General features: G+C 39.2%; 2 long non-coding RNA genes across 2 annotated transcripts; one reads left to right on the top strand and one right to left on the bottom strand.

The window, feature by feature from the left end:
• Nucleotides 1–25,155: 25,155 nt before the first annotated feature.
• On the top strand, nt 25,156–48,921 carry LOC110017532 (uncharacterized). Its single transcript, XR_002292959.2, has 5 exons — nt 25,156–25,747; nt 41,338–41,449; nt 44,009–44,717; nt 46,273–46,447; nt 48,201–48,921. It is a non-coding gene; the product is annotated as an uncharacterized LOC110017532 (long non-coding RNA).
• Nucleotides 39,180–40,216, bottom strand: LOC144989008 (uncharacterized). Its single transcript, XR_013653136.1, has 2 exons — nt 40,127–40,216; nt 39,180–39,427 (listed from the first exon to the last, which is right to left on the bottom strand). It is a non-coding gene; the product is annotated as an uncharacterized LOC144989008 (long non-coding RNA).
• Nucleotides 48,922–72,089: the final 23,168 nt, after the last annotated feature.

The following is a 72,089-nucleotide window of genomic DNA, read 5'->3' as shown; positions in this document are numbered from 1 at the left end:
TTTTTTAAAGTTAGCCAAACATTCTGTATTAGCAGAAATTTAATCAGGAATGTCAGGCAAAATCAATTTAAGAATTAGTGTAAGCAAGTAATAATCAATCCATTACTTGATATCTGAAATGGGTTTTATCTGTGTTTTGTAATTTCTTTACTGTGGTATTCAAAAACTTTGATTGCTTGAAAAACCCATAAATCAAATCTCTGTTCATCAAGGGCCACTAAACAGAAAAATAATAAACATTTAAAACAAATATCACATATCTCATCTCAAGCCACTTCTGAATCATGAACAACATCAAAAGTGTTGTGGGCAAAAGAATTAGACTGGATATAAGGAAATGTTTAATGCTTAAAAGAATCCATTATTCTATCTGAATCTATTCAAGCCTAATAAATCAATAATTGATCCATAAAAGTAGAAATCAATCCTTTATGCCTTTTTTTTTTCAGTGACTTAATGCGTAACATAAGTGAAGCCAAAGCCTGCTAGCTTGATGCTAACGTATAATAGAATGGAATGGAAACAAGTTTATTTCAAATATATATATATATATATATAAAAAACACACACATTTCAAAAAAACAAGAGGAAATAAAAAAAAACGTTCCCACACACACACAAAAAGTGTGTGTGTGAATACAAAAAATATGAACGCATATATTTTAACAATTATACAACTATACATATTCGAAAAGGAGTGGGAAAAAGTGTAAACTTATATGAATTCACCCCCTTTTCTTCATCAAAATTAATTACATTAGCAAGCAGCTTCTTTAACAGAATTTGCCATGGGATGGCTAATGCTAACGCTTGTTCGACCTGAACCTACATTGCTGCACAGGCATGAATTTTTCAAACTCGTAACCCTTGTGCTATCCTAGGCACTTTAACGTTAGGAGTTGGGTCATCTAGACCCACTAGACAGTGCGCTGAACCTTTTTTCTTCAATGATTTGTGATCTTCACTGGTGTCCATGGATTACATGAAATCTTTCCACCTTTATCCACCTTTGTCATGGTAGGAATAACACGCAAATGTAAGGGTGGGGTCATCTAAGATAGCACAAGGGTTTTAAGGAAACATTTTTTAAAGTAACCATTTGTGTTCTAAAGCACCATTTTCTGCTCAAATCTTCGGAAATAAAGCTGAAACGCCCTCCAGGAGAAGCAAAATATAATGATTTGCACATTTCTGTCTACTTTTGAGAAATCATGTAACACTGTATGGTGTTACAAGCAACAAGTTAAAAAAAAAAACTTTCAAAAAGTTTCAAATTGTGGACGACTTAAAACTGAAGCTGGGGATTAATTTTAACAATGACCTCTATGACTTCTTCTCTTTTATTAAACGTTAGTTGTAAATGCTTTTCTTTTAATCTTTTAATCTAGCCACGGGGGTTGCAATCTAGCCACGGGGGTTGCAAGCCAGTTGCCTCTGTGCCGGTCCCAAGCCCGGATAAATAGAGAGGGTTGCGTCAGGAAGGGCATCCGGCGTAAAAATTGCCAAAATAACCATGCGAATCATCCACAACACTTTAGACATACCGGATCGGTCGAGGCCCGGGTTAACAACGACCGCCACCGATGCTGTTAACCTACAGGGTGTCGGTGGAAATTTGACTACTGTTGGTCGAAGAAAGAGGGGAGGCAGAAGGGTCCGTTGCCAGAGAGAGAAGGGAAAAGGCAGGAACATAGGTTTGAGAATAGGGACTCTTAACGTTGGCACAATGACAGGGAAAGGCAGAGAGCTGGCAGACATGATGGAGAGAAGGAAGGTAGATGTACTGTGTGTGCAGGAGACAAGGTGGAAGGGCAGCAAGGCCCGTAGTATTGGAGGAGGATACAAACTGTTCTATCATGGTGTTGATAGGAAGAGAAACGGGGTAGGAGTGATTCTGAAGGGGGAGTTTGTAAACAGTGTTCTAGAGGTGAAAAGAGTCTCAGACAGGATGATGAGCCTAAAGTTAGAAATTGAAGGGGTGATGGTGAATGTAGTCAGTGGGTATGCGCCACAGGTTGGCTGTGAGTTAGAAGTGAAGGAGAGATTCTGGAGTGAGTTGGATGAGGTCATAGAGGGTATCCCCAGAGGAGAGAGAGTTGTTATTGGAGCAGACTTTAATGGCCATGTTGGTGAGGGCAACAGAGGTGATGAGGAGGTGATGGGCAGGTTTGGTGTGAAGGAAAGGAATCTGGAGGGACAGATGGTGGTGGACTTTGCGAAGAGGATGGAAATGGCTGTAGTCAACACTTACTTCCAGAAGAGAGAGGAACATAGAGTGACATACAGAAGTGGAGGTAGGAGTACTCAGGTGGACTACATCCTATGTAGACGAGGTCATTTGAGAGAGGTTAATGACTGCAAAGTGGTGGTAGGAGAGAGTGTAGCCAAACAGCACCGCATGGTGGTGTGTAAGATGACTCTGGAGGTCAGGAAGAAGAAGAGAGGGAAAACAGAAAAGAAGACCAAGTGGTGGAAGCTACAGAATGAAGAAACTTGTGAGGAATTTAGGCAGAAGTTGAGACAGGTCCTGGGTGGTCAGGATGAGCTTCCAGATGACTGGGAAACTACAGCAGAGATTATCAGGGAAACAGGTAGGAAGGTGCTAGGTGTGTCATCTGGAAAGAGGAAAGACGGTAAAGAGACTTGGTGGTGGAATGAGGAAGTACAGGAATGCGTCCAGAGGAAGAGGTTGGCTAAAAGGAAGTGGGATGTAGAAAGGACTGAGGAAGGTAGACAGGAGTACAAGGAAGCGCAGCGTAGAGTGAAGAGAGAGGTGGCAAAGGCCAAACAGAAAGCTTACGATGAGCTATATGACAGGTTAGACACAAAGGAAGGAGAGAAGGACTTGTACAGGCTAGCCAGACAGAGAGACAGAGATGGGAAGGACGTGCAACAGGTAAGGGTGATAAAGGACAGAGATGGAAAGGTGCTAACAACCCAGGAGAGTGTACAGAAAAGATGGAAGGAGTATTTTGAGGAGCTGATGAACGTGGAAAATGACAGGGAAAGAAGGGAGGAAGATGTGGTTGTTGTGGAGCAGGAAGTAGCAGAGATTGGAAAGGATGAGGTTAGGAAGGCTCTGAAAAGGATGAAGAGCGGAAAGGCCGTTGGTCCTGATGACGTACCTGTGGAGGTATGGAAGTGCCTAGGAGAGACAGCAGTGGAATTTCTAACGAGGTTGTTCAATAGGATTTTAGAGAGTGAGAAGATGCCTGAGGAATGGAGGAGAAGCGTTCTGGTCCCGATCTTTAAGAACAAGGGTGACACGCAGAACTGCAGCAACTATAGAGGAATAAAGTTGATGAGCCACACAATGAAGCTGTGGGAAAGAGTAGTGGAAGCCAGGCTTAGGAAGAAGGTGGAGATCTGTGAGCAGCAGTATGGTTTCATGCCCCGTAAGAGCACCACTGATGCCATTTTTGCTTTGAGAATGTTGATGGAAAAGTACAGAGAAGGTCAGAAGGAGCTGCATTGTGTGTTCGTAGATTTAGAGAAGGCGTATGACAGGGTGCCGAGGGAGGAGCTGTGGTACTGTATGAGGTCGTCTGGAGTGGCAGAGAAGTATGTCAGAGTAGTTCAGGACATGTATGAGAGAAGTATGACGGTGGTGAGATGTGCTGTAGGTCAGACAGAGGAGTTCAAGGTGGAGGTGGGACTACACCAAGGATCAGCTTTGAGTCCTTTTTTGTTTGCTATGCTGATGGACAGGCTGACAGACGAGGTAAGACAGGAATCTCCCTGGACAATGATGTTTGCGGATGACATTGTAATCTGCAGTGAGAGTAGAGAGCAGGTGGAGGAACAGCTAGAGAGGTGGAGGTTTGCTCTGGAAAGAAGAGGTATGAAGGTCAGTCATAGTAAGACAGAATACATGTGTCTGAACGAGAGGGATCAAGGTAGAAGCGTTAGGTTACAGGGGACTGAGGTGAAGAAGGTGCAGGAGTTTAAGTACTTGGGGTCAACAGTTCAGTGTGATGGGGGGGTGGAAAAGAGGTGAAGAGGCGAGTGCAGGCAGGTTGGAGCGGGTGGAGGAAAGTGTCAGGAGTGTTGTGTGACAGAAGAGTGCCAGCAAGACTCAAAGGAAAGGTGTACAAGACAGTGGTGAGACCAGCTCTGCTCTATGGGTTAGAGACGGTAGCAGTGAGACAGAGACAAGAGGCTGAGATGGAGGTAGCGGAGATGAAGATGTTGAGGTTCTCCTTAGGAGTGACCAGGTTAGACAGGATAAGGAACGAGTACATCAGAGGGACGGCTCATGTTGCCTGTGTTAGCGACAAAGTCAGAGAAGCCAGACTGAGATGGTTTGGACATGTTCAGAGGAGGGATAGTGGATATATTGGTAGAAGGATGTTGGAGATGGAGCTGCCTGGCAGGAGGGCAAGAGGACGGCCAAAGAGGAGATACATGGATGTCTTGACAGAGGACATGAAGTTGGCTAATGTTAGGGTAGAAGATGTTCATGATAGAGTGAGGTGGAAAAGGATGATTCGCTGTGGCGACCCCTGATGGGAAAAGCCGAAAGAGAAAGAAGAAGTTGTAAATGCTTTTCTGAGCTTGTAGTTGAGTTGAGATACTTCAAAATACCTATTTGGGAACAGAATTGACTTTTTGTACTTTTTTATGTTTTCCTATGGGATTTTGACATGATCAAGTTTTTTCTTTTGTTTTGAATTGTGTTTATGTGTTGGGATGGGACATGAGGGAGATATTTCCTTTGTCTTAGATTTAGTAGATGAAACAAGGACAAACTGACAGATGGGAAGCAAAAATAAATAAATAAAGGCATATAAAAACAGCAATTTTTTTGCTGCATAGTAATCTAAATTTATGACTCAATTTTAAGGTAATTAACAACATTTACATAACCTAAATATGCACTTTGGTTATTATGACAAGATGACAGTGACTCAGGATCTTACCAACTTGTTTTATAAAAACTGAAAGTTAATTAAGCTAATAACTAATACATAAAATTAATTTGGGACTATAGGAATCATTCTACATTTTATGGCTAGTTTGCAGACAATCAATTTAACTTTAAGCATGAATCCAAGGTTTCGTGTGTGTGTGAGTTGTGATGCTAACAGTCTACAAGTTCAGAATATGATTTTCTTTTTATTACTTTTTTTGACCATTTAAAAGTTCAAAAGAAGAGCTTTTATAGCAAAAAGAGAAATAAAAAAGGGCCAAACATAAAGTTTGTATTAGTAGATTTACACCCACATCTAAATTTAGCTATTTATATAACAAAACAAAAGCTGCATAAAAGCAATGCATGGGATGTGATTTAAAGGCTACATGTAGCCAGTAAATGCTAATCAGTAAGAGTGTGATAGGAGGGCTCTTTGGGTTAATTGAAAAGCAAATGCATTGACGTATTCAGAAAAATCTGTATGCAAAGAGACCAGCCAGGAGCACACTGCAGAGGATGAGGTGGGACGGAGCCTTGGCCTAAACCAGCAACTGAGTAGCTGCGTTTACATGGACAAAAGTAATCAGAAAGAATGCCTGATCGGAAGACAAATGCGTCACGTAAACACGCCGTTCGGAATATTCTGCCCCGCTCAGACTCGTTCGGATCAAAATTCCTTTCCGATCGAGATAGGTGGGTTATGCTGATTGTTGATCCAATCGTGTTGCATGTAAACGGTTCATTACGATCGTGTGTCACTACTGCTCTGGCATGCATAGACGGCCCTGCCCTTGCTCCGTGGGCTCCTTGCCTCTCCCTTCCTATCTTCCCCGACATCCCTTGCGAGGGGGGCGCCAGGGAGGAGCGCTTTGTGCCCCCTGACGTCTGGACCCTGCGCTGTCCGGGTGCTGGTGGGTGGAGCGAACCGTGTCTTTCAGCAGAGCAGCCGGACTTAAATATTTGTGTTTAGGGGGAGGGGAGGATGCTTTTAAGTGTGGGAGGCTTCGGACTGCCATCCGTCCCGCAGCTCTATGTGAACGAGCAACCGAATTCAGGAGAACCATGTCTCCCGTCTCCAGGCAGAGCTCGGACCGCTACCTCACACCTCACACAGCGGCTTTGGGGCGGTGTGTGGTTTTTTTAAAGCAGAAATGCCACTCAGTCCTTAGAAACCGTTCAAAAAATCACGTGGATTTGTGTTTCCAGTCGTGTCCCGACAAAATAAAGGCTGGTGTTATACCCACATATTTACCTGCAGCCAAGATGCAGATTGCAGCATTTCCCGCATCGATTTATGCTCATCCAAAGCTAAATGTTGTTGTTAGCGCATGTTAGCCTTCTCCTAACCTTCTTCCGCCTTCGTTCTGCCACAAAAAAGCACTGACCACACAGATTAAAAAATAAAACGATGAGCAAACAGGCGCTTCATAGTAAACATAACAATAATAAAAGCCCGTTTAGAAGATCATCTCGTATATTACGGAGATGCTAAATAGATGTATGTAGTCGCTCAGTTTGTTTACATCGGGACTCATTTCCGCTTTCGGTATTTTCAACACTACTGCGCATGCCCGAATGAAATGATTTATTCCGACCGAAAGTGTGACCATGTGAACGTTTGTTCTAATCTGGGCCCATGTACACGGTTGAATTCTAATCTGACCATTGATCCGATCAAGATATTTTGCCCATGTAACCCCGGCTAGTGACATACTCTGTTGGCTAAGGTCGACTTCTTCAAATGTTGAGAAATGGAAATATGTATGACATGAAGACGATGGATATAGAAGAACGACTCATTTCCCCAGAATGGGAGTTAGTCAAGAAAGTTGGATACGTTCAAAAGTCAAATCTTGAAAATACTGTTAGATGAAAGAACCAATGTCCTCAATTTTTGATCAGGTGTTGCAATGCAATGTTGAAATGCAAGCTATAGGAAAAAATGTAAACTCAATTGATTAGGGCAGGTTTACAAATTTAAATTTTGACTTGACAGTCTTAAATGTATATGAAAAAATTCAGAACTGTTAAATTACTAGAATGAAGTCATATACTTATTACTCTCTTGTAAATTTACGTGTTTTACTCTCATGAATTTATAACTTCAAAACATGTAAATTTACCTAAAAAAATACATTTATGAGAGAAAAGGTAAAATACTAAAGAGAAAAAAAACCACCAGATTTGTTTGTTAATTTATTTGAGCCCTGCTGTCATAGTTCGTTGGCGTGACAGACCCAGATGCTGAAACTCAGACAGAATAAGTGAGAGGTAAGTATAAATTCATTTTCTTCCACTGAGCACAGGAGAGATGATCCGGCTTGAGGAGGCCCGTGGCATGGCTGGAGGTAGTAGCGCGGTTAGCGATGGTTTGCGTTTCCACAGGAATGCAGGAGGAATCGAGGAATGCTCGAGATGACATCCACACAGGTGATGATCGTGACAGAGAATCCTGAGGCAGGAGAATAACGTTAGTTAGTTGCATAAACAAGACAAGCTGGACATGAGCGCTGTGAGACCAGGCGTCACCATAAGGGGCAACGAACTGGCGTTGAATACTGGAGCTGGGTCTCCTTTTGAAGAGCAGAGGCTGATGAGTGAAGTGGTCACAGCTGGTGGAGTCAAGAGCAGAGGGGGAAGGGGAGGAGACTGACAGAGGCACCATGACACCTGCTCAAAGATGAAAGATGTGGAGCGTTTTATGAAACTTTATTTCCAATAGGTTTCAAAAACAAAAGAATTCTGAACCTATTGCCGACTCAAAATCAAATTATTATTAGTTTAGCTGGCTTTACAGGGTTCGGTGAAGGTAATGCAGAGTTTTACATGTAAAATAAGGACCTCAGAGACACATGTCTGGATGTAGAGGACGGCCACTTTATTTTGCCCTTATCATACCCAGAAGTCTATTTGTCACCTTACCTCAAGTAACTGTCATGCGCACAAGAAACACCAAAGGGGAATGCAAATAGTTTTGAATGAAACAAAATAAAAATAGTCTGTTCTATTAGCATAAGAATGTTGAAAGTGTTGAAAATTGGGCATCTTCAGATGGAAGCATCACACAGACTTAGAGGAGATCTTGGCTTCCGTTTCTTCTGTTAATTTCTGATAACGCACACGGCAAATGGCATTTTTCTTTTTATGCCATGGTAACTTACAAAAGAAAAATGTATTGCAATCAATTTTTAGTGCTTTATTCTTGTAATTTTTTTAGGTTCAAAAATGTTCTTTTATTTTTATTTTTTACAAAAAGTTGACTATTTGCTATGTGGTGTGACACATTATGGTACCAGCTACAGACCTCAACTGCAGCATCAAATTAAAGCAATATATGCTGATCGTCATGAAAGCCTTAATAAAGAATCATTTTAGAGAGAAAGTTCACCTCTTATCGGTTGTTTTTGTCCAGATGAAAAGAAAAGCTTGTTTCAAAGAAACCAAATCTAAAGTCTAAATATTTAAATTCTTCCTCATATTTTATTTCCTCCTTCTTAGAATCTATTCTTTCTGTTCTCCTGCATCCCAGTCTTCAAAATTATTAAATTGACAAAACCGGTTAAAGTTTCTTCTGTTTTGTTGTTGCAATATACGGTGGAATAATGTAGACCTATTTTTTTTTGCTTTTTTTCACGAGTTTAAAAAAATGTTAACAATTGGAATACCAATTGCCGTGAAGACAAGCGCAGTGATATGGAACAACTATGCAAGGTGACCAGAACTTCTTTAGGTGTACATTCTGTAGTATATCACTTTTTAATCCACACCCTGCAGCCAAACAGAATCGAGTATTCACCCAGACCATGGTATAAACATTTTTTATCCATACAACTGAGATATTTTACTAGACAATCTAAGCAACCAGGCAAGTTGAACAACAAAGCATTCAACAAGACTGTCAAGACTGATCAAACCAATTCCAAAAGCCCTATTGTTGTTTGCCGTATGAGTCAAGGATGCATTGTTTCCTTCTTTTTTTCATACAGAACAATCATTTTCTGCATTCGCATCCAACTGTCGATTATTTTACTTCAGAATAGTTGTTTTAATCTTATCTAATTAAATCACAGTTTCATGTGAAGCACACTGACTGAAGGTACCAGACAAGAGACTTGCATGAGAAGCAGGAGTTGAATGCAAATTACCCTTGTCAGTAAATCAACAGGAATTAAGACGTTCAAAACTATGTTAAATAAAAAGTAATATTAAAATATATCAATATAATCATGTCATGATTTAACTGTTTCTAAGTAATTTCCGCTCCATGCCATCTCTTAATCATTCAAAGGAATACTTCAAACATTTGAACTTAGCTTGTTTATATATATATATATATATATATATATATATATATATATATATATATATATATATATATATATATATATATTATTTTTTAACTTTGTTGTGCCTGGTGCTATTTTTGTAAAAACATAAATTTGAACAAAATTTTATAAATTGCTGTTGAATTCTTTCCACATGAATATCAAATTAGATTTTTCTCCTTTTATTTAATCATTTTTGTTAATAAGTTTTTGATCTTTGTAGGAAAGTTTGTTGTAATCTATACATTGCTTCAAAGCAGTCTAAAGTTATAGGTATTTTACTTGCATTACTGTGTGCAAGACTAATAGCACAGCAGAAAGTGTTTTTCCTGACACGGCAGAGTTTGGGGCATGACCTCCGTGTCCACATTTGTGCCACCTCATCATTTATAGACAAATGAAAATGGTAAAGAATCCTTTAAAAGGCTTTTGTTGTACTTGTGCAGGACTTGTTATTGCCACCTTATGGCTTCTCATCACTGCTTTTTAAATATATATGTCAAATGCAATTTATTTAAGTGCATCTAAAGGTCAAAGGCATATGCTTTGTATTTGAATGCAGGCCAGTTATAACACTTCACTTTATATGAAGAAAATAACACATCAGTGCAAATAATTATGTTATTTTAATAATGTTTCAGAGGTTTTAATTTCTGCTTTATTAAAAAAAAAAACAATTGAAGAAATTTAAAATTGAATGAGCAAAGAAAAAACAGGCTAAATTGCACAGCCTCTATTCCTGTTTTTCAAGTCCTATTCCAATCATCTTTTGATCTACTTTACAAGCATTCCAGTGGTCTTTTATTTGTGAGTGTCCCGTTTCTAGCCAAATAAATCTGTCATTTTCTAGGTCATAGAAAGTCATCTCTGAGTTGTGGTTGGGAACTTTGGCGCAGAGTTAACCCCCCCTCTATCTCCCATCTTCCATCTATTTACATGCTCTCCTGCTATCTTAAAGCCCCTCACACCCCTAACTAAACTTAAACATTACATGGTGCATAAAAACTGGCGAGCAAAATTTGAACTATCTCGCTGTACAGTTTTGAGCCAGATGGCAGCTCGGAACAGGAAAAGGAAGATGTACGTGGATCTAGTCATCTACAAGTGAATACAATGAAAGAGCAACCAGGGAGCTTGAGGCTTGTTGTTGTTGCTGTATTCAATATCAACATCTTAAAGACACAAAAAAATCTACAATTTTCACCACTGTAGGTTCTTAAAGGACAGATTTGATGACAAAACTTTGTGCTAGACCTGTGAGTAATGTCAGTTTGGCTACCTCATGTGTAAAACAGAGCTACTCCTGATGGAGGAGTATTGGGGTGTATTTAATCTCAACAGTGCTGGCAAAGCTTTGTGTCTAGTTCAGTGTTTGTGGCCCAGCATGCCTCGGTATATGGTGCTGATGCCTTTCGCACGGATGTATGTTCTGGGATGGCGTTATTCAACAACACAGCTGAGACCATAAACAATGTGTGTGATGTAAACTATATCAGACACAGCGGGCACCAGTTCTTATCGTGCATCATTACACTTGAGCAAGCATTTTTCTGTTGCCCATGAGATGTCCAAAAACATTCCAGGGTGCTGCGGTGCATAAAGCTCATGAAGTCCAATGTGTTGCTAAAGTGAGAGTTGCGGATTTCTTTTAAATTATTATGAACAAATCTGTTAAATGGTTACTAGGGTCAACATTTTTTGTGTTTCATAAATAAATATAAGGAGAAAGATTACATACGATTAACTTGTAACACTAAGTTCATAATATGTTACATATATTGTTGTTCCAAGGTGCTTGAGATGGAAATAAACGAATACAACTATGTACATGTTTGGAGTAAAAGCACAAGAGTAAAACTTTGAACAAAAAGTGTGAATCAGGCTCAGCTTAAAGCAACAAATGAAAACTTAAATGGTTACCCCAAATGAATTTCATAGTCAAAAGATTTAGAGGTAAGAAACTCAGTGTCAAGTGTTTAAGCTGATTTACAGAGATGAAAAGCTGAAACAGACTTAAGGTTTCGTCACACGCTTTCAACCCTGCGGCTTATTCAAAGATGCGGCTAATTTATGCATTTTTTCTAATGGCCGCTGGGGGCGCTCGAGCAAAAAAGGAAAGAGTGAGACAGGGGGAATACGGTATATGTGTCGAGGAAGACGCAAGTTTAATGTAAATTCCTGCTTTGTGAATGAACAGCATGAACAGACCCTGATCATGGAAAATGCAAGAAGAAACGCATATGAAACAGCTTTCAAGTTAAAAGCAATCGTTAAAAGCAGTGTAAAAAAATCCACCATCACCAACGGGATTGGAAAAGCCGGTCTGCTGCGTGACGGAGAGGACAGCGCAAGCTCAGGAGAGAATTTACCTCCGGATGAGAGTGAAAAACTGACAGCGACAACTAGGAGACACTGAGAGAGTGTGTGGTGAAGACTATCTGAGGCTATACAAATCCCACACTGAGGAGGAAGACAACGCACTATTCTTTAGTAGGGCTGCAAGGTGGCACAGTGGTTAGCGCTCTTGCCTCACAGCAAGAAGCCCCTGGTTCAACTCCCGGCTAGGGGACCTTAAAACTGACCTTTCTGTGTAGAGTTTGCATGCTCTCCTCATGCATGCGTGGGTTTCTCCAGGGTCTCTGGCTTCCTCCCACTGTCCAAAAACATGCTTCATAGGTTAATTGGTCACTCCAAATTGTCCCTAGGTGTGAATGTGGGTGTGTGACATGTGTGGACTGGCAACCTGTCCAGGGTTTCCCCTGCCTTCGCCCATAAGTGGCCAGGATAGGCTTCGGCAGCCCCATGACCCCAAAAGGGACAAACGGAAGAAGATGGATGAAAGATGAATGAATATTCTCTATTAACAACTAAATACTAACTAATGAACTAACTGTATAGGTGTTGTAGAATGAGTGTATGTGTCAGCATGCTGCATGTGTAAGAGAAAGGAGCAGTGCAAGAGTGAGAGAGGCTCCCTCTTGCACTGATCTCCCCTCTTTCTTACACACACAGCCGTGGTTTCAGCACACACACATCCTCATTCTACAACACGTTTAAATGTGTATGTACAAAATGGTTTATCCTTTAAAAATGTGTAATCAGGTGTGCTCTATAGTCCAGAAATACGGTAAATTCCTTTGGGGTAACCAAATGTGAAATGCATCAAGGGCTGCACAGTGGAGCAGTGGTTAGCGCTCTTGTCTAACCCCGGCTGGGGGACCTGAAACAGAACAGCAGTGGGGGACCTTTCTGTGTGGAGTTTGCATGTTCTCCCCGTTTCTCTGGGTACTCCGGCTTCCTTCCACCATCCAAAAACATGCTTCATAGATTAACCCTTGTGCTATCCTAGGCACTTTAGCGTTGGGAGTTGGGTCATCTAGACCCACTAGACAGTGCGCTGAACATTTTTTCTTTAATGATTTCCACCTTTATCCACCTTTGTCATAGTAGGGAGAGCAAGTAAATGTAATGGTTGGGTCATCTAAGATAGCACAAGGATTAATTGGTTACTCTAAATTGTTCATAGGTGTGAGCGTGAGAGTGCATGGGTGTGTGATATGTGTGACCCTGCGACAGACTGGGGACCTGTCCAGGGTGTCCCCTGCCTTCGCCCGTAACCACGAAAGGGAACAAACAGATAAGAAGATGAATGAATGAAAATTAAATGCATTAAAGATATTTGCTATTTAGTTTTGTTTTGTTTCCTATTAAAAACAACAATCTCTTTTCCTGTTTCCATGGCTCCAAGTATCCGAAACAACCATAGAAATGCAAAAATATTAAGTCACAATAAAGAATTGAGATCTCCCACCAGAGATTTAATCGACAAACTTTTAAACGTAGAACCCACATAATGTTGTGTATTACGTTTTTGTAATGTATTTACTGAAGAATAATGTTTTTTTTTTAATTTATTTCATTCCAGCTTTATGATTATATCATTGCAAAACACTAATAATAAACCATCAATTTTCCCATAAAACAGGAATATAAAAAGTAAAATCCAACGCTTACTTTTTCCTTCCATTTTTGTTATTCTCTTTTCCCTCTAAGACTGGGTTTTGTTTTCCTGATCTTTTTCTGAGTCTCTCATCATCTTGGCTAATGCAGTTGGAATGCTGACTAAAGGGTCTGTACAAAATTAGGATAGAAGTAGCCTGCATATTAAACTTATATTGACTTGGTCCAATGCCAGATTTAATGCCTGACTTTTACTTTTAGAGTTAGATTCTTCTCTATGAGTTCTGGTAAATCGCCTGTCCGTCCTGGGGGAGGATCCCTCCTTCATTGGGACACCCCTGAGGTTTCTTCGTTTTTTCCGTAATCCGTTTTTTTTTTAGGAGTTTTTCCTTACCGCGAAGGAGGGTCTAAGGGAGGGGTGTCAAACTCATTTTCACCGAGGGCCACTTCAGCATAGGAGCTGTCCTCAAAGGGCCAGATGTAACTTATACATGTAACTAAATGTAATGAAAAACAAAATAACTACTCCCTAATGTTAAATAACTCATTTATTTATTTGTTATAACTTTTCAAAGTGACAATAACAGTTGCATAGAAAACATATGTTTGCTTGTTACTCTAGCATAAATCCTTTTACATTTGATTCTGTCAGGTTAGGTTATATGGACAGTGTTTAAGTTCTAATATATAGGTGCCCAATCCGATATTTCAAGTCCAATCTTCCCTAGATATGAGTAAATACTCACCAATTTTTATTTTTTATTTCAAGAAATGAAAAACTTTAATGCTCTCGCGGGCCACATACAATGATATGGCGGGCCACATTTGGCCCGCGGGCCTTGAGTTTGACACATGTGGTCTAAGGGCAAGGATGCCAGTTTAGTTTAGTCAGTTTGTTAGTTCAATTTAGTATTTTCCTATTGAATTCTCTGTATTCATGATCCTTCTGATTTTATGTTTTACTTTTTCAATTATCGATACGAAGCCCATCGAGACAACTGTTGTTGGGAATTTGGGCTATACAACTAAAATTGAATTGAATTGAATTGACTTTATTGGTGGTCCATTTCTTGGCAACAAAGGTAGACTGATGGCTATGTCTAACTACCTATAAATGAGATCCAATGTGGCCAAATATGTGTATGTTATTTGGAATTTTGTTCAAAATGTTCCAATAACATTGAAAGCCCAGTATCAAAACTCGTGATTTCTTAAAAATTGGAAGCTTATGCTTAGACCCTACTATGTTTCGTATTGTTTTCTGTAGCTCCTTTAGTATGGCAATGGTGCAGAAGTAGAAGTGTCAATCTGTGGTTGTTGGTTTCCACTTTGCCCACCCGTGTTTGACAAACTGTCTTTGGGCAAGACACTGAACACCACAGTGCTTCCAGTGGCCCGGTTTGCACCATTCATGGCAGCTTCTGCCCCAATTAGTCTATGAATGTGTAAAAATGGGTGAAGAGAGAGTGATTTTTAGAACGTTTTGGTCATCAGGATATACACTTTACCATTTTCTGTGCATTAGGTTTTGTTGATCAAAATGCATGCATGGGAAGAACACACAAAGTACTGTAGAAAGGACTTCGTTAAGGTGAGTCAGTTTACACCAGCCTGTCAGATGTGAAAAAAAAACTTGCCAAAACAGCTTCCACAAACTTGCATGATCATTCACATTGTGCGCGCTGAGATGATTTATGACATCTACTCCACACAGTCTTCTGTGTACTTTGCACAAAATGCCCTAATGAATTGTGTGTAATATTGTGTCTGGTTAACAGATGTAATCCAATTAGTTTACTGAGTGCAGCGTGTTTCTTGATGCTGATGAGTTTGCAAATATTCTTATGAACTGGAAGTGGTTAATTTCAAGAAGTCAAAACAAAAATCAAACCAAACTAAGCAAACAGCAGCAATATACATCTATACACAGATATGTCAAACTTAGAATAGTTAGCCGTGACATTGATTGGTAAATACATATAAATACCCTTACCTTACCCAACCTAATTACACTGATTCACCATAAAGAATAGGAAAGTTGTTTGCTGAAAGTGGAGCAAACGACCAGTTCTAGGATCTGGTCATGATCGGGACTGTCTTCCATAGCCACAGGGTAAGGTAAATATAAGAAGATGATTAAGAAGGTTTATTTTTATACAAAAATACATTTCCTAGTTTTTTTTCAGGATTTCCAACCATAGTTATCCAGATTTACCACCCTGCTAGTTGTTTTGCCATCTCTATATTACTAATTAATGATAATAATGTTCCTGGTCTGACCCATTTGAAGCTCTAGTATTTCCAAAAGATCTACATCGGTTAAGGTTACAGGCTTAACAACTCAGTAAGTGAGCCTGTCTTGAAAATCTGCCATTTCTGTTTTTTGAGACCATGCTGTTAAATGTCCCAAGATATATTAAATATGGATGATTTCTGTCAAAACAAATTTACTATTCTGTATGTTGAGCTGTTATTGTGAATATAAGGGAACACTTTGGATAGATTTAATTTAGAACTTCCTATATGTGTTTTACTGGTTTCCGATTCTCAGGCAGGTTACCAATGCTATGAAGGTCTGTTTGTCAATTTCCAAAGCCTCTAGTTTTTCATGGTAATTTATTGCACATTTCTAATATTTTGATGGCTGGCATACTTTACTCAGAGTTTTCTTAATCTTGGCCTCCAGCATTCTTCTCTATGGGGGGCATTGCCTCTCATGTCTTAGATTCATTTGTAGTCAAGCATCTCTGCAGTCAGGTAAATTCCCATATTCATCTGTGTGATGGTCCCAGTGGGCAACATTTGCAATGCTCCATTCAAGTCTCCAAGCAGACTTTGACGAGCAACTTTAAAGTCATGAGGTGATTAAAATATGCCTTCGAAATACTATGCTTGGGGGGAAAGGTCCAAACCATGACACATAAGAGATGGCTTAGATATCTGACAGGGCCGCAAGATAAGCCTCATTAAAAATGATGCCTTTACTATCTTAAACACACTCTATATTGGGTCTGTCAAGCCAAATGTTACATGTTATGCAATACAGTCGTGTGCCAAATGAATTATGCAGACTGAAGTACACATGTCTTCAGTGCCCCTCTCAAAGGTTGTACATGCTGGTAAACACACATGCACACACACATGCACACAAATACCCTGGCATGCTGCACCAACCGAATCTGTGGTTATGCATATCTAAAGCTTCCCTCCATGTCTCCTCTGTTGTCTTTAGTCCCGTGTGTAAAAATGTTTGAAGTAGAGGTGCTGGAAGCCATTTTTAATCTTCTCTTTCTGCCCAATATCAAAGGCACAATGCTGGGTTTATTCAACCATGAAAAGTCAGACTCTATGTCAGGTTGAATCTCAGACCATGTTTCACTTTCTATCCACTCTCACAATTGTTCATTATTCATTAGGAAGTTATGGGCTTAGGAATAAAGAACAGTGCAAATTTTATATGCACTTTAAAGCAAGTTATATTTTGATATAATAAAGCCCCGTCTTTCTTGTCTGTCTTGATAAATTTTTTTGAAAGGATGAAATGTCTTAAAAGAGTTGAAATTTTTTCCAGATAGAAAAATCAGCCAAATATGATTTTCTGGTTTCCTTAAAAGGCCAATATCATGCGAAATCAACCTTTTAAGCTTTTAAGTGTATTAAAATCTGAATTCCTCACAAAAAAACAACCCCAAGGCGGTATCTTGATCCATTCACGTATTTCTAGGACATTTTTAAAAAAAACTACGCTCTGATCACCAGCCCTTCCCAATCCATGAACACAAGTGGGTTCTCACATTTATACATATGAAAGTGAGGAACAGCCACTTCCAGGAAGAGTCTGCACTGTCAGCACTGCCCCGAGGCTAACATACATATTGAGCTACTGGTTAGCCTTGATTGGGAGTTTCGAAGCATCCATTCACTCCACATTCTCTGTATGTAACCTCTCTGAGTGGGATTGCTTGAAAAGTAGCATTCTAACAGAACCTTATTCTCACATCTAACCCATTTACGTCTCCAGTAACCCTCTTTCTATTAGGGTGCTCTGGTCCCCCAGCACCTGACGCAGACCTTGTTTGTCCGGGCGACGTCTGAGCCGGCATGACATGTGTTTTGTTGTCTCTCATGGGTTATGAGGTAGGCGGTAGCGTTAAGGGTCTTGCCCAAGGACCCTCATTGGAAAATGTTAAAAGCTCACCATTGTTATGGTAATTGGCCAATTAATGGCTCATTCCGCCCCTGAGAATATGTATAAATGTTATGAATGTTATATATATATGCTTTTTATTTATTCCTTCCAGATAAAATGTACTAAATAAAAGACAAAAACACAATCCAATTCACTTTTTAACCATGTACACATTTAGCTTTTTCCTTTAAAAAAAGTAAAACCAAACAACACAAAACACTGCAACCTCAACAAAAAATGCAAATTGAATACAAATGTGTAAAACAAAAATAAGAGAAAAAAAAAAAGATTTTATTCACAGTGAAGGTTGGCATTTAAAAATACCAAACGTCTCATCTTTGAGGAGCCCATCTGGGTTCTGTCATATCTGGCCTGTTTTCTGAAAGGTTCAAAAAGTTCTCAGGTTCTGTGCAGATTGGTGGTGGTTCAGTTCTATGTGGAATGACTCTACACTCTTCCTTTGTATTACCAATAAAAGGGAAATGTTTTCAGATTTTGCTTCTTTTTCCAGAGTCACTCATTTTCTTTACGTTTTCGTGTTAATGTCTATGTAACGAGGTTTTGCCCCCCTTTCAGCACAAACATGTATTGATGAAAAAAAAAAAAGAAATAGTGAAGGACGGTAGAAAATAAAACATGGCTTCCAGGAAGGAGCCAGCTTTTGCCATTCACTTCAAAAATTGGTTCGCGAATCATACATCACTACCACCTTCCTTGTGTAACGTGTGTGTGAGTTTGTGTTGGAGTGTGTATTGTGGTGGGGTAAGGGATATGTGCAATGAAAGGTGCAGTTAAAGTTGGTGGGAAAAGCACTTTGAGGACATGTATTCTTGAGCTAAACAAACGTTCTTGAACGCACTTTTAACATATGGTGTTCACACTCAAGTGTCGCTACCTGATGTACTCACAGTTTGAAGAGGCTTGGTGCAAAATGTGGAAATGGTGCATATCTTACAAATATTGCTCCAGTGTTTTCTTTTACCGCTCCATTCTGGTAGATAGGAAAGATTTTGAGTCCAGGCACAAACTACAATATTTAATTTCTCCTCCCTGATCAACTTTCAAACAGCTAGCACTTTTGTGTTTTGAAAAAGATGCTACCCACACGTTACTACCAAATCCGAGTCCCTGATTGGTCAAAGTTACTCTGTTCTAACTTCAGACGCACGTTCAATGGCCATAAATTTTGTACATAGAGCCCGAAAACAGACCTAAAAACTTGCGTATCAACGCATGAACACTAGAGTATTGAAGGCGGGAACATTAAACATTCATATACGTGCGTGTACGTAGACTTTTCATCGGAAGTAGTCGCGTTTCTGAACCTAGTGTGAATGTAGCATAACAGTCAGGCTGCAAGCACGTAACTCACAACAGGAGCACAAGGAGAGGGAAATCATCACCTGAGCAGCACTAACATGCCCCTTGCACAGTTCACAAGGTTTGGGCTAGTTGAAAAGAGGAAAAATCCTTACGACATGCCTGTGTCTTATACGTCACCCTAACATGTTGTTTGCTAAAAGGTTTTTCCCATTTATTTAGATTTAAATCCAGTTTTTTATATTAGGTATGATTTCTTTACTACACTGAAAAATTTGCGCTAAAAATATTTCCTGTAATGTTACTTTCTCAGTACTTACTTTTAAATACAATTTTTAGTTTTAATTATCTACTTAAGCATCGACATCTGAAAAATATGGTCACTATAGCTGTTCAGTTTTCTTGAAGACGTGCCTATAGTTCACGCGTTGTATATATTTAAAGTTGTGAAACGAATGCAAACAACAATATAGACTTTGTTGTTGGTGGTGTCAGTTTAAGAAACGTCTCTGTGATACAAAATCTGTTTCAAGTTCAGTTCACTTTGAAGGCAATACAAATAATCTGAACTCTTTGCTGTCAAGCCTCTTCTCACCATGCAGTCCCAAAAGAGCCCAAAGCGAGACATCTTGTCAGTCTAAGTCGCCCTCTCTTGCTCTTTCTGTCTTTCATGTGGCTCTGAGGGAGAGGGATTTAAGCAGACAGATTCCGATGGCTAAGTGAGGATAATACTGCTATTAAAGACAGAAAGAACAGTCAGAAAAGGTCTGGGGTAGAGGGAAGAGGGATAAAACAGACAGAAGTCAAAGGCATAAAAGACTAATTAAAAAAGAGCAAACAACAAAAATGTTTTTCCTCATTGAAGTCTCAACAAAAGTGCACTTTGTGGCATGATACCAAGGATCACTCATTCACCCTGTAAATATTTTCTTAGTTGTTCAGTTAACCTTTAATACACTGCATTTGTAAAATTTTAAATGGATGTAATGATTGATGGATGTACAGATGGTTGGATTGGCTGGCTGATGGATGAATGGGTGGTTAAGATGGGGGGCGGCCGTGGTGCAGGGGTAGGGCGGTCGACCCATGATCGTAAGATTGCAGGTTCGATTCCCGCTTTGCACGCCCATGAGTCGAAGTGTCCTCGGGCAAGACACTGAACCCCACCTTGCCTCTGGTGGTAGGCGGGCGCCTGTGTTTGGCAGCGGAGCCGCCGCCAGAGTGTGAATGTGTGTGTGACTGGGTGAATGGGTCTGTGACTGTAAAGTGCTTTGTCCTTATAGGAAGAAAGGCGCTATATAAGTATACGCCATTTAAGATAATGTCTTAAAAAGTATACATGTATATGGATGGATGGATGAAAGGAAGGCAGTTTGGTAGGTTGGTACTGAGTCTCACTTCAAGTCTCTTGTTAATTAAATAGTACTAGCAATCACATGGCAAAGCAATTAAAGCCAACAAAAGTACAGCCAAAATATTAGAGCATAACTATCATCAAAGCAGAATAATTAGAGACAATGCAGAAATGTAAAATCAAAGCCTTTTTTTGTAAAGAAATGAAGATCTTTTCTGGTTTTGCGTTACAGGCATGAATGTTGAATGTTCCGGCTCTATCCATTTTTCTTTCTGGTGTATATAGATTGTAATTCCCTGACGGAGTCTGGAAAGATATAAGCCATTAGGAGTCTTGCTTTGGAGAGAGTGTGTATGTTCTATGAGTGCATGCCTAGTAGTTGAAGGTCAGGGAAAGGAGAAGCAAACACCACAGCACTTGTCAATCAGTGCACGGCCGAGAGAGAACACGAGTGGGAGACGTCTGTTATAGAGACAGAAAGGGAAGAATAAGAGAAAGAACTGAAAGTAGGAAAAAATGGATGCCAACAATGAATAATCTATTTTTGAGCTGACTCTTTGACAACATAGTTGTGCACCCACAACTATCTTGACAAAGTGATGAGAAGAATCTGCCAGTTGTTTCATGGTTGGTCTGCCTGAGGAAACACAAACAACAGCACAGACATGCAAACAATTAGAGAACATGTATTTAAACTTTTCAATAATTAACTGTAAAAAATTAGATTACAATTACATTAGAGTGGTCAGACATAGAAAAATGTTTTACACAATTATCTTTAACCAAAAGGCATTATAAATTATTTCTCTACTTAAAGTTTAATTCCAAAATAAAAATCTATAATCTTCTGAGGTTTTTTTCTAGCAAATGGAATATTTTGTCACAAGAACAGGCAGGCGGCTGGATCCAAATGCAGCAGGTTTATTAGCCCACCTAAAAGTCCACAAAGCTAAATCAGCGTCAGGCAGGCAGGAGTCGATGAGAGGCATGAGATCATCAGTGAAAAGACAGGTTGGTAAAAATCCAGGCAGGGTCGGGGCAGGGGGCAGGCGTCAGGCAAAAAGAGTCAGAAACAGGGTCTCAAAAAGAAGCTCAGGTCCAAATATAACATTCGGTCAGGAAGGCAGTCTGGCTCAAACAATACATCGCACTGAGCTCAGCTCTGCAGTGCTTAAGTATGCTGTGGTTGATTGAGTAAATGAGAGTCAGGAGTGCAGCATCCAGGAAGTGTGGTTAGAACTCTGGAGATGGTTTCCCCTGGTGACCAGAGGGGAGACAGAGTTCTAACTTCTGACACATTATGCTGTTAGCGAATGCAACATAGCTGTTCAGGCTGTTATTTAAGGTGGGATCATAATAAAACTTTTTTGAAATTGTAGTTCAAATTGACTTACAGCACATTAATGTGTAATACGACTGTAATTGACATGTGTTGTTAAATCAACTCTATAGCATAGAAGTATAGAAGTACTCTATAGCATAGAAGTAGTCAAAATAAGCCTTATTTAGAAATGTGAAAAGTAGAAGTCACCCATTTTATCTGAAAACGTGTTTTCCACCAAAGCATTAAATCAAACCTTTTTCAGTGATGTGTTAAAGATACCACTCCAAAAAGGCTGTTCTCTGACTTTTTTGTATTTGTCATTTCCTAATGTTTCCCTGCAGTATCTCGTAAATGCAAATCACGTAAATCTTGCTCCAGGTGTTTTATTTCACAGCTCTGTTCTTCTATATGAAAGTCTTGGAGTCATATAATTCCAGCCAGGAACAAACTGCAATTATTAATTTCTCCTTTATTATCCATTTTTAAATAGTTCTCACATCCCTGCTGTCGTTACCAAATCCGAGTCCCTGATTGGTCAAAGTTCAACTGATTTAACTTTCAAGGCGTGTTCAATTGCCCCGAGTTACGTACATGGAGCCCGAAAACAGACAAAAAAATGTGCGTTTCAGAGCCCTGTGTGAACACAACATCACAGTTCGAATCCCACACTGATGGCTGCTCTGCTGGCTTACACTGGAGCCAACCTATATGAGGAAAGAATCCTGATATTATTTTCTTGTTCATGTTTTATAGTTGCCCTTGCAAAGACATTAATATATCTATTTTTTTTTAATAATTTCCAGTTTAGTAAATGTATCAGTGGAGAATTTTTATTGTGGGGTTACATAAAAGTGCAGGTTAATAAATTAGGAAAAGAACAACTGCCTTAAATTGTGTATGTTTGCCTTCAGCCTTTAATCGAAAATTGTTTTGAAAAACATTGCAACAATTTGCCCAACGTTTTATAAAAAACTTTTAGGAAGTTTTTTTGTGCTGCAACTATCATAAGAAAATGTCTGCAACATACTAGAGGGACTGTTTGCAGTTTTTATAAAAAGTGAAATCTATTTCTAGAAGTGCAAAATACTTTCTGTTGCTCTAGAGAAAATTGTAGAAATCTGTTTATGTAATCTCGTAAAATTAAAGATTAACTGCAACTCAAAACAAAAACGTCTTTGCTTTTTTTTTAATCCTCTATACTCAGCCCTTAATGTTTAAATGAATGCAGCAGTGATTCCCCATATATAGAATCATAAACCTTAGTCAGAAAAATCCTCTTTTAAGGTGTCTTATATCCTTACAGAGTGTAACAAAACGATAAACCAATATTCTGAAGTGTTATGATTAAAATAAGGTGACTTTATTCCAAAAATAATATATCATTCACTGATCGGATATGCTAGACCATCACCATGATGTAGTCTTATTGCAAATTCTCTACATTTAGGAATACATTTTTATGCTGTTTATTACATTAACACACACACAAAACATTTAGATGAAAAGTTGCTTTTATCCCAGGAAATATCATTTCCAGATGGTTTGATTTTTGTGTTGAAAGTAAATCTAAACAGTAGAAAGAGGAAATAGAGGGGATTTTAAGTTTACACTTAATTTAGAGCATGGCTTTGACAGTGGAGGCCCAAGGTTACCCTGGCTGAGATTTGTACACGTTCATTTCCAGTCTGTCACATGTCAGTGCTTTTGACTGAAAAACGTGCAAACTCCTGAGCTTTTGCTGCTCATGGTTTGACCCTCTTACACCTCAGAACAGTCTTTTAATAGAAACCTCTAATAAATCAATTAAAAACATGCTGACCGCTTCATGCTTGGAGAACGTTGGACTTATTGAGAAAGGGCAAATTTTACTGAGCAATGTGAAAGACATAAAAAGATCCCACAAAAAAAGTTGAGCAACGTGAAACAGGAAGAGAAGTTGTAGAATACCTTCATTAATCACTGATCATGTTAACAGTGGCCTTTATGATTTATGAAGCAACACAACTGCTGATGTTTTTTTTTCCAAAAAAGTGGAAAATTGTGTTGTGTCCACAGGAAACTGTCAAAGCAACACACAGTTCTTGAGTTATGTGGTTTGCTGCATTGCATTTCAAATATGTCATGTCCACAGCCCTTTTTCCTGAACTCAAACCCAGATTCTCCTTCACATCAAAGGGAACATCAGGGCCAGGGGTGATTTAGTACAGCCGTCTGATTGAATGCCTTTCAGCGCAAGTGACTAGGTGACTGATTTCTCTGTGTGTACCATGTAAAGCTGACAGTCCAGATTAATACCTAAGGTAAAAATGTCCTATGGTTTTTCTGTTTTGCTTTGTTTGAAAAAGTATTATTTTTAACCACAAAATTGTTTTAAATTGTATTTAAATAATAAACGTTTTTAAATCTCTATACTTACTCAAATTTTCAAATAAATTGTTTAATTTTATATTTAGTAGTCCAAGGCCTTGCAACGATAGAAAGAATAATGACGGTCCTTTGCAATCCTTGTCCAAGATAGTTCTGCTATTCAAACTTTGGTACAATGAATGCATGCTGCAAGTCAGTTACTGAGGTGACGGCTAAGAAGGTTCGCCTGTAGGTTTTTTAATGACAGTCAGTAAAACAGGATGAGAAGCAATGTGTATCACAATAAAAGTTGTTTTAATGAGCCTGCATTTGTCAATGAGTTGCTGTGTCTCGTCCTTATGGTTGCTACTTTGTTTATACCCCGTAATGCTGTAATACGGTGGCCATTTTGGTCCAGTTGTTTCACTCTGAGCATGGAGCCTGTTCAGACTGAGGAAACTCAAGGTAAAATTGAAGCTTAATCCAATTGAATATGAACCAAGGCCACCTTGAAGGATGGGGGCAGGAGCAGTTCCTGGTCCCGGACATGGTCTGCTTGGGTGTATTCAGACTAAAAATGTGTTCCACACAATTAGGGGAAACTACCTCTGGTTCATTTTAAGAAAACCAAAGTGTCCAGTCTGATTACATCCTTTAAATTAGTTTTTGTGGCTTGATATCCATATTTTTACACAACATTGACAATGAAATTCAAACTTTCCAAAAACATCAATTCTAAGTACTGTATTTGCCGCACAAGAGGGTAAACCCAATGAAAGGGCGCATCTTCACTAAATGGTCAATTTTCAAAATTAGAACTTCACTTTATCCCATGATGTGTCATATATATATATATATATATATATATATATATATATATATATATTATGAACTGTAAGGTGTCATGTTTTCAGGGTGAGGCGAACCCAGGTGCTGAAACCCAGACGGAAGACAGGTAAGTTGCAAGTAAGAATGGATTTATTATTTCCCCAGAGATGGTTATGGTTTTGGCGAGGCGTGGTCCGGAGCAGCAAAGGACTTGTGGCGTGGCTGGAGGTAAGAACGCGGTAGACGTAGGCCGAGAGGTCTTCAGGTTCTTCAAGACTGTTGGGTAGAAGGTCCACACTGACGTCACTCGTGGGTAGAATTCCTGAGGCAGGAAAATAGAGTTAGAGCCAGAACTTAATGCAAGACAATATAACTTAATACAAGACAAAACCAGGCTAGTCACCATAATGGGCAACGAACTGGCGTCGAATGATGGAGCTGGGTCTCCTTTTGAGCATCAGAGGGATGATGAGCTGAGTGACTACAGCTGTGGTGATTAGGAGAGTAGCAGAGCTGGAGGGGGAGGAGTCTGACAGAGGCACCATGACATAAGGCGCATTAACACTAGAAGACAAAAAAGTCAGAGATATCCTTGTCCGTCAGACTTTATCAAGTGCATTCGTTTGTAACATGTTACATATTTTACACAGCATCAATCCATAAATAAGGCAATCTGGATTATAAATCGCACCGTTGTTGTTTTTTTAAATAGCTTTTAAGTGTGTTTCTTGTTAGTGCAGAAACTACTGCATACTTTAATGTAAGTAATATTTCTTCTGTGCTGTCAGATTGCAGAAAAAGACACTTGAGTAATTTTTGTTAAATTCCATTTAAATATATACTTTCACTTGCTTAAGAGCCCAGCTCCTCTTAGCTGATGTATGCTCCTCCATCTCCCCCACTCCCAGGTTTGGTGGAGCCCGCCGTGCACATGCAGCTGTCTTCACCACACAGAATTACTGCTCAACAAAAGCATGCTAATGAAAAGTTCCTCTAGGTTGAAAGTTAGCACTGCTGTGACTGCGTTCTGCTGAACGATGGATAATGCTGTCTGAGTCAACGACCCCCATGTGTGAGTGCGAGTCACTTTAGTTGTAGTTTGTGCTTGTTTTTCCGAGTTCATGAGAGTACTGATTTCAGGATAAAGGATTAATTTCCATCTGAATTACTGGGGAGTGTTTGTGTTGTGGTGAGTTTGTTTTCTTGTTTTTGCCTGTAGTAAAAAATAGAGATGTCTATGACAAGTGCTGGGCGGATGATTCATGAGCTAGATTTCAGTGATGGATGCAGTAGGTAAGCAAAGTTTCAGCGACTTACTCAAGCAAAAAATAATAATGATAAGGTTTTGGTATATTTGAATTTCACCAAGCAGTTGGAGTAAATATGTAAGGCTTTATTAATGTGACGGCGTCTCTTACTGTGCCGCTGTTAACTGTCATGAAGCACAACAAACGCAAACGTCTGTTCTGACAGTTTGTAGATATTCTTGATAAAAGCAGGACAACAGTTTATTTAACAGTCAGAGATTCCAGTGTTTGGTCCAATTCACTTTTATAAAAGGAACAGCTGTTTTCTAATAAGGTCTGGATTGAAGGACAAATTCATTTTCAAACTTTATTCACACTTAAAAAAACCTGAAGTTAAGTTTAAAAAAAGTGCAACAACAAAGTAAAAGAAACAACATTAATGGCCAACATATACATTGCAACTTCAAATCTTTTGTTCCTCAATTATTAAAAAAAATGCATGTGAGATGGTGGAGGTTATACCACCGAATCATTACAGACTACAGACTCTTTTTTTTACATTTTTGGTTGTTGGTGTGCAGTGGGATTTTTGTCAAGGAAAGAGTGTACATACCCAGGTTGAAAGGTTGAAAACACTGCTTTAAAGCATTGACTTTTCATCAAAGCCCCAATGTTTATTTCTCGTCCTAGTCATTTATTTATACCTTGAACAATTTATTGAACTAAACTTTGTTCAAATCACTAATGTTCAACAGAAGAGTACAAGTTAAAACTTTAAATGAACAACAAAATCATTACTTTAAAGGCTTTTAAAAAAATATGCATAGAAAAAACATGATACATGTGCAAAGTTTTGTATTATTGTGTGTTCTTACAGATCAGAGTTACAATGACATGGAGTAACAAGTGAGTGTGTGTTTGTATTGAAGTCAGTTTGAGCAAATGCTAGAAATTACCAGTGGGCCAGAATGCAGCAATAGTGAGTTTTTAAATCAAGGGGTATAAGTGCTGAAATTTCATGCAGCTCCTGCACGCTCCTGGTGCTGCGGCGTATGTGTCTATTGAATCTGCGCACTAAAGCAGCATTAAATGTTTGATTAAAATCTGGGATGGATGTTTATGGTAGCAAATGCGAAAGGAGGCAGAGACTTAAAAGTCATGGTCGTGAGTTTGACCCCCCTGTCAGATATGATGAACAACCCTCCTATACCCCCCTCTGTAATATCCCTCTCTCTTCTTTCCTCCTTTCCTTTTCCGTCCGGTCCAACACAAAAGATTTTGATTAAAATGAATAAAATTTGGCCTCGAATACAAAAGGGGTTTATTCAGACATACCTCTGGTTTGTCAGAAGACTCATAACCACTGTTGTTAAAGTAAAATATGTCCAACACAAGAGGCCTTCAGCTCTCATCTGTTTGTCCAGCTGTTGGACAGGACAAGTTAAAAGAAAAAAAAGAAAAGAAAAAAAGATAAGATGAACAATGCCTCACCTGCCAAAGTGGCTAGTGACATTTTCTTTCTTTAAGCATAGAAAATAAATCAAACAAAATAAATATGAAACGTTACATAAATGTTTTACATTTAGAGTGTTTCTTTTTTGATTGGTGCTTTGTTGTTTTTTTGTTATCTGTAATGTTAAAATTTCCTTTTTAAAATGTTTTACATCTCTGTGAAAATTAGTAAGTCATTTCGAGGCAGAAACAAAAGGTCATGGTGCCTCTGTCAGTCTCCTCCCCCTCCCCTCTCTGCTTGGCTCCTGATGTGACACAGCTGCGACCATTTACCTTATCACCCGCCTGCCTTCTTAAGGAGCTCCAGGACCAGTATTCATCACCAGTTCGTTGCCCCTGATGGTGCATAGTTTGGTCGTCACGTTTTTGCTTATTGTCCCAAGCCCGCACCTAAAATCTTGTTCTTACCTGTCTCAAGGAATCCACAGCCACGACTGGTCGCCTGAGCCTGCATCTATTCTGGAACCCTGCTCTGTCTGCTTCACCCGGTCAAACCACAAGCCTCTGCAGATCCCCCTCTCCACCACGAGCCTCAGCCAAACCTGCTGTTCGTCGGAATCCACGAACGAAGCCACCAGTGGCGCCACAAGCCTACAGGAACCGTTCACCCTTGTCGTGGGACCCCTCGGAGTCTGCTGTCCCTCATACTCCCCTAATTCTGGATCTGAACATTAAATCCATTTTTCTAATCACGCCAGCTCTCACCTGTGTCTCCTTTCGGGTTTCAGCGTCTGGGTCTATATTGTTCTGTACCCATGACACAAAATAAGAACAAGTCGCCGCCTGATCCAACTATGCAAAAAACTGCGACTTAAGCTCCAAAAAATATGGTACTAAGAGACTTAAACTTTTGCCAGCTGTGCTATTGAATGATTTACAGTATAGTCTTAGTCCTTTTTGCATATTGTAAAGCATCATATCCACTGTTTTGCGCTTTGTTAGCTGGGTATGTCTTCCATAGCACTTGCATGGCTTGAATCCTTATTATCAAGCAAGATTGTTTTAATTTATCTCAAATTTATTTTGGTGTTCAACTGGGTTCTGTTCTTGGCTCCTTCTTCTTTATTAAGTAAGTCTCTGCTAGGGAAAACTAGTGCAAAATGTAGAATTTAAAGGAAGATTTAGCATGCTCTATAGACTCTACCTGGAAGAATAATGCAGTTGAGATAACATAATGAGTGAAGCTATGAATCGGTGCAGGAACAACTTAAATTATCTGCTTGAAGACAGTTTGACATCTATTAGGCGCAACGTACTGTATTGGCTGCTTCCTGTAACAGAAACTTTAAGACGGGCCGGTAAAGCTAAGCACCCACTTGGTAACAGGTCAGTCTGAATCTGCGCTGGACAGCAACGCCATCACAAGTGAGATCAAAGATGGGGTTAGGGCAGTGGTGGGAGCTCTCAGTGTCAACTGCTACAGAGTACAGCACATTAAGAATATGGAAAAGATGAAGAGAAAAAACAGAAATATCCATTATAAGGGTGGAGAAAAGGAGAAAATTAAAAGACATAACTAATGTCAGCTTTAATTGACATGGCTGGTGCCATTACAGCCCTTAACTCATCCAAAAGCACAACGCTGGATATACGATAATCTTCTGCTTAATAATCTTTGCTTCTGGCATTCCAAAGAATTTCAATTAGAGGAAATGTTGGATTTTTGTTCTTTCTTTGTAACGGTTATCTCAGTGTCTGTTGTCTCAGTTTGCACCTGTCTTTCAGACGTCCAAAATATCAATGCAAAACAACAACTACAAACCTGTTTGCTGGTATTCATATTTATTAAGGGGAAAAATAATATGCATTGTATTCTGCCTGTTAAACAGATGCAATCTTAGAGTAAATGACGTGCAACTTGTCTCTGCTCCGCTAGTATGAATGCTTTAATTGGCTGGACACACCTGAACCAGGTAATCAGTCATAGTAGTAGGGCTTGGATGTCTGGAAATCATGCAGACACAGCAGCCCTCGAGGCCTGGAGTTGCCCATCTCTGGTTTAATCTATTTTGTTTTATGACTTATTGTTTTAACTCATGTTTATATGTATTTCATGTCAAACAAAATGTGTCCTACAGCCTGATGGTGAAAAGTGCAAATAAAGTGATAAATTGATGGATAGAAAGCTGAAAGACCCAGCCTGAATCATACAACTGGCCATTCTCACAGACATAACCGGTCACTTAAATGTTTGAACCTAAAGCTCCAAGGGAGATGCAAGCTTCCAATGATATGATGTGAACTTTCAGAGCATTTCAAACCAAAATAAGTGATCTATGGATATTTATTTGAATTTGAGTGCAGCAGGCTCAGTGATTTTAATTAACACAAGGACTTTTTTAAATTCATTGAAAATTCCTACCATCTGAGTGTCTCCCTGCTTGCACCAACAATCACACTGCTCTGTTCTCTCAATTGTACCAGAATTGAAAGTGAAGTCACTGAGATCCAAAGTAATGACATTCTGCAACTTAAACAGGTGTTATTCACTTCTGGAATTTGGTTTCTGAAGCAGACTTACCCACTTTGAAGCCCCTAGTGCAGAAAGTGATGTCCTTTTTTGTCAGCACATACAGATGTGAATCTACCTTTTCTACAATGAACACAATCAAGAGAAAACAGAGGAACAGACTGACCAATCCTCACGCAAAATGTCTTACTCCCATTGCTACAACAAACTACAAATAAGACATGAAGAAAGTCAAGGAACTGCATACTAGCTTATGTGCTTCCCTGCACTAAGGTAAATGCAGACACACACTTTTTGGCTGTCTTTTTTAAAGCAGTGTTTACATTACACAAAATTCTTTTAAGCTGGGAATGTTTTCTGGCTTGCCCTTTCTTTTTGGTCTGTCAATATGGTTCTCCATTAAATAATAGTGAGGCCCACCGATTTAGAGATATGGTAGATTAAATGTATGACAGATTATCAATTTATTTGAGTCTTCTAGTCTTCTTTAACAGCAGCGGCTGGCGCTGTAAACAGCCCGACCTATACTTGTGTTGTCTGCATATAAAAAGTATTTGAGTGTATTTGATACCAACAGTATGGGACCTTTTGTGAAAATGTTCCTGTTTTAAAAGGATAAATTGCAAATGTAGGTTAGCGGGTCAACAATGGAATCAATTACCTTTTTTATAACCATCATATTAATTCTGCTACAGTCTGTAGATGTATAGTTTTCGAATTCGTTGACCCTTTTTAGAACTTCTTTTGCTTCCACGCGTCTCAAATAGATCGAGTTAGGATTTCTTTCTATGCAGTGATCGAGTGTTTCTTTTTCTGATATTTTTGAAAAGTTTATGTCGTCGGCTAACTTTGTCCCTATTTTTACAAAATATTCATTAACCTCCTTAGTCATATCCTGAATATTGTTGCACATCTCATTTTTACCAACTAGAGAGTCTGGGTAATTTGTTTTCTCTATGGGTTTCCTGATGACACTGTTCAGTACTTTCCAAATTTCTTAAGTGTTTGAATTGTTTTTTTTCTAATATTTCTGTGTAATAGTCTTTTTTGCATGTTCTCATGATACTGGTTAGTTTGTTTTTATATTTTGTTGTACCGTTGCTCCGCTTCAACAGTTCTGATTTTTAAGAATTGTATGTATAAGCTGTTCTTTTTTTTGCATGAGTTTCTCAGTCCGGTTGTCATCCATGGGATTTTATTATGTTGTTTTCTATTACAGGATTTTGTAATTGGGCAGTTTTTGTCGTATAAAAATGTAAATATTTCATAAGCTGCATTGACATCATTGCTTTCATACAGAGTTTTCCAGGTTTGTGCTTGTAGTTCTGATTTAAATGCATTTATTGATTCCTCTGTTAGTATTTTTCTGTAAACTATTTGCTTTTTCCCTTTTATTTCACTGCAAACGCATTCATAGTTAGCAAGTACTGGTAGGTGGTCACTGATGTCTGTCATTACCAGTCTGCTTTTTATTCTGTTTTCTAGGCAGTTTGTAAAAAAATATTATCTATCAAGGTTGCGCTGTTTGTTGTTATTCTGCTGGGTTTTGCTGATTAGTGGATATAAGCTTAAACTGTACATTGTATGCGTGAAATCTTCTGTCTTGGTGTGATGGTTTGGGTTCAATAAATCTACGTTAAAATCGCCACAAAGAAATGTGACCTTTTTGGAGATATTAGCAAACACGTTTTCAATAGCACTTCTGAAAGTTTCCATGTCTGATGCAAGGGCTTGATACACACAACTGACTATGATGTTACTCTGTTTCTCCATACTAACGACTACAGATATATATTCCATGACATCATCAATACAGCCCGACATCGTCTCCACAACTTTGTGTTTAAGACTGTTGTGTATATAAAGAACCATTCCCCCGCCTTGCTTATTTTTCCTGTTCACGTGGTGAAACTCATCGTTCTCAAGCTGGAAGTGTAAGCCCTTTTCTGCCTTTAGCCAGGTTTCTGATATGGCAATTATTTTGAAGGGTTTGTTAAATTGTTGCTAGTTTTCTTCTATGGTTTGGTGGTTCGTGTATAAGCTTCTGCTGTTGAATTGTATGATTGAGAGTTCGTGATTAGGATTTGTGTTTCTATTGTATTCTTCTGTGTACTAACTGCAGTGGTTATTCACAAAGTCAAAGAAATTGGTATCTGGGTTAATGTCTAAGTCCATAGTTGTGTATTATTTTTTTATTCTTGTTAGAGGACTGTACTTTTGCCGTTTTCCATCCAAATTGATCCAGTTCTTCCATTTCTCTGATTGCGTTGACTTTTGCCTGTTGAGGTGGGCCGTTTAGTTTAATGAAAACTTTGTGGTTTGTTGTCCATGTCCATTGTATTCTTTTTTTCTTTTCTGAGAAACCGTGTTTTCCGTGCGATGTCAGCGTTTTTCTTGGTTAAATGTTCATTCATGTAAACATTTGTTCCTTTTAGTTTTCTTCCTTGCTTTATGTGCTCTGGTTTATTTTTTCAATGCAAAAGTAGCATGAACCAACAGCCATGAATGGAGGAATCAGTCCCTTTTCTGTCCACAAATCAATCCCAATAGACATCTTTTGAGCAGCAGCCAACCTCCACCGGAATGTTTGTTTAAGATCTTCTGCCGTCCTGCTGCCACTGTCTAATTGTCAGAAACCGTACAAAAGCAGCCCAGCCACTCAACGAGAGCTGTTGATATGGGCCGGGGGCCAGGCAATAACCAGATAATAATGTGGAGATGCCGTGGACCTATGGGCTTATGTTCCCTCTGATGTTTCACGTGACTTTGCATACACACAAGCAACCTGAGCACACGGAGGACCACTGTGAGCAACACACCCACACTCATGGGTACTGTGGCTCCAGGGCTCTCCTTTTCTCCTTTTTTTACTGAGGTCTTCACATAAATTGGATGTGCACAGCTCATGTGATATTTGCATCTGAATAAGAAGAATGGACTTGTTTGAGCAATTTGAGATTGTAACCTTGTTTTTGAAAAAAAATTTAAAATCATGTATGAAAGTAGTGTCATTTTCTAGTGGACTGAGAATGTGCGAGCAGAGCGCGATTTCGCAATAGCGCAGGGAACATTGCCCCAGGCTACCGGGCGGCTGGTGGTCGGTGGCACATAAGATGGACGGCCGCCGTCCGAAGACAGTTACACATCATCTAGTCAGAGTTGTTGCCCTGTCCGGCTGCCACTGCCCTGTGGCCGACCAGCTGTAGCCTGATTTCGTAATGGCGTCCTCTACAGTCATAACCACACCAATTGTTCTTTTTTCAAATTGGGCGGTCGAAGCTAATCTTGAAGATTCTGCCGATGTCTCCCCATCATGCGATTGTATTTGTGACTGTAGCATTAATCAACTTAATTGATGAATCAATTTATACCAAAAATCAAATTAGATGAAATCAGGATGTAGACATGGAGACTTTGAAAAATATAACTAACGTGATGATGCTTTGCTGTAAATTAGGGGGTTATTCTCTTCACATCATATCAATTTTTTGGTCCATCTGCGTTAACACAGTAACTATACCGGTATAGATATAGATACACATGGCCTGACAGCCTTATTTCCAGATGTCTGTTAAAACAAGACCAAGACAAGAAAAATGCAGTCAAACCCCCACCAGGTTACTAATGCCAAAGATAAGTATCTAATCACTAATGTTCAACAGAAGAGTAAAAGTCAGTCAGATGATTGTTTATAATGTATGCAATTATTTGTGTCATTGAGACAAATGAAAACCATCAAAGTTTCATTGGAAATTTTAAAGATATTAGATGCATACAGTATGCATATTCCAAAAAGACTATCTAAATCTTGTGGATTGAAAAAGAAAAAAAAGTCTATTATGTATAAATGCTTAAAAATATATATTTTACTTTACATTAAAAAGACATCACGTTTTAACTTTCACCTAACTTTCACCTAATGGCAAACTGTGTTCATTTACTGATGAGTATGTGGATTGTTAATCATTTTTAGTCCCTTTTCTTGTGTCTGTGGCTTGTGAAAGACCAAGCACATGCTTTTCCTCCCTCATACTTTTTCTTTTCTCTCTGCCTGGCTGTGATACTGCTAATATTAAAATCTATGACCCGTTCAATGTTTAGCTTTACGAGCTTACCCCCTCAAATGGAGGATTTATCATTCGAAGTGACAGAAACAGCAATGCTATGGCCATGCCTAACAATGTTTAAGACTTGCACATGAAGAAAATGGAAATGTACACATTTAGTGGGGGAAAAAATACCAGGATGCGTTGATGAGAAATTTAAACTCGGTGAAAGAAACAAACAAGTTGACAAAAAGGGGACAGACACAAAGTAAGAGATGCTGTGATGGCTTAGACAACTGATGGGAGAAAAACTGAGAGAAGATAAAGCTGGGGGCAGAGTAAAAAGTGAGTGGGAGGATCATAGCTGAGCTGAAGACAAAGCTCAGCTCTTAAATATCAGGAGACAGTGTTCAGTGAATAAAAGGCTCTTTGTGGACAGGCAAAGTGATTTAGTGGATTATCCCTCTACAAAGGTCAGCGCAGGTTTTGGACTACAGCAACCACAACAGAATGCAACAGCAGATGAAAACAAGGTCCTGTAAGATAAGCAGATAAAATAACTTTATCATTGAAACAACCAAGAGGGCAAAAACACACATATGCCTTCATATAGCGCCTGGTTGGCTCAGTTGGTTGGGTGTTGGACTGGCACATGGAAACCAGGGGCCACAATGAGTTTCATCCGGTGAGGGTGCTTGGCAAGATCCTTTATGCCACTGCCTAGTTCTGGGCTCACACTGCATCCAGTCCAGCTGCGGTGCAGCCGCCAGAGTCTATACATAACCGGAAATGTGTGAGAGGCATTCACACGGCATCCAGTCCAGTCTGGACTTTCCGGCGCACTGAATCTGTTTGGTTGGCTTTAAATTTTGGCCGAACACCAGAGCAAACCAGAGCCTTTTTCGTGAAGTTGGGGCAAATGAAAAGACCAACTGGAAATCATGCAACCGAGTGTAAAGTGTACTTTTTTCAAAATAAAACCTATTTTCTGCTATACTCGCTACGTTTTCACCGTGGCGTAAATATAACGTCAATTCCACTGACACGGTGTCACAAATTCTGTGGTGGAGCGTTATTTAACACCATGGACGACGAGAGGCTGATTACAGATGTCCTGAACCACCTGATCCTTTTTGATACTGCACATCCTATATAAGGATAACTCCAAAAAGGACAGAGCCTGGGCTGTAGCAGGACTGCAGCCATCTGTAGCCAATGTGAGTTATCTCCTGTAGCTATGACCGCTCCGGAGCTGGACCCAGTGTGAGCCCAAGGTAACTCTGTAGTAACAAGCGGGCCCAAGTTTGCAGGTCCCTAGCCTGGAAAAAAAAGGAAGGGCATACAGTGTAAATAATCTCTGCCAGAAACCACCTTGGCTGATTAGCTGTGGTGAAGAACAACATGTACCTGTATAAAACACCGTATTTTTCTACAATTTTGTCTGAATGGAAAATTAATCACTGCCTTCTTTAAACCAAAAATTTATAATAAAAAAAACAAGAAGCTTTTCACACAATGCTCTTGGATAAATAAATATGCCTGGTATTAATGCAGACAAACTAGTCACCACCCGATACAACATTCCCGTGTGTCAAAGTGTCCTAGGGCAAGACACTGAACCCCACTTTGCCGCTGGTGAAAGGTTGGCGCCAGTGTGTGAATGGGTCTGTGACTGTAAAGAGCTTTGGGCCTTTGAAGAAGGTATAAAGGGCTTTATAAGTATACGCCATTTACAATTTAATTGAGACAATAATAAAAAAAATATTTTTCCTGTCTCAGGTTAATGCACAAACTGGGCCTTAGACAGACAGAAGTAACGTTTAAAATGGCCGTTACCCAGGCGCAGCTCTTGCTGCAGGAGTGAAGTTCGCTGGGAGAGACTCTGAAGGATCTGATGAACCCAGACACGAAAAAACGTTGGCGGCCGCTCCGTGGCCAGGCCGTCCAGGAGTAAATTTGTGCTAATTGTTCTCAGGTCAACCTGATTCATTTTGTCACGAGAGGAAAGCGAGAGACATTCTCTTTAAAAGAGAGGTGGCAGACGTGAATTTGCTGCGTGTGATTACACCTGCACACACATACAGGAATGAGACTTTCAGACTTACCCAGATGGTGTATCTTTTTTTTTCATTTTCTTTTCTCAGAAGGGCTGGGCGCACAAAACCATGTTTTTTCTTTTTTTTTTCTTTCATTGACACACCTTTGAAGAATCCATTCGCATGCCAGAGCCCCCTGCCTTGGTCCCATGCACCCATATGTGTCAACCCCCATAAAGATGCTACAGCTTTTTGGGTTGGCCTGTGGCGGGTCGTAGACGCAGCTGAATCTTAAAGGGAGCGCAGGTGTCTTGCAGTTATCTTGAGGCACGGACGACCACTTTAAGGGACATCATGAAAATGGAATGTACTATTGTGTAGTGTGTGTATTGTGAAATATTTGTGGAGACACACTTATTTATTTATTTATTTTTTACTTGTCCTGTCCAACAGCTGGGCAGACAGATGAGAGCTGAGGGCCTCTTGTGTTGGACATATTTTACTTTAACAAGAGGGGTTATTAATCTTCAGACAAACCAAAGGTATGTCTGAATAAACCCCTTTTGTAATTGAGGCCAAACTTTATTAATTTCAATCATGTTTGAAAATCTTTGGTGTTGGACTGGATGGAAAAGGAAAGGAGGGAAGAAGAGAGAGGGATGTTAGAGAGGGGGGGGGGCATACTTATGCCTTTAAACCAACTAGTGTGAAATCTTTCATTCATTCAGTCATGCAAACTATTAGTGCAAAGGTGAGCTAACACCTGTGCTCAGGTGAGTGTTTATGTTCTTCTAAAATGGACGGTGGAATGTGAAAAGAAAGAGGAGGAGCGCCCAGCCACCCCCACACCCAGACCCCCACCGCAGGAGCAACGGCAGCCGGAACCCCCCCAACGCCACACGGCAGCAGGCAGGGGACAACCGTCCCCCGGGCGACCAAATCCGCCACCCAGGCCAGGACCAGCAGGACCGCCGCGAGTCCCCCAGAGCCAGAGAGCAGGGAAGCACGGGGCAAAGAGAGCGGCGCCCCAGCCCAACCAGGAGAGCAGCCCCCCGCCGCGCCGGAAGAGCCCAACGCAGGGCCCCACCTGAGAAGGGCCCCTACAATCCCAGACGAGCACCCCATCACCACCCAGGAGTTCCGGGCATCCCCCCCGCCCCAATGCCAGGTACGAGCCAGGACCCCCCAAGGGAGACCCGCTCCGCGCTCCAGGCAGCCACCCACCCGGCCCACGGTTGGTCCAGGGAGGAGCAAGGCAGGGGCCAGCCACCCCCACCTCGGAGGGGAGCACCCCGGGGAAAAAGGGGGGCCCACAAGGGGTGTTGTAAACATGGCCCGACCAGGCTCGGCCACTGTTGGAAGTTTGGCGGGGCCCAGCGCCCAGGGGAAAGGACCAGAACCCACCCCCAGGGACACGGACCCCCCCCCCAGAGCGGAGAGAGCACCGCCGGGCCCAGGAGACCGGCACCCAGGGGACACGGTAGAGACACACTTATGACGTACGGGGATGCTGTTATACAGTATCTTCACCCAGCACTAGTAATAAGGTGTGAGTACTGGCTCCTCAATGACCACAAACAAATGCATGGGATGTGCAGGTGATCCTTAGGTGCCCGTAGGATGCCCACACAAACTACACTCTGTCTACTCTTTCTAAATTCTAACAGCCAGGGTTTTTAAAAGGCGCAGGGAAGGAGCAGGCACTTATCACTTGAACAGCACTAATGGACTCCTTGCCCAGTTTGCAGAATTTAAGAGAGTTAAAAAAAAAGGTATACAGTTCAAAAATACAGTAGTTGCAAAAAACTTTACTTTCATGTTGGTTTGCCATTAATTTATGAAATGTTTTAAATAGGGTTTTGCTAAACCTCAGGAATGTCATAAGACTTGATTAATGCTGCAACAAATTTTCTTCCCTCGCATAAGTGAAGCAGAAGGTATTTCTGATTTGTTTAAAAATGAAAAGACCTTAGAGACATTTTTGACATTTAACAGAAATTCCCATTTCCTTTTCATGTGGTTTCAAACAAGCATTCCACTCACCAGTTATTTGACTTGCGGCTGAGCTGTCTTAACTTCACAAACAATCTTTATAAAATGTGACAATGAGCTAACTGCTGTGGATTCTGACATTTACAATCAGTGACTCATACTGTCTGTTTTCTTTTTTTTCTTATACAAACATACATTAAACATTAAAAATGCAAATACAATTAAGCTTTGGGGTAAATTCTGCAGTTATACTAACTACCTCCTAATATTAGACATGTATGATAATCTTGATGTTGGGGAAATGCTCCAACACTGTTCTGTTAAGAGGAAATTACGTGTTCTGGTGCATTAAGCATCCCCGGAGATGTTTGAAAAGGAGAGTAAATAGAGAAAATCCCAGAGCAGACTGAGGTTACCCTCAGGTTCTGCCAGGCAGCATGCTATCAGCAACTAAAATCAAAGACAATTCAGCAGACTTTGATTTACCTGGAAAAGGTTGTTTTACTTTTTCCACAGAGCAAAGGCCCTGCTTTGATTCCACTGAATTCTGCTGTGGAGAAATGTGGAAGATCACTGATGTGACCTAATCTTCAAAAGATGCCTGATAATCTTTACCTCTACAGTTCCCTTTACAATGCTTAGGATGGTGGCCACACAATGTGCTGACATAAGAACCCATATTAGATTACTAGGGAGTCAAGTAATAGCTCTGTAGTTTATCTGAGACGTGGTCATAATGAGGATTAGCTCATTTGATTGAGGATAAGACAAAGACCTGAATTAAAACAGATGTAACACAAAAAAAAAAATTCCAACGGGAAATAGTGTTTTTTTTTTAGATTAGGAATAGTTTTTGAATAATTTCTCTTTAACTGGCTGCTCAGCCAAACAAGGCACATTTAGAAAGCACATACAAGCATTGATTTGAATTTTTTTAATTAATTTTGTCTTGGTTGGGTAGCTTAAGGGTTAGGAAGACAATGAGAACGAAAATACTAGAAAAGGATTACCAATAAAAACAGTGCATTTGGAAAAGAAAAAAAACACAAAACCTTGGTAGAGTTCAATCTTACTGATTGAATTATCAAGAACTACGTTATTACAGAATTATGTTATTTTATAACATAAAAATGACCAAGTGCCACCACAGCAGACAACACACATGCAGCAAAAAAACGATTATGCCATCATTACAGTCCAATGTATGGAAACAGTTTGCAATTTTACTAAGACATGTGACCATATTTAGCCGGTTATGTCATGATGTGCTCGGACATGAACAGACCCAAACGCTGGAACCCAGAAAGAGAAGCACGGGTCTTGGTCAAAAGAGATTTAATTGCAAAGAGTTCGTGGTGACTTCACTGGAGATAAGTCAAGACGTGGATGAGCAGGTAAGTCTTTGTTTTTGAGCGATGGATGTGGAAGTCGTAGCTTGGTTGTCTGTGTAGTGGTTTAGGCTGGAATCTTGGCTGGGCTGGAGTAGTGGCTTGGCAGGAGTTGAGGCTTGGCAGGAGTCGTGGTTTGGTAAAGCAAAGAACCCAGGTCAGCAGTAGTGTAAGGATCCTGTAGGCAGATCAAAAACTTGGATGAATAACTGGATACATTAGTGTGATACTTTTGTCATAGAAAATACAACGATAGACCAGGTACTGCACCGTTGAGGGCAACGAACTGGCGATGAAATCTGGAAGGCGGCCACCTTAAATACCGGAGCAGGTGATGAAGTAATAGCTGACAGCTGGGTTCAAAGGAGAGAATGGAGGGGGGGGAGGAGAGGACTCCCTGGGATACCATGACAAGTTAACTAGAATCTCACAAGACTCCAGTTTAGAGCTAATGTTAAGGGCCAAAGTTTTGTCTCAGAGGAAGTGCAAAATGATGACAGGCGACACCATCAAAGTTCATAGCATAAATCCACCAAATTAACAGTTGGAGGTGTAGGTGTATATGCCTCCTTCCGCCCAGTCCAATATTGCCAAGTTGTCAGCTTAAGTAGACCTGAAATCAAGGCCGAACAGCATCCATCCTCGGTAGAACCTGGCCAGTTCCCTGTTACATTTTCACGTAGCGCTTTTCACCGCCCTGCCGCACCTCATGAATGCAGCGACAGCTCATTCATGAGGTGCTCCGTTGACAAAACCCACTGCACACGTCCCTTTATAAAGCCCAAGTCCAGCAATAATCACAAAGAATCTCGGTTTAATGGCCAACAAACAAAAGGCGCTGCGGAGCAGGATGACAAAACCAAAAACAAAAACTCACTGTGGCGTGGCGTGGCATGAAACAAGGAACATGGCATGAAGCCGTGAACACCGAGACAAAGGCTAATGGATCAGCACAGGAGGAAGGCAGAGACAAGACTTATATACAGACAGGGCAGACAAGACACAGGTGAACACGATCAGGGCAGATGGGGACCAAAGGAAGTAAAACTCAAGAAACATGACAAGACAGGAAACCTTTCAAAATAAAACAGGAAACAGAACCAAACAAGACAGAACAAGAACTAAAACGAAAAACAAGACACAACAAACTCGAACCATGACAGAAAAAAGACTATGGACTGAACTTTATGAAGCTAAAATTATTTTTGTATTAACCTTTGTTTTCATTAATTTTGTTTGTTTGTTTGTTTGTACACATATTTACTTTATACTTCATGATCCTACAAGAGATCCAAGGAATCTGGAAAACTTAACCTGCACTGTTCTGTCCCAGGAATTTATCTCTGTGTCATATTGGTTGAATTTTTGGCTGAAGATGTATGGATGAATTTTAAGTCAGTGAATTGGATCAAATCAGATCATTCAAAATGAACCAATATCAACTATGCATCGTGTCAGCAACCACAGAGTATGATATGATATGAATCGTACACATTAGACAACTAATACAAACTGATAAAGCCTTGCTTTCAATTAGTATTTTTGACCTATAGCATACAATGTTTGCTTCTAACTTATTGTAAATGTAAAGGGCAATAATCAGAAATTTCACATTTTTAAGCAATGTCTTTTGCTTTTGGGTTACATGCTAACAGTTGGAGATCCCGGGCACAGATATAAAAGCTGAAGTGGTAGCACATCACCTCAGATCCTGTGTCACTGAGGTGATGTACAACCACATCAGCATCAGGAAAGAAGAAAAAAAACAAAGAGGCCGGTAGAAAGTGACATAATCCAGCCCTAAAAAAGCAGTATATGGCCTCAAAAATGATTAAAGTAATTCAATAGAATGATGTGAACCACTTTTGAATAAGTTTAAAGAGCATGAGTTCTATATAGTGGTCTTGACTCACAGCAAAAAAGGCCCCCGGTTCAAGTCCCGGCTGGGGGACCTGAAACAGAAAACCGTTGAGCTTCCTCCCATCAGCCAAAAACATGCTTCACAGGTTAACTGGTTATTCTAAATTGTCCCTACGTGACAATGTGAGTATACTGTATATGAGTGTGTGATTTGTGTCCCTGTGACAGAACGGCGACCTATCCAGGATGTCCTGCCTTCGCCCATGAGTGGCTGGGACAGGCTTCGGCAGCCCCCTGACCTTGCATGGGACAAACAGGAAGACATTTTTGGCTTGGATGGGTGAAGGGTTGATAAACAATTTGGTAAACAAATGCTTTTTTGAAATATGTTTACTATGAATTTTACCCGTTTGCCGTTAGATGTGAACTGTGTGTTTAAGTTATTTTTTTACATTAACATTTTACTAAAAATATACCACATTTTCCACACTATAGGGGAGACAAAACAGGAAAAATAGCATATTTACAACGCCGGGAACTCCCAAACTTGTTTGCAACATGTAAAAACACAGACTGATACCACTAGAGCAAACGTGATTATGCTAACTTGTTCATAACATGTAAAAAAAAAAAAAAAAAAAAAAAAATCTGACACCTACACGTTAGCTGTGTTTTCACAGTAACCCCCAACCAAATATTTTGACAAAGTGTCGTGTATGTCTTAAAATTGCTTTGACATCAGTAAGTATACAACCTGAATTAATTAATACTTAAGGCACCACAGATTGAAAGGGGCACAATTATTTTTGAAAGAATTAAAAGCTTTATTGTGCTGAGAATATGGTTGTTCTTATAAGAGCCATTAGAGTCTATCTGTGTCATTCTATGCACATATTTTGCTTTTTTAAACCAAGTTTGGTGTGCAAATAAATTATAAAAAAGTATTAAACTGAGAAAGAGAATGTCCCTTGATGCTTTTGGCCATAATTGTCTCATATGTGTGGATCCATTTCTGCAGCTCTGTTACCACCCACAGTTGTACAGTTCATTTGCAGAAAAATATGTGGTATCATATTCTGTCTGTGCAGCACAGTCACTTTAAGGACAAATAAGGTGTCTTTAACTGCAATATGTTCAGTGCAGATGTAGATCAACAAGTGTACAAGTGTAAGAGGGGAGCATTTGTTTCCTGACACGAATTTATCACTGATAAGGTGAAGCTATAGGCAAAAAAGGAAAACGCACACAGACAAAAACACACAGTGTAAAATGAGTCTATTATACTGGCAATGATAACTTTACTCTAAGCTCTTGGCTTCTGTCCGGGGCCAAGGAACTGTTATTATTGTGTGGGAGATAATAATAGCACACACAAACACACACACACAAATGAAGAGTGGGGAAATGTTGAGGTTTGCAAGATTCAAGCTGCAGTAATAGAATCGCAAAACAAGAAACATCCATGTCTGTTTATTGAGATGGATAAATAGTGCTACACCTGAGTGGTCACCATACTAGTCTGAGAGCTAAAGAGGGTAAATGATAAAACTGAAACTAGGTGGTTCACAAATATAAACTACATTCTGATGATTTCAACTACCGTATTTTTCAGAGTAAAAGTATGTGATTTTTTTGCATAGCTTGGCCAGGAGTGCGACTTATATTCAGGAGTTCCTTTTAAGTGATTTAAAAAAAACAAAAAAGCAATGGCTTTTAGATTCATTTTTCCCACTAACAACCAATTGCACTTGCCGTCTGTTTCCCATGAATAACCGCTAGAAAGAACTTTAGGTGTGTGTATCAGTATTTCATACTGTAGAGCTTCTGCAGAAGAAGAAGAGGTAGTGGAGAGAAATTTGAATCCATGAATCACATTTGGTGCTTGGCAGAGTTGTTCCAAAGCATTGCACTTTTCTCTCAAAAGTACGAGTTATGCTCCAGTGCAACTTTTATGTGATTTTTTCCTTCTTTATTATGAATTTTTTGGCTGCTGCAATCTATACTCTGAAGCGATTTATATAGTCTGAAAAATATAGTAGGTACATCTTATAAATTTTTGGAAATATGAAGTGACAAGAAACAGACAAGGTAATTGGAATTTTGCTTTAACCCTTGTGCTATCTTAGATGACCCCACCCTTACATTGACGTGTTCTTCCTACCATGACAAAGGTGGATAAAGGTGGAAAGATTTCATGTAATCCATGGACACCAGTGAAGATCACAAATCATTGAAGAAAAAAGGTTCAGCGCACTGTCTAGTGGGTCTAGATGACCCAATTCCCAATGTTAAAGTGCCTAGGATAGCACAAGGGTTACATCACTTGGAACCAACAAATTTTTCATGAATCCATGCAAAGATTTTGGCAGAAATGTTAGTAGGCTTTACATCCACAATATATGATGGTTTGATGATTTTTGTTTTCAGTTTGTCACAGGTAAGATTCCTTACATTCCTAACATCATTGACTGTTAGATACTCTTCAGAACAAATTGAGAGATGATATGTATTGCTAGGCTTCATACACAAGAGGGGCCCTTTGACCATCCGAAATAAAAATTGGTTCATTCCATAGCCACATATACACTGGACAGGTAATCTCTAACAATTAGAAATAGCATTTTGAACAGCTAAAAGTGCTGTTTGCTTCAAAAATGTTGTTTTGCTTTTCCTCAACTAACTTGAAGTTGTTGTGGCTTTCATATTTTCACTGTAGGATATGGTTGTGATAATACATTCTGCATGAGACTAATTGTGCAGTGAGAAGGCTTATTATCTGGAAGAGGTTCTGAAGAATTTTTTAAACTGTGCCAGACAGACGACCATTCTCTCTTCTGCATGAGTGTTTTGCTTTTCATTGACAAGATGATCTTCTTCCTCTTTCGGCTTCTCCCAACAGGGGTTGCCACAGCGAACAAGTTGCATAGTAAACTTGGCAATGTTTTACGCCGGATGCCCTTCCTGACGCAACCTTCTCAAACCGGGCTTTGGACCGGCACAGAGGTAGAGAAGGGAACAGGGAGCAGCCCGGAGTCGGACCCTGGTTTCACGGACGGAAGGCGCCGCAAACCAGCACGAGCTAAACCGGCTCCCTCATTGACAAGATGATCCCTTTCAAATTCAAAACAATTTTATTTTGAAAATGTTTTGTCTAGAAATTATCAATGCCTCGCAGAGTTCAAATAAAAATTCATTGTAATGGCAGTGTTGGAGGTAACGGACTACAAAGTAACACATTACTGTAATTTAATTACTTTTTTCAGTAACAGAGGGAAGTAATGAATTACATTTCAGATTTCAGAGATTAAATTGCAATTATTGGACTATAGAAACCCTTGTTATTTTATTTCTAAGGTACATGTTGTGTCCCGGAACAAAAACATTTTCTCTCAGTCTAATGAAAAAAAACGGAGATTAATTTAAAAAAAAGAGTAACTGGTATTGGTAACGCGCATGCAAGCAAAGCAGAATTGGGAACGGTCAAAGTCCAGACATGCCCTCATTGCTGCAACCACATTGCTTAAATTCAGTTCCAATGAGAGAAGGAGATGCAACAAGGATTATTTTTATCTCAAGAGTTTCAGACTCATATCCCCAAGGAGCAGCAGGTGAGCAGCATAGCATAGAGCTACCCCATCACAAATGAAATAGTCCTAACAGCCGCTCTTTGGTGTGAACGACACGAGCCAGCTCATATGTATTTTTTCAACCTGTTGTTATTGTCAAAAGTAAATATGAGTTTGCACCATTGACTGTAAAGGAGTGACTTATATGTGATTTAAAAAAAAATATGTAATGGCTTTTAGATTCAATTTTTCCCATTTACAACCGATTGTGCTTCAGCGATTGTTGAGTTTGCACTGCTGACTGTAAATGATTTACAGTCAATGGTTTGCACTGAGCAGAAGAGGGACAGTTTGCTAAACTCACAGCGGCAGATAAATCACGCATGAGGGATAAACTGGTGCAACGAGAAGTTGTTTCACTTTAAATTTGTTTAAAAGGGCAAAGCTGAAAATATATAAAGTAAAAAGTTGAATTATAAATATTTGATTTTTATATCTTTTTTTTACATTTTATCTGGAGAGAATAAATAAAAGCATATCCATGTTACAGATAAAATGGTAAAAGCTGCATTGGTAAAGCCATTATTAAAGAAAACCAATTAATAACTAGATAATGCAGTCTGGCTTTAGAACAAACCACAGTATTGAGACAGTGAATGTCTTCCTGTCTCCTTCATACTCAGTTCATGTGATGCTGCTCCGCATGTTGTTACACCCCCCCTTCCCCAGCGTCCTCAGCGCAAACACATGTGAATTAACCAATCACATGCTGCCTGAAGAGAAAAAGATAGGCTGAAAGACAGTTTACGGGGGGAAAAAAGAGCTCAGCTCCCAGAAAGGTGCCGGCATTTGTCGTTCACTCCAAATAGCCGCTTCATTCCCCACCATGGAGGAGAAATTAATATTTGTGGAATTATATAGTCTTTCATTTATGGAAATAGAGCATGTGAAAGAAAAAGCCTTGAGCAAGATTTACGAGATTTGTTCCGCTGCAACATTTTGCTTCACGACTTTTTGCAACTGTAGGTGGTGGACATGCGCTAATAAACACAAAGATGAGAAAAAGAATCACCCCACTGCATATGCTAATTGTGCATTCCAGAATGCACTTTTGGCATGTTCTCGTTGTTTCCACATCATCCAAGTCTAGCTTCCCTGATTTGGAGAAGTGGTCACACCTCTGTGCCTTTCTTTAAATCCTCTTCACTGAAGCCAGACGAGTTTCCATTTTGCTCAGTTGGGAACAATAATCAGAGACGGGGAAAGGGGAGCAATAGCGTGAGATGGAAAGGTATAGAAAATTAGATGACTTGTTTGAGATTCAGGTCAGACTGTGGAAAACATTTTCTTAGATATCAGTTACGTTTCCAGGCTTGCCCCGGGCTCAGATGTAGAAATAAAAACCTGTGCTCCTTACTGCAGAGTCTGTACTTGGCTGGGGTTGGTCTAAGCTTAATGAAATGTATTCATTCAAATATAAACATTTCTACCCAGTGTTTCTGTATAATTGTTCATCTTCTTGTAACTAATTTTAATCATAGACTATGATATAAGTGGCAAAGCATTCAGCCATGATTTAGTGTTTGCATTTTGCCAGGAATGACTAGTATTCATGAAGTGAGTCAATCCGATGAGTGGGAGGAGAATAATATGAGCCTGATACCGATGGAAGTTGTCAGACTACAAGAGAACCACCTGCTTAGTAAAACTGGGACACCAATGGAGCTGAGAGAGATGTGCATGCAAGACGCAGGATGAAGAGAAACAGCAAGGTAATCATCAGAACACAAGCCCTGAGGCCCTGCAAACAAAGAACCAGTTGAATATAGGAGATTTTCCTGTTAGGATGTGTCACTCATTTGCAAGGACATTAAAAATGTATTCTTATTCCTAAGATCTTATGCTTGCAGCAAATAAGTATTGCTCAGCATAAGCTTCAGAATAAATCTCACAGAAGCTACCAGAAAATCAATACCTGCTTTGAAGACAGAATATTGACAAGAGTTTTACAAAGTGTTCAGTGGACCAAAATAACTACAACTAAGATGGAATTTCTATTTTTGCATACTTAAAGAACTGAAACACATCACTTAACATGGAGTGACTAAAGGACTGGATCATTGTTAGAAATAAAAAGAAAACTTTTTTTTTTCTTAGAATAAAAGTAAAAGAAGTTGTAGGCACTCTCGCCTCACAGCGAGAAAGCCTTGGTTTGATTTCTGGCTGGGTCCTTTCTGTGTGGAGTGTGCATGTTCTCCATGTGCATATGGTTTTTGCACTCTGGCTTCTTCCCACAGTCCGAAATCATGCTTCATATATTAATTGGCGATTCAAAACTTCCAATGCAGTTTAGGACAAGTTGCAACAAACTAGCAACTTGTTCAGCGTACACTCCGACTTTGCCCAACAGTGGTTGGCTCCAGCAGTCCCATGACCCTAAAAAGAGATTCAGCAGCAAAGGTTCTTGAAACAATTAACATTCAACACCTGATTTGTTACCATTTGTTTTACAATTCCCTAGAAAGCAAAGTTTAAAAAATATTGGTCAAACTACAAATACTAGCTGTTTCGGATACAAAAAAAAGAAAAGACTTTGTGCAACTAGAAGATAAACAGTAGCACATGTACTCTCTATATACATTTTCTTAAAATGTACTTGTTTTTAGCAAGATATCCATTTAAACAGACACAGTGCAAGTTTTCTTAAGCCTTTCAGAGTAAACTAAATCCATATATGTGATATGGTGGCCCTGAAGTGCAAATCATTAACAAATCACTCTATGCAAAAACATTTGAATTATGACAATGAAATTAAGAAAGCGAAACAAATACTACAAAATACAACATTACATTTTAGAAATCAGAACAAATTTCCAGAAACAAAAAATAAAAAAACTTTTCAGAAAAGAAAAGAAAACATAAAAAAATCACATTTCAAAAAGCAAAGAAAAAAAAAATATTAAAAAAATAATAATAATTCGGGAAAGCAAAATGAAATATTGGAGAATGGAAAAACAAGAACAAACCGGAAGAGGTAGGTACATTACGACATAGACGGACATCGCTGATTGGATTATGTTTGAGTTTTGACTGACTGTCAATGGTTTTGACGAGGAGGGAAAAGCAGACGGATCATCGAGGATGAGGACTTGCAGGCAAGTGTCAGAAGTAAAAAAGAAAATGCCTAAGAACACATAAAACCAGTCTAACAGACTAATACATGATGTTAGTCTGTCTAACTGGGTCTTTTAAATGTAACTTGGTTGGTTTAGTATTTCTCAAATAATATAGCACATCAAATGAGTGTTGGTGAAAATGTAGGATTTTTTACATCTCTTTTTTTAATCCTGTCCTTATTTCATTTTTAACTCAGTTACATGGATTCAATTCAAATTGAGTATAAAAATGTAGAAGATGTGTACTACTTTCTACTGTCCGTTGTCATACAGTGGTAGGTTACTAGTGTGCTTTTTATTTTCTTTTAGTCTGGTCATCCAAACATAATTTTCCTGTTCTTCCTTTTAGGACCAAAGACTGTTCAGACTTTCCCTACTGCAACCTTCTGCACCGTCCAAGAATATCGAAAAAGGAAAAATGAAGAGAGGCTAAAGTTTTTCTAAAGGGAAAATGGATTTGAAGAAAACTGTGAAACAAACAGTATATGTAAGTTGGCTGTGGCATCAACTGTTCATAATAAACTGCCTAGCTGTGTGATGACATCCTCTCATTATTTCTGATGTGTGTGGTATGAAGAATGGTTGTCATTTCAGTACACAGACTGAAAAAATCAGTAAAAATAAAATTAGGTCTCATTTTATCACAGCTCAATCAAACTACGTCAGAAAATGGATGAAAGGAGACTGGATTGTAGTCTAACGTAACCCTTGTGCTATCCTAGGCACTTTAACGTTGGGAGTTGGGTCATCTAGACCAGTGTTTTTCAACCTTTTCTGAGCCACGGCACACTTTAACCTTAAAAAAAATCCTGCGGCACACCAGCATCCAAAAATTTAAAAAAAAAGGAGAAACTCATAGTCTGTATTGATCTACAGTCCCTCCGCAATCTCACATGCATTTTTGAGATAATTGTTGCAGAAAAAGCTGGAAACTTCAGCTGTTTTTTTCTAAAAGATGCAATAAAAGATAAGTTAGAAGATTTAAAAACAGTTTGATGTGTGTTCGTTGGTTTCAAGACATTTAACAACAGATCTCCGTATGCGCTGTCACTCTCACAACCCAATGCATCATGGGAGATGTAGTGCATAAAACAGCTGGAGATTGCTTTTCGGAGCTTCATTGTTTTGTTCTCTTGTTCCACGGTCTGATACCGGATTCTGTGGAAAGCTACACCGCTAAAGACGAGCTTTAGCTGCTATTTTTTTTAGAACTGAGCGACTTTACGAGCTAAATCGGGACAAGGAAGTGAAGACTTTAACCACTTCTGATTGGTCAGACTAATGACATGTGATTAAGCCTTCAAGAATGATTGGCGGAGACAGTTAAAGGGACGGGACGTTTCCAAAATGCAGCCAAAGGTGCAGCTGAATCGCGGTACCTTATCAAAATGTCTTTAATAAAATAAAATAAACGCAAAGAAAAAGTATTTTATGATCAGTGTTTTATCAGGGCCCGTTTGGATGAACAGAGAGCTGAAATCATGGAGATGGAAAATGTTTTTAGATCAGTTAATGAGGGCAATTTTCCACGGCACACTTGACCATCTCTCACGGCACACTAGTGTGCCGCGGCACACTGGTTGAAAAACACTGATCTGGACCCACTAGACAGTGCTCTGAACTTTTTTCTCTAATGATTTTTGATCTTCACTGGTGTCCATGGATTACATGAAATCTTTCCACCTTTGTCATGGTAGGAAGAACACGTCAAAGTAAATAATGTGTCTAATGTGTCCAATGAATCTAACTTTTATCTAATGATTAGATAAAAGTGTTACAGGAAACAGGGCTCTTAAAACCTTCTTCTTATGTAATTCAGTACCAGCTTAGTTAAAACGGCAGTGGGCGGGCAAAAGTCTCACCGCTCTGCTCCATTCTAATACATCCACTTAAGGAAGATCTATGAACGCCTTTGTTTTCCTCGTCTGAGCTGCTATCTTGCTCAAAACTGGATAGCTCCAATATTTTTTGCAATTTTTGTTTCACTCCTAATGGGCTTGTGAGGGGCTGTGTGCTAGCAGGAGACAGTGGAGAAAAAAGGGATGATGGGGAATCAAAGCACGCTAACTTTCACGCCAGCACCTCGTCCACAACTCTGAGGCGGCTTTCTAATGAACCACTACTGTTCAGCAACTAAATCCAAGAATACAACAATGTTTTTGATTTTGCCTAAGAACTTCATAATCATAATTAACCCTTGTGCTATCTTAGATGACCCCACCCTTACATTGACGTGTTCTCCCTACCATGACAAAGGTGGATAAAGGTGGAAAGATTTCATGTAATCCATGGACACCAGTGAAGTTCACAAATCATTGAAGAAAAAAGGTTCAGCGCCCTGTCTAGTGGGTCTAGATGACCCAACTCCCAATGTTAAAGTGCCTAGGATAGCACAAGGGTTACAAGACCACTGGGAACTATTTAAAAATAGATCAAAGATGATTGAAGAGGGTTCTAACATTTACATTTACTTTTTAGCAAATATTTACTTTCCAACCCTGACAAATAATTTATTCCTCAAATGTTACGACAAATTGCAGCTTGTCAGTTAATCAGCTATTATTAAAAAAAGGTAAATCGTCTAATAAACCAGACTTTTAACTGTTTTGTTAAAATCTGCAATTTAAAAGATTGTTGTCTTTGTTTTTGCTTTGAATAAATAAACAATATTTGTTCATTTGGACCTTCTGGCAATGTGTAACTCATCACATAAAAACTGACTTGAATTTTCATTTTTAAGACATTTCTGTCTCCCTGTTTTGGTTTTTTTCTTTGAGATAAATGTTGGCTTGATGACCATGCAGAAAGGTGGTTATAGATAGATAGATAGATAGATAGATAGATAGATAGATAGATAGATAGATAGATAGATAGATAGATAGATAGATAGATAGATAGATAGATAGATAGATAGATAGATAGATAGATAGATAGATAGATAGATAGATAGATAGATAGATAGATAGATAGATAGATAGATAGATAGATAACTATTTCTCTACAAACAGATCGTGGTAACACTGCCACAAGTCTGCTCAATCAGACTGTTAAAAAAATGAAGGACTTTAATAAAGTTATAAAAGATGGACCTTTTTTGCTGTTGTATCCAGATGACACAGAGGTTGTTAATATCCCTGGATCACAACGTCCCTTTACCGTTGAGGCTTATAAGGATGAAGTTGGCAGGCCGTATCAAAGGATCACTCTCTACATCTACTTGAATAAGGTAAGATGTGATGCATGTGTGTAATTTGACACGCATTGCCCATTTTAAATTAATAAATTGTAAGTTATAAGCATATCTGGCATAACTTGCCCACAGCGCTTTGCCTTGCTAGTATTTGTACGTTTATTTTCTGGTAATTTAGAATATACCTACTTATGGTTTCTTACCAATCCTGTCTGTGGAGCTTTGGATTGACATTGTTGTTTACCAAATATGGGGTTATACTGTTGTCAACATTAAAATAGTTGTAATTCCTGTACGTTTTGCAGTTTGAGAACTGGAAGACTCTTCTGACTCTGACATGGAGGTTGTTATTAAAACTCTATCTGAGTTTGATCTTGCTGATACACTGGTATGTCTAATTTAGAACATGTTTGCCTTTTTCTTTTGGGTTGAGCTCAGTAGAACTAGATAAATATTTATATCTGACATATTTTGTGTCATCACGCCAGCCTTGAGAGCCTCAGCATGAAAGCAGTCCTTTTTCAAATGTGACAGAAGCAAAGTAAGTTGTCATTAAAAACGTTTCTAAAGCATACTGTGTTTTTGGCTTATTATGCACTTGCATAGTACATATTGAGATGTAAACTTTAGACCAGGGGTCTCAAACTCAATTTACCTGGGGGCCACTGAAGGCAGGGTCTAGCTCAGGCGGGGCCGCAACTTCAGCGCACACACATACACACAACTTGTGAGTGTCTGAGAGTCAGTAAATTTGTATGGAACATATACTATATTATTAACAATACTCTATTACTAACTGTTTTCTGGACAAAATCTACTTATAAAACTCTCAGTCAAATAAAATAAAATAGATAAATAAAAAAATCAATAGGTAAATAAATCAGTAATACATTTCTGTTTATTAAGTCTTCACCTGTTTATTTTACATTTTATTGTTTTAAGTTGAAATCTAGTTGAAACTATAAATTCCAAAACATGTCAAATATGCCTCCTTTGCCTCCCCAGTCCAAGAAACATGCAGTTAATTAAATGACTCTAAAGTTCTTCTAGGTGTGTGTGTGAGTTTTTTCCTTACCGCGAAGGGGGGTCTAAGGGCAGGGATGCCAGTATAGCTTAGTCAGTTTGTTAGTTCATTTTAGTATTTTCCTATTGAACTCTTTGTATTCGTGATCCTTTTGAGTTCATGTTTTACTTCGAAGCCCATCGAGACGACTGTTGTTGTGATTTTGGGCTATACAAATAAAATTGAATTGAATTGTGTGCCTGGTTTTTTATCTGTGTGGCCCTACAATAGACTGGTGACCCATCCAGGGTGTACCCCTCCCCAGTCTCCTGTGACTAGCTGGGATGTGCTCCAGCATACCCCTGTGACCCTGACCAGGATAAGCAGGCCCGGAAAATGAATGGGTAGACAACTGCTATATTCAGCAAATGAGAACAATATGTTTCTGAAATCTTGTCAGAAGAAAAATCAGTCTGACTCTAGCTGAACTTTTTTGTTGGCCACTAAAACCTGGAGGAAAGGTTAAGTTCTGATAACGGTTAAGGCTAAATGCACTAAATAGTTCACGAGGGCGGCTGTGTCTGCAGCTCAGCAGACAGCAAATAGTTAGACCAGAACTTACAAGTTCAAGTATCTTCACTGTCACGTCTCTTCAGTTCTCCATGGTGGAGTACTTTCACTCGCTATCCCCGGCCGTCCCTAACTCTGTCTGACTGGCGGCTCTAAGTCCTTTGGGGAGCCGCAAAGACAGAAGCGGCAACTCAGAACCCCTGTATTACAATAAAATGGGTTTGATTGAATACCGAGGGGTTTTGTAGCCACATTTTTTCTTGTATCTCTAGCATAAATGTATTGCTATTAATACCAAAAATAAAAAAATAAATAAAACATTGGGGCTCTAAGGCACCTTTTAATATGAGGCAAAAAGGGCTGGTGCTCAAGCACCTATAGGGCCCTATGTGTACACATGCCTGGTTGTTGCTCATACACACTTACACACACACCATCCACACAACTGTTAACAAGTCTTAAGTATATCAATACAAATTTACAGTATTTTATAGAAGGTTTTTTTTGTCACAAATCACTCTGACTGGTATTTCCATGTGCACACAGAAATGAATTACGTGGTAGCAAATTAAAAGACGTGAAAAAAAATGTATCAGTCTAAAGTCAAAAGTGTAACTTTTGATTTTAGAATGGCTAATCAGAATTTTTCCTTCTGATTAGCCATTGTAAAACTTAATTACAGGTTAGCTATTTATAGCCGATTTGCCTTGTATAGAGCTTATTTCTAATTATAAACGGCATCCACTTCTAAGAGAGTGACAGCGAATTGAAGAAAAGGAATCTATCGCAATAAATCAGCTGTGAAAAGATTACCTTTTATCTTTGGCTCTCAAAAAATGCTAATCTTGTTTAAATGCAAATGGAACACTATTGAAGTGTTCATTTCTTAATCTGCCACAAGTGTCTGGAGTTTTGATTTTTACCAACTTACTTTATTTTACCTTGAAAGGGTTAAGCAAGTAGGTTTACCTCAATTCATGCATTAATGCTGTCCAGCTGAGAGAGCTGTGGTTTTTGAAAAGAGAAAGGAAGTTAAGGACACTGCAGAAAACTAAAATCTCTAACAAGGCTTAATGAGAGAAATTAAACACAAAGTGGATATCACTAACATTTGTACTTCACAGTGGCAATGGTAAAGTCTAATTGAAAATACAGAAGAGTAAAGAGGAAAAAAACAACCAACACATTGTATTCAGACTTCTGCAGATAAAATCCATGCATACTTTAATTCTCCTGTCTTTGAATCCTTAAAAGGGCCCTGCAGTAGCAGCAGAACCTTGGTTTATTATGCACATTGGATTCTTAGATTTGATGTCCCAAGGACTGTGTGAGAAGGTTCAAAGGGTTTGAGCACAAGGACAGTTAAAAGGTTGTTTTTTTTTAATATCTTATTTTAATTCCACTGAATGCAACCATGATGTGATTTACTGAGAAAGCGAAATTAAAAAAAATGGCAAAGTTTAAGAATATGATTTCTGCAGAAGGGTCAATGAGATAACTCACAGACATAACTTTTATGGCTCAAACAAAAAATGGCATATACCCGCTTTAGTACTTATGTCTTTACATTTAACACCATCAAAGTGATTTAAAAAAAAAAGGAAATCAGGCTTTATTGTGAGTGTCGGATATGAATGTTTGTGTTTAACCAAAAGCTTATCCAGCTTTAATCTATAGTCTTTTACAATCAGCTGTCTACCGCACGCTGGCATTTGTGATCGGGAGGCGGCAGTCACATTTTTGCATGGCGTGCGGTGGCTGCTAAGGTTTATACGAGAAATTACACAGCGACTAGACATTTTCCTGGCATTGGGCAATGACCGTCCAGGCACTTTGGAGAAGGCAAGGTGGCAGGAAAGCAGCAGTGTGATAATTGACTGATGATGAGAAGCTCCAAGTTCTCCAAAATCATCTGATGATTGGCAGACATCCGAATGCTGCCCCCCGCTCTTGTCAGATTGTTAGAAATCTTACAGTATACTAGCAGCATGGGCACTAGAGGATGGGCCAGGGTCCCGACAATGACCGAACGACAATCTGCCGATCCCAGCCACCGTGGGTCCAACGGCAAAAATGCTGCAGAAAACTCATCATGGCAATATTAGAGCCACAGCGACTCCAAGATCTGTGACTTGATGAATTGTGGTTGATTCTGAAAAAGAATACAAATAAGACAGAAGATTGTGCTTCCTTCAAATCAAATCAAATATTTTATTTATACGTAAAAGCGCTTCTCGTACATTGCCCAACTCGAAGCGTTTCAACATTTAAAGCAAAAAAAACAAACAAACTATATTACAATAGAAACCCAACCCACCCTTTCCACTTCCTTCCGTCAAAACATACGGCCCATAACCCCGCACACAATGATTACTGATAATGGTAATTTTTAAAAATACTTGCAGATCGTCACGTGTGACGCAGTGAAATTTTTAATTATTAAAACATCAAGTCCTCTTTGTTTGGAGTTGTAGCGGAGTACATTAAAGGACATTTTCAGCCTCTTTGCTCCGAGCAAATCCCACAGACATTCCAGCTGATAATGTTAAGAGTTTACATGACTACCTTGACTGAGTGTAAAGCAAAATAGTGTGTTTGTTTCTTCTGTGTTTCTTCCTGGCTGTGTGATCTGCCTGCTGTGTGTTCCTGTCTGAGCCCATGTGAGTTGTTTGCCCATCCCAGCAATTTGACCTCTTCAACTAACATTAAATTGCATTTTACACAATCTTTTAAACACGTCTAGATATTAAGATTAAAGAAAGAACCAAATAACATGCTTTAGCTCCATATCTCCAGAATTATAGACATCAGTGATTGGAAAGCAATTTTTATTTATTTATTTATTTTTGTGCATTTGAGTTTTAATCACATGAGTGTAAAAAATAAAAATACTTTATACACTTTTAATATTGTCATTATAATTCCTCATTCTATTAATCTTTTTAACACTGGTTACTGTATAAGCCGTTAACACCATTGACTTATCAATTACATTTAGATATGAAGAATATAAAAAGAACATAAACCAAATACTTCTTAATTAAAAAAAAATGATAATAATTTTTAGTTCAGGATATTTGACCCCCAATGTCCCAATGCCATCTGGCAACATTTTTGTCAAAAGTCACAAAAAACTAAAAAAGAATGAATTAAAAACACACACATTTATGCATCAACCTCCTCCTTCAGCAATTTTCAAAGGCCCAAAAATGTTTTCATTGACTTTTTCTATATGTGGGTCTTTGGGGGTTAAAAAAGCCTACTTAGTATTTTCTCTTTGAAAAGATTTAGATTTTTATATGATAACTGCACATTTTAACCTTCTGATCTGGTTGTAAGGGCTTTTTAGTTGCCATGTTTCCATAATATTTTGACACTATTTTTTAAATGTAAAAAGAGAGGTTTAGTAAAAGGTGGGATTTCAGCCCCCCATAACCAAGTTTCAACCCCCAACCAAGTACTTGACAAGCAAAGCAGATTCTGTAGGGCTTTACTTAGCAGTCAGAACAATGACTGTGCCTTGTAGGGTGTGTGATGTTGTCAGCCGCTTCTTGGTCACACAGTGAGGCTCAGTGTGACACTAAAACAGTGTAGAAATGTGTCTGTCTGGCAGCTTTCTGATAGTATTATTTTACTGAGCACTGCTTCACTTCCCTGCATGGCTGTCAGTCTCTGTCTCAGTGGTCTGTCGTTGTGTGCTCATGAAACATTTCTGTTTTGTTCTTTGAAAATGTTGTTCCTTTCTGACAGTGTTCCCTTCCCTAAGTTCTCTCCTTCCTGTTTTTCTCAAATAAACGCTGTCGGTCAGGTCATGACCGTTGTACCAAGTCAGCTACTTTTTTTGTGCATAGAAAATGGAAACTATGTCCATGCTGCCTGAAAATGACGTAAACTGGATCTTAAAGGCTTTTACCTCTTCCTGACCCATGTAAGCATCAGAACAATTTATTTGTCTGCTAATAAATCTTTGGAAAGAAATGTCTCTTTTTATTGGACATGTCAGGTTCTCCCGAGGCAACAACGCTGTAACTGTGTTTGAACATCAGAATTCACCAAATTCATCTCTTTGTTGTTCTACCCTGCATGTGTCAGATATCAGTCCTCATCGGTTGGTTTATATATCATATATACACTACGAAAGCAGAGTGGGTCTTTAACTGTTTTTTTTTTATTTTTTATTTTTATTGTAGGCCAAAATAAAATAGATAGTCTGTTTGCACGTCAAAAGAAAAAGAACCCTGAATTTTGGTAAATGATTACAAAGTCATATTGGAACAGCGAGAGGATTAATCATTTTTTATCACTGAAAGTTCTGAAGAAAGCATAGATAAGCTCAGAGAACATTGTACAATAATTATAATTAGGCTAGACAAAGACAATAAAAGCCATTTGTCACTGTCAGGTTCTGATGAAAGGCAGACGGTGAATTGCTTTATTTTTGTTTTGTAACACTTTAGCAGAGTTGGCTTCCTTCCATAGCAGATCTCTGGACAGAATATTTCTTTCTGCACAGGGAAAGTGGGAAAAATACACTTTTTGAGAAGACTGTGAAGTTTTGACATCAATGAAAATGATTGTGGGTTTTCAAAGTGTATTTGATGGCCAGTGTTCTAATCTACATTGTTGTCAGAGATACTTTAGTAAGAACAATGACTTGGGATAATACTTATCATTAGGAAGGCAGTTAGGAAGATGTCTTTACAATTTCCGTTTGTTTTTAGTTATTCCTTCTCCAGAATTGTTAAATATTTTGTGTCTTTGGCTTTAAATATCCTTCCAGTGGCTAAAATAATCTTTTTGCAGACTGATTCATATCCCTTAATGATCTCAAACAATTTCTAATTGTGATGCAAATTGACCTCATATAAAATACTCTTACAAAGTGAGTTTTTGCTGTAGTAATGCTGAGTAATATTTCAGTAACGTCAGGACTAGTTAGCTCTTTGGTTGTCACTTCCTGTTTTATTTTGTAGTCCTGTCTTCCTTTCCAGTTCCTGTGATCTGCTTCCTCCCTAATGTGCTCCACCTGTGTCTCATTGTCTTCCCTATATAAGCAGTGATTCTAGTCAAGCCGGTGCCAGATTGTCTTTCTTTCACTGTGAGCCAACCAGCCCTTAATTCTCCACAGTTCCTTGTCCTTTTGTTTTCTGCTCTTATTCCTCTTTTTGGATGGCCTCCTGGACCTGAACCTTTGCCCTGATTTATATTAAAGACTCTGATTCTGCCAATCCCTGACTCCACCATTGTGTCTGCCTGAGCTGCACCTGATAAGTAATAGTCTTTAAAATTTTTGTCCCTTAAAGTTAGAATTTAAATTATTCCAAAATTATTAATAAAAAAAGCTCAATGTTCAAATGCTAAAACTAACACAACACTAGTATTTTTGCAAGATTATATTCATTTTATCTTGTTACGTATTCTTTGCGCCAGTGACGTGCGGTGAGGTTAATGGCTGGTGAGGCACTGACGTCATCAGTCAGATTTACAAACATATGAACCATACTGAGTAACTTATTCACCATTTAATTGACAAAAGTTAACGTGTTTTGTTTAAAATATCATTTCAACGTGTTTTTTTTTCATGTACAAACTGCAGCATAGAAAAAAAGCACAAACGTTATTATCGTCTTACCTTTACTTGTAAATAAAGTCCATACGCCGCTCCTTCTGAAGAAAATGACTTGCCGCTTGCTAACACTTCTTCTATTGTTTTTTAGCGTCATAATCTCAGGGCTCACCGGCGCCCCCTAACATGAGGCACGAGAATGTCTGGCCTCACCCAGCGGCTTTTTTGCCGGCGTTTAGCGCTCAGCACAAGAAACATACATACGTCCCTCACATACAGTTATTTATAAAAACAAACACTGTACATTATATACATCTGCTAAATTATGTAAACTCAGCTCATATAGTACAAGTGATTGAACCGACATACAGAGAGACAGCAGTACCTCTGACTGCATAGGTATTGCGCAATCCTAGTTGAGGCTCAGCGGGCTGGTGCCTCACCGCACGTCACTTCTTAGTATCTGAACGGCAAATGCGGAAATTCAGCGATTTTGAAAAGAAAAAACACCCAAAAATGGTACATTTAAATGGAAAATGACTGCAAAGCACAAATTACTGTTTAAATATAATAATTGAATTGATCTTTTCTCTTTTCTTCCCATAATGACTCTCCTGACTGCACGTCACTGCTTTGTGCACTATATTTGTCTGTTTTTCTTAAAAGTTCCACCCAAAGCATTCCTAGTGGTCTTTTTGTTTATGATTATGCCATTTTGCAGCCACAATTTTTAATAATCTGTAGTTTTCTATGACGTAATTCTGCAGGGCAGCAAGAGTTACTTAGAAATTTACCTCTTAGTTGTGAGTGTGGACTTCTGACATGGAATAAACCCTTCCCTACTTCCCATCATCTCTCTGTTAACACTGTCCCATAAGCTTATAGCTCCTCACATTCCCAACCTAACATTCCTGGTGCAACAAAAGTAGCTTGACAGAAATGAGGAAATTAGACAATCAAATCATAGTTTGTGTAAGCAACCTACAGGCATCCTACAGGCACTTTCGTATATCCTGCACACCCTGTGTGTGCAGCACTTGCGTGCGGTCAATAAGTACCCAGGACGCGCACCTCACTTACAACTAGAGTGCGGTGTTAGGGGCTAAAGCATCACCCATATGTCATAAGTTTGCAACTTATATTTGCTTTGCAAATACTTTACAAAACAATTAACACACACAAAATTATAACACATTCCATTCTTTTGATTAAGGTGATTCTACAAGCTTCAAGGAAACTGCAAGATACACCTGCAATCTTTTTTAAGTACAGCTCCTCCTTTCTATGAACCTTTACAGCCCCAGACAATCCCAAAACCTGCATTTAAAGTGTCACATAAGTACTACGCACATTTTGTGCATATTGCACCGATGAAAATCTGTCATACATGAATATGCATGGAAAAAGTGAGAGAAGTTATGGTTCTTTACATGAAATTTTCGCAGATGTATCATGTTAAAACCATGGAAGAAGTATGAGTAAACCATGCAAAAAACCACATAAGCCCGTGCTTCATTGAGTTTCTTTGTTTTGACATTCAAAGCACTGAGCAAAAATCAGATTGCATTGGCACCCGTCGCAGGCCCTTGCGATGCATTGTTTTAACACTTGTGCTATCTTAGATGACCCCATCCTTACATTGACGTGTTCTCCCTACCATGACAAAGGTGGATAAAGGTGGAAAGATTTCATGTAATCCATGGACACCAGTGAAGATCATAAATCATTGAAGAAAAAAGGTTCAGAGCACTGTCTAGTGCAGGGGTCCCCAAATCCCGGCCTCGAGGGCCAGTGTCCTGCTGGTTTTCCAGAATCCCTGCCTTATTTTCTGCTGATTACCTGGATCAGGTGTGTTTAGCCAATAAGGAGCTTCAAAAACAGGTTGGTTGGAAAACATGTAGGACACCGGCCCTCAAGGCCTGGATTTGTGGACCCCTGGTCTAGTGGGTCTAGATGACCCAACTCCCAATGTTAAAGTGCCTAGGATAGCACAAGGGTTATTAGAACATTCGGATTCCCTTGGTCTAAATCAGATCTAAGTCAGCTTCTAGGCTCTGTAGCCAAAAAAAGGACCTGCAGCTAGGGAGATACACTGGAAGGGCCCGGCGCACGTACAGATTTGTATCCGCGCCAACATTTTGAATTCACGTGTGTAGAGCCGTTGGCTGAAACCCTTGATGGACATCTGCGCAAATTGACGAATCACAACAGAAAGACACACTTTTAATTATGTATATCACACATTTTTACTAAAGACTATATTGATATTGGAAGATGCGCAAAATGTATGTAGAGGCTGTGTGACATGGCCTTTAGGACAATGCAATCTGAAACAGCAACGATTATCATTAGGAATAAAACATGGCTGGAACACTGCTTCCTCTAAATAATTTGATACCTTCAATTCAATTTCTTTATTTCAAACACAAATATAAGTTTAAAACAGATAAAAGAGGGGTTGAAAATAAAGCTTGGATGACCCCCCCCCCCTTTTTTTTATAACATCTAATGTTGTGTGTATTTCTATCTAAAGTTTTTTTTTCTTTTTTAAAAAAAACATTCACATTACCTTCTGCATAGCACCAATGCAGAAGTGACATTTTTTTTGTTCTTATTTATAATTTTTTTTCCTTGTACAGCTCCATCAGAGACATCTTGTAGGATTTTTGGAGTACATGTAAATTTTAGCTTTGTTTTAAACCTTCATCCAATCCACACCGTACATTGATATGCACATTTTCTTTTTTTGTAGTACGAATGCACTGCTTTTTGAAGTTCAGCTGGTTTCTTAACTCATAAACCTCATTTCTTTCCTTGAACATTTCCTGTATGTTTTATTGGAAGTAAGTTATTTCTGGCTTCAACAAACATTTTTTTTTTGTTTTTTTTTAATCTATACTCCAAATTTTATGCTTTTTTACAGCTAAAACATCTCTTTTTATTTCATTTCTCAATTAGTAAAACTATTACTTTTTAAGTCGAAATCACGATAAACTGCTCTTGGTAACTCAGTGACTGTCGTATTTGGCAGCCTTCCTAATAAATGTTGAAGCCTTCCCTGAGGAGTTAGTCCTCACCCTCATAATATTAAATCCACATTCGTTGCGAGTTAAATTAACTGCAGTGGATTCATCCTCTCTATTTAGATTGTTTAGTTGTAAATGGCAGTGTAATACCAGATGATCTTGCAGAACGGAGGAAAAGAGAGGAGAAGGTAGTTTTTAAAGAGCTCTGTTTTATTAATGTTAACACGGTGACTGGGCAAAATGATCAGCCTCATTCAAGCATGCATAATTACTCTGGCGCCAGGGAAAGAAGGAGATAGAGAGCTGAGGAGGAGATGCAGAGAGGTCTAGACAGGTGCAGTGAGGTGAACCGCACAGGGGAAATGAGGCTCCATTAAATTTGTTGTCATCAATATGCCTCCTGAGGTCACCGCAGAAGATGACACTATTTTTTCCCCCTCCTTCTCATGCTCTCTCCATGTTCTCTTCTAGCCTAATTGCTTGCATCTTCCCATTTTATATCGCAACCCCCCCCCCCCCCCCCTTTTGCATCATTTCTGTACTTGAAAGTCTCTCTTTCTCACGGCCAATTAAAGTTGAATGGGGCTTGTGCTCAGCCTTTCACATATTCTTCCCTATCTTTTTTTGCTTAAAATGCAGAGCTTTAACCATTGAGGTAAAAGACATTGCAGTGCAGCTTGTCAATCTCCCAAAGAATAGGGAATGATGCATAATTAGGTCCCTTGTAGGTGAAAATTTATAAAAAGGAATGTGATAATGTATAGAAAAAAGGTATCAGAGCCAAATCCGGGTGTAGGTAGCCTACAATACCAGTACTAGATGTTAGAAGTGAAATCTGAAACAATGAGGAAAACTGTAGGGGATGAGAAATGTATGTAACCTCAAACAAGCTGGTTAGAGGATAAATGTCCCATCCCTAGTCAGAAAAGGCTTACTGAAATGTGAAGGGAATTTAGTCACAGTGGAGTGAAAACAGAGATGCACAGTTTGTTTTAATTTGCAGAGTTGTTTATGTTGGATGTATGTACTTTATTTTCTGAATTATGATTCTAGCTGGTGTTTTTAAGAAATCTGTTGACCTACACATTGAAGCCTGCTGTGCTGGGATTTTTTCTTCTTCTCCACATACCATCTGGAGGAAGGAGACTGAGAAAGCAGAGGGAGTTTGGGAGACAAACTGATGAGCAGGAACTGTGAACCAACACTCCCATATCTGCAGCAAGATGTTTGAACAAGTGTATTGTCAACCACTGACCCTGCATCTCTTAGATTCATTATTCTTTTCTATAACCAGGACAACCAATTCTAAATAAAATAGGAGGTCGGACAGGCAGCCGCAGAGCTGTTGGAGGCAGAGGTGTTGGATGGTTGTCTGTTTCCGGCTCTCATCGCGAGAAATGTGTCTGTCTTTTAATAGACTTGTGTTTTCAGAAATTACTTTGACAGTTTATCTAAAATCAACTTCCCCTATATACTCAGAGGAAAGAGATGAAAAATGAAAGGCAACAATAAGAAGGCTAAAGAGGAAATGATGAGACTGTGATCTACAGAAAAATTATAAAAGAAAGTAGGGATTTTGATAAGACAACCGTAGTTATGCATCCGCCCAGGTTTCTATTAATATGATATAAAAATATTTTTTTCACGGTTAAGGTTTCAGCTTCACACGATAACAGGTTTGTTAATGTAAATGGCCATTCCTCTCAGTGCACTCGAGTCAACTATGGAGTCCCACAGGGCTCAGTCTTGGGACCGATCCTGTTTACGCTTTATATGTTACCCCTAGGAAACATGATCAGGAAACACAGCATTAATTTTCATTGTTATGCCGACGATACGCAGTTGTATTTATCCATGAAGCCTGACCAGAATGACCAGATAGAGAAACTGAACGCCTGCATCAGTGACATCAAGACGTGGATGACAATTAATTACCTCCTCTTGAACCCAGAAAAAACTGAGGTCATTATACTTGGTCCTAAAAACCTCAGAGATGCTCTGTCTGCTCAGATAGTCTCCCTGGATGGCATACGTATAGCCCCCAATTCCACAGTTAGAAACCTTGGGGTTTTACTTGACCAGGATTTATCATTTAAGGCTCACATATCTCAGGCATGTAGAACTGCCTTTTTTCACCTGCGAAATATTGCTAAGATCAGAAATATACTTTCTAAGAGTGATGCTGAAAAACTCATCCATGCATTTGTTACGTCGAGGCTGGATTACTGTAACTCCTTGTTAGCAGCGTGTCCTAAGAGTTCCTTAAGAAGTCTCCAGCTTGTTCAGAACGCAGCTGCTAGATTGTTAGCTGGAACCAGCAGAAGAGATCACATCACTCCTGTGTTAGTTTCGCTCCATTGGCTCCCAGTTGATTCTAGAATTAAGTTCAAGATCCTCCTGTTAACCTATAAGGCCTTACATGGAATGGCCCCGTCCTATATTAAGGACCTCATAGTCCCTTACCAACCAATCAGAACACTTCGCTCGCAAAATGCAGGACTGCTTGTGGTTCCTAGAATTAGTAAAAGTACGGTTGGAGGTAGAGCGTTTAGCCACCAAGCCCCTGTCTTATGGAATAAACTCCCAGCTCATGTAAGAGAGGCCGACTCAGTTTCTACATTCAAAGCTAGACTGAAAACATTCCTCTTTGGACAGGCTTATTGTCAGACTAGCTAGTATTCAGAGATTATTTAACTTAATGTTAGTTTGTTTAAATTAAACTTAATAATAACTATTTCTTTTAAAAGGCTGCTAGAAGTTGAAGCTGGGGTAACTATGGTGCACTGGGGTTCTGTCCTCTTTCCTTTTTTACTTTTACCCTTCCTCTCCTCTATTCTTGATCATAATTTATCATTTAGTTCTCCATGCCTCTGTTTGGTGCAGTGCGATTCATGTATTGTCCCTCTTTTCCTCTCCCCTCCTGGGGAGTGGGAGTGCTTCCAGACTCCAGTTGGCTCATCCGTGCTCCAGTTCCTGACCGTTTACCTCGCCTTTGCTCCTGCTCCTACACCTGGCTGTGGATCCTGCCTCTGGCTCATCTCTGGCTCGTCTCTGCTCTGTACCTGACCGAGTACCTCGTCTCTGCTCCTGCTCCTACACCTGGCTGTGGTTCCTGTCTCCGGCTCGACTCGCGCCTTTGACTGTCCCGAAAACCACGGCTGGATGAAGCTCGTCTGCTGGACTTTTATATATGTAGTTGTAGATTTAGATAAGTTAATTCTTCTCTAAGATTTCTGGTAAATCGCCTGTCCGTCCTGGGGGAGGATCCCTCCTTCATGTGGGCACCCCTGAGGTTTCTTCGTTTTTTCCGGAATCCGGTTTTTTGGGGAGTTTTTCCTTACCGCGAAGGGGGGTCTAAGGGCAGGGATGCCAGTATAGCTTAGTCAGTTTGTTAGTTCATTTTAGTATTTTTCTATTGAACTCTTTGTATTCGTGATCCTTTTGATTTCATGTTTTACTTCGAAGCCCATCGAGACGACTGTTGTTGTGATTTTGGGCTATACAAATAAATAAATTGAATTGAAATTGTTTGGTTTCAGCACAAAATCTTGTAAAAATAGGGTAAACATTCCAACTTTAGTTGTTTTATGCTGAAAACAATAAGCTGAAGATCAGTTTTACTGGAAATAATGCAGAACCTTTTTTTTTTTTTTCTAAATCAACTTTAGAAGTCAAAGTTTTCACTTCAAAGCCTGGGAAATACACATGGCAGCTGCTTCAGAGCTCTACACCAGCGGTCTTTAACTAAAATCTAAAGAAGTCTAAAGTATGTAATAAATATATAACTCTCACTTTGAATAAAATGTAAAACTTTTTGACAGTATTTAATGTCACAAAACATAAAACCCATGGAACTCCAACATCACCATAAAACTAAATGCAAGGAGGATCCACTAGCCCTCATTAGCTTCTTCCACAAATCAAACCCCTACCCAGAAGAATCTACATTTGAACAAATGTTTGAAGTTTTTCAATGTATTAGGTTGCATATAAAAATTGGAAAATTCCTGCTTATTTTCAGCCTTTCTGTAGGAAAAATTCCTAAATGTCCCTTTTAAAAGTTCCCTCAGTTCAGAAACATTTCATTCCGCAGGTTGGCAACTTTATATGATTGAATATTCATTCTCTGTAAAATATTTGCGGCTGGTTTAAACTTAGACTTTGTGATGAATATTTTCCCCTAATGTCAAAGTGGAGGAACAACAGGATGCTAACTTCAGCTGCGCCCATTTGTTAAGGTGTGACGGATAAATAAAGCAAAATAAAACAACACAACCATATAAATATAATAATGAATCTATCATGTCTGCATTTTTATTATTGTGAGATTATGTGAAACATTCAAGAGTCAATATTGCAGGGTGACATGATACATGGAAACAAGGGACTCCTGGTTTTGTCTTTAAACAGCAGCTTTATGTTTCTTTAAAGTTAAAGACTCCAACTTCATTTTCCTCACTGGCTCTTTTCTCCCCAAAGAAATTTTCCAGACACGTCTTTTTGTTTGGCTTTTGTTAACTTTTAGCTTTGGGCTTCTGACTTAGCTAGCGCTCCGAGTGAGCAACCGCTGTATATTACGCAACGCAGCAAGACAGGCGGATGTGGTGAACAGAATCCGTCAGTTTTTCAAAATAAAACTTCCTTCTGAATCGGAAAATTTATAAAAGCAGGGAAAGAATCAAAGTTAGCAGATGCATTTTTTTCCTGTCTGCGGCTCGGGGGTTGGGGACCCCTGATTTAATGGGAACACGTTGAAAAACAATGAGTTGGGGACACCCAAAATGTCAAAAAGAGACATGGAGGGGGCCCTAAAAATACGTCCATATATGACGAGTTGGGAGTGAGAATGTGTTAATTGCAACCACAACAGGAGCTGCACCATTTAAAATAGAGGCGCTCACCATATTAATTTTGCGTCGGTTGCGGGTCTCCCAAAATTGGTTGCAACACGTAAAAACATACTGATACTGCTAAAACAAATGGTACTAGACGAACTCCCTAGTTTTTTAGTAATGCGTAAAAAAAACACAATCCAACATCGCTACACAGTAAATGTTCCAAACAACACCCAACCTTGTTTGCAACACAAAAAAAACAAACTGACATTTTTGACATTTAGATGATTCATGAAAACATGATGGCTGTTGGCACGAATGATCCGTTAGTCAATCACATAGATTATGGTAAATGGCGTATACTTATATAGCGCTTTTCTATCTTCTTCAAAGGCCCAAAGCGCTTTACAGTCACAGACCCATTCACCCATTCACACACACATTCACACCCTGGTGGCGGCTCCACTGCCGAACACTGGCACCAACCTTCCACTAGAGGCAAGGCGGGGTTCAGTGTCTTGGGACACTGACTCATGGGTGGGCAAGGCAGGAATTGAATCAAACCCGCAATCTTACGATTGGAGGTCGATCGTCCTACCACTGCACCACGGCCGCCCAAATAGAATACAGTTGATAGATTTCTATTGTACTTATGACCTTAGTTGGATAACAGAAGTTGATGATTAAACTGAAATGAATGAGTTGCTGTTTTTAGTGTACTGTACTTCTCCAAAATGGAGAAACTTGAACCCCAGAGAGAAATGAAAAACAAATGAAATGAGGAAAGTTTTTAGTAGATTGTAATGCTGTGGAGAATACTGACAACATAGAGCAACGAGTGAGGCAGATGAAGCACAAAAAAATTATCAATAGAAAAAGACTCTTAATTGCTGTGCGAAGTTAGGAACTCACTCTGCAAAGTGATGAGCTGTGGAGGGCGGTGAGCATTTCTTCAAGAGGAACCGTTTACACATTTCTTCTTTAGTCCCAACAGATTCATGTCCTGCCAACTGAAATTAGTTTTCCTTTTTGTTTCATGTAGACATAAATCTTTGTGTGAAAGACATGGCCCATTTCTGAACCTCCTTGCACAACACTTTCAAATATTTCTCAAGTAAACCCCACATTGTACAGGAAAAGAGCCAGGTTGGATTTACTCAGTCACAATCTCTTTGCTGGTTCTTTGCACCACTGTGACTTAGAGAAGCACCAGCCATACATTGCATGTATTTATATATTTATTTTTGTTCTTTCATTCCAAAAATTTCTGTTGGGGTTTGGATTTAAGAGGAGGTTGCCATAGAGATGAAAACCTACTGAAAGGAAGGCTGGAAGAAAATAATGGACAGATTCAGTGTCACCTGAGAAAGTAACTCCTTCTCCAGGCTACTGAAAACTACATTTTTATGAACTGTGAAAGGATATTACAAAAGAAACTTAATTAAATACATAAGAGCAAAATGTATATTGTAAACTCTTAGATAATAAAGTAATTTTCTATAAAAGTCATGAAAGAGCTTAGAGGTTTGACACCATTTAGCAATCAGTATATTTTTCATCGTAGCTACTAAACATTGATATGCAGCTCATTAGCTGGATGTTTAGCTAACCTTAACCAAGTCACAAAAAAAGCCCATAAAAATAAATGTGTAATCTACGTTTACACCACCTTCAGCAAGGTGTGTTTGAGCACAGAATGAAAAGTCTATGTAAACGTGGGTATAAAAAGTTATGAGCTTTTGTGCTCAGTTCTCTTGCGTTCTGCATAGCTACGCAAATATCTATGACCATTTTCGGCCATGACTACAAAGCAGAGTTTGTTTATGTTAAATATATATACTTTATATACACCACAGAGACACGGACACCCCCAGGCTCAGATGTGATGTGCTTTGTATTTACTTAATGGTTATTGTACAGTAACTGAGAAACGATTGTTGTGTCACTTACTATTTCTAGTGTTGTACTTTTTTTATTGAATCTGCGCTGAATGTTTTTTTCAGTTTGCTCTTTAAGTTTCCAAATCAGTAAGGGAGAAGCAAAATTCAGCAACCGGTTTTTGGTTTGGTCTTTCTTATTTGGCAAATTTTAACTCTGGTCACAAGTTATTTCAGAGTACCGTATATCATCCAATAGTGAGTCTGTCTAAAGGATACTGGTCTCCAATAAATCAATAAAGGCCGGGTGTAACCTGTGTTCATTACTTTAGAAACATTGGCTAATCATAAAATCATAGTCATAATATGTTGTCTTCATTTCTTGATGAAATGAACCCATCAGCCACTGACTGCTCTCCTCTTACCTTCCTTTGACTCTTTGGTGCAACACTTTGCTCCTCCATCAGCCCACTGAGTTGTTTACCACTTTAAAATGTCACTCAACCTGAGAAAAGTCTGAGTCCACCAATCTGTGCCTGCTGTGAGACTGTTAAGTAAGTTCATCCTCCAGACACACACATGCAGAGTGGAAAACCCTGAAATAAGAAAGACTGGTTTAGACAGAGATGACCCTTTAAGAAGCTGAAAAACAGACTGAAGATGAACCTGTAGCAATAGTGAGACCAGCTGTCTGACGTGAGACAACATGATGTAAAGCATGGCTAACTCTAATTCCCCCTGGAGAAAAGCCTTTCACTTCATTTAACCTCACAACCAGGTCATGACCAAATAACTACATGTTCTTCTAGCGTTTAATGCTTGAGGTTTCTTACTTAATTATTTTTAACCTGACAAACCACAAGAACCGCTTTGCCCAAAGCTGTTTAATCATTGTGCAAGGAAAACAGGCCTCAGTGGACAAGCCAGAAGCATATTGCACTGAGGCAACACTGATATCCACAACATCAATATAAAAAGATTTAAAACATGACTCACTTTTTCTATTGATTCCTTTGTAAGGTAAATCTAAATTCATGTGAAACAAAGGAATCATGTTTTGTTGTGTCCTCAACTGACAACCATGAAAAACTAGTAAATAAAAGCAAAAACAGTCAAGGATAATTTCCATTCTTTCAAAGTAGACTCATGCTTCAGGAACCCACAAGGAGGACCATGTTGATTTTGCAGGAGTGTGAGAGAGGCCTTAGGCTAATTAAAGGTAATGATGTTAATTCATTTCCTAACCTCGGTAACCCTACAATCTGCCAGTGCAGAATTAACCTCATGTATCCTAGCTTTATCACACTATCCCGCTCCTGCACCGGGTGTGTGTGCAGACAGAGTGGTTCCTTCAAGTTAAGCCAGCAGTGCTGTAAATACACTAGTCAGGTGACTTTCTCATAAGATGGCAGTGTGAGGTTATTTGACCTTAACCTGAGCTTTGTGGCCATTTGATGGTTCTCCACTATGTGGGGGAAAGTAAATCTGCTAAATTTACCCTCAGGCTTTAGTGTCTTATATCTATTACTGCATAATTTAAACATATTGCCATCTGTTAACAACTCATAGAAAACTATTTTTGAACTAGAGTTAATTTAAAATATGGGTTTAGGCCTCAGTCACATGCACCCGTACGGGGGGTTGATCTGTTTAGATTTTTGGGTTGTCCAGGAGAGGAGCAGCCACATCAGAGGAGCAGCCGCATCTTGAGCCTCAGTCACAACTGAGTAGATACAGGCTGTCTGTTGGTGAACAATAGGCAAATCTGTACAAGACACGCATGACCCACACAAAATTTTAAGATCATAGACAACCCGGGGAGCCTGTGAGGAAAAAATGTTCATGCACAATTTTTCTATGGGCGTCCTGCGGGCGTCAGGTTGTAGGGAACACTTACGCAACATGTAAGTAAGGTAAGTGAGTTGCAGACATACAGTATGATACAGATTTTTTCAACCCCCGTGAACCTTGTGCAGTGCGCAGGGAGCCCATTAAGGCTGTGTAACCCTTGTGCTATTCTAGGCATTTTAACATTGGGAGTTGGGTCATCTAGACCCACTAGACAGTGCCCTAAACCTTTTTTCTTCAGTGATTTGTGATTTTCACTGGTGTCCATGGATTACATGAAATCTTTCCACCTTTATCCACCTTTGTCATAGTAGGGAGAACACTTCAATGCAAGGGTGGGGTCATCTAAGGTAGCACAAGGGTTAAGTGAAATGTGCATGCAAGAAGCGAAAATATGACAATCAATGTAGTTTGTGTGGGTCTCCAATAGGCATCTAACTGGCACTTATCTGTCACATGCACAACCATTTTTTGCTCAATTCACTCAAGTCATGAAACACATAAAAATGTAGTTTTTAGTATGATCTCATTTGGTTGAATGTCTGTCTTAAGGCCCTTCAGTCTGAATCCTTATGTTTAAATCTGTGCAGCATGAATTACTTGACCAGGCTTGTCATGAAGCCACTTCATTGTTTATTTGGCTGTGAAGGGATTGTGTAATTGTCTGTACGCTTTTTTTTTTTCTTCATTGCCTTTGACATGAGCTTTGAGGCGTGACGATGCTTCTATGCCTGAAGAGTTTCCAAAGTGTTGCAACTGTTTTTGATCACTAAAAGTTGACCTGGAAACTTAGCCGGTGACCTTTTTAAAAATGTTTAACGTGTCACACTCCGTGATGGGTTCAAATTTTTTGTTCATTTCATCCAAAGCAGTCTGTGAAGGACTTTTTATTTGTCCGATCCAATAATATTGGTGATTCATGTTAAAACAGTCTTCTTTGTTGATCTGGGTGGGCATTTTTACATGTTCACGAATTAGCGCTTATCTGCTGAATTTACATTGAAATGTATTTTTATCAGCGTATATCATAATTCATGCTGATATTTAGCTCAAGACACTTTTAACGCATTTTCGTTTTAGTGATATATATTTAATATAAAAGTTTTTCTTCCATTGCCTCTGAATTCTGAGGGATATTTTTATTGATCTGTCCTTAACAACCCACCTCTAAGAGGCAATGCTTTGTAGTGAACTAAGCTGATTTTTATGATTTGCTTTCAGTTAAATGCACTTAATTTGAAAAAGAACCACATTCTTTTTTGCCTTTCAACTGCGGCCTATAAAATGTATTTAGTCATCCATCCATCAATTTTCTAAACCCACCTAATCCCTTTCGGGGATCACATGGATGTTGGAGCCTATCCCAGCCACTGTTTTGGGAAGACGGGGTAAGGGGATGTCACCAGTCTGTCCCAAGGCCACACAACTTCCTATGCACCAGTGGTCGACAACCCAAAATGTTGAAAGAGCCATATTGGACCAAAAAAACAAATATGTCTGGAGCCGCAAAATATTGAAAGCCTTATATAAACTTCATAATGTAGCCAACACAAGCGATATGTATCTATATTAGCCTACTATCAAAATGACTATGTTTGCTACAAATACATTATGAGCACTCATAATTAAATGTTCATTTGCGCTGCAGTACATTCTATGGAGAATGACGCGCCACGTGACTGCTCTGTTTGTACAAGATTTACTTCATTACATAATTAATGAATCATGTTTCATTGCTTTGATAAAATTACAGAAATGCGAAAAAGAAATCCGATTTTTAATGTCATCTTTATTTTAAGGATTTGAAAAAACAACAACAAAATGGAACGTGCATAACGTGCCCCTCTTGGGAACTAAGCAGACTGAAATATGAAAATAAAACAGCTGCTTTAAAATATCGTAGCAGCCAGAGAACAGCTGACGCTCAACTCCGTGGTAACCAGAGTGGGGGGACGGGGAGTGCGCGGAGCCATCAATCTGCTGCTAGTGTGAACTCGCTACATGGCCCAATAGCAACAATGCTTTAGGGAAAATACATAAGGTTCTACTTTCTGTGAAACACAGCCTACCCACTTATGAAGACGCCTGACCTGCAATCCAAGCTTGCATGCGGAATCTGAACATTCACCGCCGCAGAAAAGTATCAATCATAAGGAGGCACTTGCCACCTGTATGCCCTTTACATACGTATGCTCTTTACATACAAGAGAAGCTAGCAGCAGTGGAAAAAAGGAGAGGAGAGGAGCGCGCATGCAGCGACAGAGGGGGGTGTCAGAGCGGAGGGAGGAGTGTGCGTTCATATTGTGTGTGTTTAGAGGAAGGA

The sequence above is a fragment of the Oryzias latipes genome, chromosome 22 (assembly GCF_053564925.1).
Source record: "Oryzias latipes strain Hd-rR chromosome 22, Olatipes_Hd-rR_3.1".
In the NCBI taxonomy this organism is placed as follows: Eukaryota; Metazoa; Chordata; class Actinopteri; order Beloniformes; family Adrianichthyidae; genus Oryzias; species Oryzias latipes.
The sequence above is the reverse complement of the archived record's forward strand: the minus strand, read 5'-3'. Positions and strand labels throughout refer to the sequence as shown.